This window comes from Brachypodium distachyon, chromosome 4, assembly GCF_000005505.3.
Source record: "Brachypodium distachyon strain Bd21 chromosome 4, Brachypodium_distachyon_v3.0, whole genome shotgun sequence".
Lineage (NCBI taxonomy): Eukaryota > Viridiplantae > Streptophyta > Magnoliopsida > Poales > Poaceae > Brachypodium > Brachypodium distachyon.
The window spans coordinates 19751659-19812606 of record NC_016134.3 but is presented as its reverse complement, the minus strand read 5'-3'; the positions used below and the strand labels follow the sequence as shown (position 1 = coordinate 19812606).

The 60948-nt window shown below is 44.2% G+C and overlaps 4 protein-coding genes across 6 annotated transcripts in view; 2 read left to right on the top strand and 2 right to left on the bottom strand.

Moving 5' to 3' along the window:
* Nucleotides 1-2108: 2108 nt before the first annotated feature.
* Nucleotides 2109-5938, bottom strand: LOC100836387 (protein NRT1/ PTR FAMILY 8.3). The gene is made up of 6 exons (XM_014901939.2): nucleotides 5584-5938; nucleotides 5367-5506; nucleotides 4207-4309; nucleotides 3884-4101; nucleotides 3198-3733; nucleotides 2109-3075 (listed from the first exon to the last, which is right to left on the bottom strand). The coding sequence occupies exons 2-6, from the start codon at nucleotides 5445-5447 to the stop codon at nucleotides 2253-2255; spliced, it is 1761 nt and encodes a 586-aa protein (XP_014757425.1). The 5' UTR covers nucleotides 5448-5506; nucleotides 5584-5938; the 3' UTR covers nucleotides 2109-2252.
* Nucleotides 5939-7555: 1617 nt separating this feature from the next.
* Nucleotides 7556-12382, bottom strand: LOC100836077. Its single transcript, XM_003577482.4, has 2 exons — nucleotides 11728-12382; nucleotides 7556-8637 (listed from the first exon to the last, which is right to left on the bottom strand). The coding sequence occupies exons 1-2, from the start codon at nucleotides 12280-12282 to the stop codon at nucleotides 7963-7965; spliced, it is 1230 nt and encodes a 409-aa protein (XP_003577530.1). The 5' UTR covers nucleotides 12283-12382; the 3' UTR covers nucleotides 7556-7962.
* A 2286-nt stretch (nucleotides 12383-14668) lies between these two features.
* On the top strand, nucleotides 14669-29453 carry LOC100834428 (coiled-coil domain-containing protein SCD2). Of its 3 annotated transcripts, none has more exons than XM_024455109.1 (17): nucleotides 14669-15055; nucleotides 18064-18203; nucleotides 23913-23991; nucleotides 24154-24195; nucleotides 24304-24366; nucleotides 25015-25064; nucleotides 25146-25173; nucleotides 25418-25492; nucleotides 25637-25747; nucleotides 25843-25903; nucleotides 26182-26298; nucleotides 26390-26511; nucleotides 26686-26755; nucleotides 26895-26936; nucleotides 27094-27134; nucleotides 28423-28549; nucleotides 28977-29453. In XM_024455109.1, exons 1-17 carry the CDS (start codon nucleotides 14684-14686, stop codon nucleotides 29096-29098), a joined length of 1662 nt encoding a protein of 553 aa, XP_024310877.1. In that variant the 5' UTR covers nucleotides 14669-14683; the 3' UTR covers nucleotides 29099-29453. The 3 variants fall into 3 exon arrangements, 2 of the variants coding, with proteins under 2 accessions (XP_024310877.1, XP_010237694.1); XR_002960369.1 differs by lacking the exon at nucleotides 14669-15055 and adding an exon at nucleotides 16467-17484 and having other exon boundaries at nucleotides 18068-18203; nucleotides 25827-25903; XM_010239392.3 differs by lacking the exon at nucleotides 14669-15055 and adding an exon at nucleotides 16493-17484 and having other exon boundaries at nucleotides 18068-18203.
* Nucleotides 29454-57809: 28356 nt separating this feature from the next.
* Nucleotides 57810-60948, top strand: part of LOC100835772 (serine carboxypeptidase-like 45) — a 3528-nt gene continuing 389 nt past the window's right edge. Inside the window, exons 1-10 of the mRNA XM_003577481.4 lie at nucleotides 57810-58297; nucleotides 58688-58789; nucleotides 58927-59022; nucleotides 59242-59334; nucleotides 59430-59509; nucleotides 59598-59879; nucleotides 59970-60097; nucleotides 60200-60292; nucleotides 60702-60819; nucleotides 60921-60948. The exon at nucleotides 60921-60948 is cut by the window's right edge and continues 389 nt beyond it. Of these exons, the coding sequence (XP_003577529.1) occupies nucleotides 58036-58297; nucleotides 58688-58789; nucleotides 58927-59022; nucleotides 59242-59334; nucleotides 59430-59509; nucleotides 59598-59879; nucleotides 59970-60097; nucleotides 60200-60292; nucleotides 60702-60819; nucleotides 60921-60948 (1282 nt within the window). The 5' untranslated portion in view covers nucleotides 57810-58035. The remainder of the gene's footprint in view (nucleotides 58298-58687; nucleotides 58790-58926; nucleotides 59023-59241; nucleotides 59335-59429; nucleotides 59510-59597; nucleotides 59880-59969; nucleotides 60098-60199; nucleotides 60293-60701; nucleotides 60820-60920) is intronic.

The following is a 60948-nucleotide window of genomic DNA, read 5'->3' as shown; positions in this document are numbered from 1 at the left end:
AGATTGAGGGAGTACGTATCCTTTTCTTCTTTTTATTGTTTTCTTTCTTTTTAGTCTTTAGTTATCGTGTTTGCTTTTTTTTCCCTTCAAAAATACAAAAGGATTTTCTATTTTTATTTTGGTTTTTTAGTTCTCCTCATTTAGCTTTTGAAAAAGGAAAACTCCAAATATGTTTTTCCTTTCTGTCTTTCTTTCTTTCTGGGTTTTCTTTGGTTTCGTTTTTGCTCTCTTGGTTTGTTCTCCAAAAAAAGAATTTTTTCAAAAAGATTTTGTGTTTCTTTTGCTTCTTTCGTTTGCTTTCATTTGTTTTCTTTAAAAAAATTAAAAATGACATCAGAAGAGTTTGTCTTTCTGGAGGCAAAGTACTCAATCCAACATTGCACTTAATATCTTTTGTTGGTACGAAGAGTCTACATGAGGAACAAACATTTCACTTTATCATAGGCTTTCTCGAAATCAGTTTTACGGATGACTTCGCTTAATTTTTTTTGATGCAGTTCGTGAATGGTTTCATGAAAGACCACCACAGTATATCTTTCCTTCATAACGTATTTTCAGTCAGGTGCACCACAGGTCCGCCACGCTATTCATATGACTATTCACAACCTTAGTAAAAAAAATTTAAAGACCACGTAAAGAAACAAATGGGCCTATACTACGAATACTATTAGGATCTTTCACCTTTGGTAGGAGTGATCTCGCCAAAGTTAAAGCTAAAAAGCGGGAGAATACCATTGTGGGAATCATTGAACAAAGCCGGTCATTCTTGATAACATTCCAAAAAGTCTCATAGAATTCCGTTGGGAAACATTCTGGATCTGGATCTTTATTATGTTCCATATGGAAAACTGCTTCCTTGACATTCTTTTCCGTGAAAGGGGCCCCGAAGAACCCATTTCCAGCCTTAGAGGCTTGGGGGATATTACCCAATCTTGACTCATCGAAACTCACAAAACTGGTTTCCGATGAAGTGAAATTTTTTTGATAATATTTTGTAATGTGTTGCTTAAGAAGATCAGCACCCTGGATAATATCCCGTTGTAGGGTGAAATATGTTTATTCCGACTACAACCATTTGCCACCAAATGAAAGAACTTACTATCACCGTCCACTTTAAGTAGGTATTCAACCTTAGATCGTTGAAATACCACTTAAGTTCCTCTTCACACCGAAGTCAGGCTGCTGACGCATTTGATTGAATTTTAAGCTCAATATCTTGGTCGGTAATACTTCAGACGTCGGTGAATTTATCGACAGTAGCCGACAAGCAAGCATTTTCACGCTTGTTGACACCAGTGATGTGGATCGCGCAACCACGGAGGCCACGAGGAACAGCCCCCGGCCTACTATTAAAATGCTGAGCGAAATTATTCCCTTTACATGACCTACACCAAATCTGAGTGACTCTCTCCACAATGCCCTTGTGTATCACTCTGCCAAGCTCAGATTTGAAGAGATGGCGATTAGCACGGAAGGTCGCTTAACCCGAGTGAGGAAGCAGGGCGATTCAAACGAGAAAGGGCTTGAACAGATACCATAGGGAATTTTTGTTCCAACTCGTTAGTCATGAACACCCCATCCAATTGCTCAAGGGTTAATTTGATACATGCCACTGCAATTTTGGTGAATTCGAAAAATGCCACTACAATTCTCATCATTTGAGAAATGCCAGACCATTGATGGCATTTTTCGAAGAATATACAGATTTGCAATGGCTTTTTTCGAAAGATGAGAATTAGAAAGACATTTTTCAAATTCGCTAAAATTTTTGTGGCTTATATGAAATTAACCCAAATTTTTGGCCCACGTAAACTGATGTCCTGAGAGCCAATTTCCCTCATGTACAAGATATCAGTGACAACATTGAACAAGAAAAGCCCAACGGTATCAAAGCGAGGTTACTTTTATCCTTTTGGTATCATAGAATATTGAAATCTCGCTCAATGAACGAGCACAGGGAAGGGATTTACTGCGACAAGTATTAACCAACTGTTTTACAACAAAAATAAATCGCGTTTGAGTTCTTTTTTTTTGGGGTAGCTTTGAGCTCATTTTGGGCTACACCATAAACAGCTATCTATTCTAGCTCCCTTTGAAGTCATCAAAAATGTTTTTAAGGCGGAGTTTGACAAAGAAATCACCACCGTACACATAGATTGCATGATTAATATGACCGAGGTTCCAGACTTGATGTTCACGTCTCATGTAACACACATAACATACACACCTCATATGATAAGAAACAATAAGGCTTAAGTAGCTACTTTACGCTTGAACCTAGTGGCGGAATACACGAACGCAAGCAGGTTCAGGAACTGTAATCCTGCCATTAACCAGAAGAATCGATCAAGATGCCCTTCATTAAGGTTCTCCGGTATCCAGTAATGGCTCCCTCCTTTCACCGTCACCGAACCGACGATCTTTAGAATCATGGAGACAAGATAGCTCCCCAGTGTGACCATGATGAGAGCACAAGCCTGGCACATGCTTCTCATGGCATCAGGAGACTGCTCATAGGCGAACTCGATGAAACCCACCACGCTGAACACCTTCGCCACCCCCACCAAGATGTACTGCGGCGCTTGCCATAGGATGTTCATCGGGACCACGACATTCTGGTGCACCAAACCTCTGTTTTCGGCGATGCGGAGACGCGCATTCTCCACCAATGCAGCCATTACCATGGAAAGCATCGCAAAGAACATGCCAATGCCGATGCGGTGGAGCTCAGAGATGCCTCGCTTGATGCCGGTGATCCTGCTCACCATCGGCATAAGGACCCTGTTGTAGGTCGGTGCCAACAAAAGGATGCAGATGCAGTTGAATGTCATTAAGGAGGCCGGGGGTACATCGAAACCATTGATCCGGTTGTCCATGACGCTGCCTTGTTCGACGAAAAGCGGGAACGAAGCTTCGGCGGTGTTGAAGATTATGGCTGTCACTACGACAGGCAGCATTCTTGCCAGGATCTTCAGCTCCTCCACTTGTGTCACCGTGCAAAGCTTCCAGGGGTTCAGTAGGTTATCAGCAGATGTTTTATCAGAGTAAGTGATAGTAGCAGCTCGATCAAAAAACCTAAAAGGCCAAAAGATTCAAAATTAGTTATCTACAATTCTCAAGTGACTGCAATTAATATTAGCAATTCTGTCGAAATTGACAAGAATGAAGAGATTGAAGATATGCAACAAAAAGCATACATCAACCCATCCGTGTGCATCAGCTTCCGGCTGCCTGCAATGGCAGACTCTTTCCCAGGAATCTCATAGAGAAGAGAGCTCTCAACCGGCACATGAACATGAATCTTCCGGATAGCCGCAACGGCAACCTGGCAAGCCCTGGTAAGCGCGCTTCCTCCGGGCCTCTGGTACCTGTAAATTTTCGTGCTAGCGAGAAAACCGGCAATGCCAGCCGCCGAGAACAGTGTAGGGATCCCAAAACCCAATCCCCAGCCCAAGTTGTCCTGGATCCACACCATGACGGTGCTGGCGAAGAAGAAGCCGCCGTTGACAGCGAAGTAGTACCAGTTGTAGTAGCGCTCCTTGTGAGTCTTCTCCGCGGCGTCGGTGTCGTCGAATTGGTCAGCCCCAAACGTCGGCACGCAAGGCCAGATACCACCCAAGCCCAGAGCCGTCATGTAAAGGCCTAGAGAGGACAGGGTGTCCCGAGGAGAGATTATCACCACGGAATCTGCAATCTCCGGAGCCACTGCAGAAAGCGTCAGCAGAACCATTCCCTGAAACGAGAAAATGACACACACAAAATGTTTCAGACATTGTAGAACTCAATGATCAGTATAGTGAACCATTCCTTGAAAAGAGAAAATTGTTTCAGACATTGTATGTAGAGTAGTAACTAGTGAATGAAGCAAGAGGAGCTTAATTACAAAGGTGAAGATGGTGAGGGAGACGACGATTGTCCGGTGTCTCCCCCAATAGGAGTCTGCCAAGAAGGCTCCGAGCGGAGAGGCGAGGTAGCAGGTGCCCTGCCAAGAAGCAATGCTGCTCGCCGCCGACACGTTGCTCCGGTGCTGCACCTTGGTCAGGTAGCTCACGAGGTTCGTCCCCACCGCGTAGTACGCCAGAGCGCCGCAGAATTCACCGCCTGCGAAGAAGAACAGAGCATAACATAATGTGAATGATCATCAACCATCTCTGGTTCATCCGATTCCTGCAACACGCCAACACTGGAAGGGAGAGAGCGCGTTACCAAGAATGGAGCAGCAGGCTCGCCATTTCCCTGAACGCTCTCGGGGCGCCGGAGCTCCCTTGAAATCGACGGATCCGTCGCCAGTGTAGGGGCCGTGATGATCCTGCGGAGGCATTGGGACGGGGGATTCGTCCGTTGGGTGGTGAGAGCAGAGCAGCGGGCGAGGAAAGGGAACCGGAGAAGAAAAAGGCGCATCGGCATCGCTCTGTGGGTGCTGAGATCGAGCATGGACGGGGATCTCGAGTGACACAGGCTGCCCGCACTTCCATCTCAACAGCTTTATACGTATACTCGTCTTAACGCGCTAAATTACATCTGTCCTCCCCTCGTCGGCAGCTCCACATGGAAACCGCTGCCTTTCTTCTTTTTGGGTGAGGGGATACTACTAGTACTGCTGCCTTGGGATGAATCCCTTGCCCGGTTGAAGCAGCAGTCAAGCATGGGAATCAAAGAGCAAGGCACTAACAGACTAACAGATTTTAGCCAACTATACAGACGTTTCGAAATGCCGTGTCGGGTTGGGGTTTTTGCTACTAAGATGAGCAGTAAAGATTGAAAACCGTAATCATTATCCATAATTGGTGACGTGTGATGTGTACCTGCCCTACGGTTTCACATAAATGCACAAACTGAACGTTTGATCTTTCTTATCCAGGATTAATTGTAAGAGTTTTGATCTGTGATGTACTACATCAAGCTCTACGTGCATGTACGACCACAAATCCAGGTAACACCTACTAGTTGCCAGGAAATCTACTATCACTGCCCGAATCTCTGAAAAAATAGCTGATCAAGCTGCAACTTATCTTATCTCTCATCTCTCTCTTTCTAAATTCTTATCATGATTTTAGTGCAAATTAATTTAGGAACGGAAGGAATACATGAAATCGCAAGAATATTGCTATACGTAAGACCCTGCTTGTACAATTTACGTCTGATAGTGCGCATCAAGCCATCCATCCATGTGCCGTATGCATAATTGTCAGTTCCGTCGAGCCATCGAGCCATCCGTCGGACACACTGCTATCGTATCCATCGAGCCAATCCGTCGGACACATAAGTGTCGTATGCGCAGCAGTTCCGAAATCGTAAAGAAGCGCAATTTATGTGAATAATTATTGCCAAACCATGATGCTAATGAGAGGAAGAAGAGGGGTGACCTGTGACTGTGAAGGGGTGCCATGAAGGAGAGGAAGAAGAGGCAGCTTCTCCTGCTCTGCTTCTGTGATGAAGCCTGCCATTCTGCTGCCCTGAAGCTGCCTTACCGAATACCGATGGATGGATGCTCCTTTTTATAGCACTATAGCAGTACCAAGAAAATGAAATAAAAATAAATGAAAACGTAAGATTGGTGAGAGGAGGAAACAAAGGAAGTACCCGAAAACAGCAATCGTCAGTTGTCACTCGGAAAGTAGTATACATAGGTGGAAGAAACTTGGCAAGGACACGCATGAAAGGCTGGAACTTCTCCTTTCTCGTACATCAATAAATGTGGCGAGATTGAGTGTGGAGTTCTGGGAGAGATGCACCGGTTGATATTATTATCAGGTGGTGGTTGGTACATATCAATTCCAATTTCCACATTTCAGCCAAAGAAATCATAAGAAAATCATGAGATGCAGGATCACTAAATGCATGCCATGTAAGATCAATGAGACTAAGAGGAGGAAACAGAGTCTTCCTTCAGTTTTTCACAGAAAAAGACCCCTTTAAATGATTCCTGTTTGAAGAAAACATAGCGAGCCTCAAAGGTCTACAAGTAGAGCTTTCTTCCTGTCAGGCTGAAGTCTGAGAACGAGGCTCACTGTTACGTGAACAGCTATCTTTAACCAATCACCGACCAACAAATTGATCGGCGCGCAATTCCAAGCATTCATGAAATGTACGGCAACGCTCAAACTGATTGGCATTCTAGCATCATTCCTCCATCACGGAGGGCAGTAGGTCTGGTAAGCAGTAGGTGCCTTCTTTTATTTTATTTTTATTTTGAAGGGTTTGCTTGAAGGTGGCTGTAAGATCACTAAAAAATAAAAAATATCGGTCATGTTTGGCAAAGACGATCAAAGGAAATATTAGTAATCTGAAAGTTTTAAGGCACATCTATATCAAGGGAAATATATTTTTTGGAAGGGAAATATTATTGATGTGTTCCACGAGAACGGAGACGGTTGCAGCATCCGGACTTGGTTTTCGAATACTTTAGTGATTCTCGTGGCTTCACCGCTTTTGAAGTAGATCAATGCAATGATCTCCGACAACAAGAACAAGCTTGCTGCAGCTAATTGTTTCTGAGAGCCCATCCAACGGCCGCTCAGTATTACCGTTGGGACGCTAAGATCGGTACACGGAATAACGCCCAACCGTTGACATTTTGGTTAAAAAATGGATAGTAGTATCCGAATTTTTATTGTTGGATCCGACCTCAAATCCGAATAATCCATATCCGGCAGATTATGGTTATACCGTATCGTGTACCGTATCCGAATAACATATCCATATCCAACCGGATAGACATTTCTCTTACCATATCCTGTACGGTCGGATCGAATCCGAATTTAGCCGAATAATATCCGATTCGGTTTCACCCTTATCGCCAACAGTTTTTGAGATAGAGATGAATAAAGCTACCGGACTTGGTGCGCTTTTAACTTTCACCGAACATGGAGACATTCTTATGCAATGCTTCTCAGTTCTCATGATTTAAAAATACTGGTGACTTGGATTCGATCGGTAGAATGAATTATTGTATTTATAAATGATATAAAATAATTTAAAATATAATTTCTCTATAATTTATTGTTGGGACCAACCTAGATTGTCAGGCCTAGGTTGGTATTCCCACAATTCCAAAATAAAGGACGTATAATTTTTGTTGACTGCCAACTTTCTAAACAAACTATCGCTAACTTTATAAAAAATATATGAACATCTACAATGTCAAAATAGGATCATTAGATATATTGTGAAATATATTTTGTTTTGCGAAAAAAAAAGTTTATCATAGTATCTTAGTTTGAATCTGTATATGTTGTTATTTTTCTATAAGTAGTTGTTTCAGCTTTAGCCACGCGAATGGCATCGCTGGCTTGAACTTCTAAAAGTTTGAAAGTCGATAAAAATTATATGCCCTACATTTCGAAACGGATGAAGTATATCTAAAGAGGTCTAATATCAAATATGTGGCTGAATGTTCTGCAAAAAAATGTGCCTATGTGAGATGAATTGAAAATCTAGTCCTGTTAAGCAATATGAGGATTATGCCATAAACAAAGCACCCAGTGTTTTTTTTCTCTCATGCAAGTCATATTGTGTATCTTACAATTTGTCTTAAGGTGTTAAAACTTAAAACTGATAAAGAAGTTAACAAGCCCCTAAGCATTTCTCATAGCACCAATTACAAAGTATTTACAGATATCTCAGTACATACAAAATGACCCGTCAAAAGAATGATACACTAGGATGTGGCACCAAAAAAGATGAGTTGGAAATTACACTTGACCAAATAATTTAGAAAAAACAAAGGAAGCAAAAATTACAGCACAACACTATTACAGGCCAGATCTTCCTGGCAGTGCAATATGGCAGTAAATACAACTGAAATACAATAGGAAGACTCCGTTTCCCATGGCAACGTAGGGTAGGTGAATGTCAGCAGATAACCTCATATCAGATTTCCGAAATATGATCAGATAGTTTCTTTGCACCACATATAATAACATCAGCAGCATTCCTGCTGAACAGCGTAACAGCTTGCAGCTACAGAAGCCTGAGGTGTGCAGTATCATTCAGCCTCTTTATTTGCCACCCAGTTCTTAGCGAATGTTCAAGAACTGTGACTGAGGAATCATCTATACATATTCTTTGGGACATCGTAGGATTGCAGTCCAGCAAGCCTGCAAGGAGGCATCGAATGGGGATGGCATGGCAGAAAATCGCAATTGAGGTTGTCGAGCTCCCCAGATTTGCTTCGTGAAGGTGATGCCTATGGTTTATTTCTTTAGGTGAGAAGTCATCCTCAGTCTCATTGTCCCCAGAAGTGACAAACTGGAGCCTGCTTTTACCAGATTTCTTCCTTTGAAGGCTATGTCGATTGAGCCTGTAAAGCAAATCCCAAGATGGGCCATCTTGGACTGAATTGGTGGAGCTCTGCCGAGATAACCCCTTTAGGTCATTTTGTTGTGATAGTGTATCCCCCATTGCCACCTTTTCTGGTAACCTTATGACTGTTCGGTTCAGGAATTCCATCATCCTAAACTGTACCTGCCTGAGTGACTCTCCTGAGGGCGCTGAGAAATCAGGCTGGGTACTGTCCATCAGGTTAATCATTTCTGGAGTATAGATTTCTGATTTTGGACACCCCTCCCACTGACCATGACTCATCTCAGTCAAAGCATCTGATATTTGGATCTGGTCCTCTGGGAAATCAAGCTCCTGCATATTAACAGTTTGATATGTCAGAAAAAAAAATCAGATTTAAGACCAACCAGGAAATTGAACATATGTCACTTTTAGAAGTTCAAGGTGTTGAGACATGCTAACATGTGCACACCGTATGGATAACTACATCATATATAATAATGGCAATCCCATTCAAGATATCTTTTAACAGGTTTTTGTTGCTGTGAATGAGAAAACTAAACTTCCATTTAACAGATCAAGCTCAGGGTTCATGCGTAATCATTTGAAGACTAAAGTAGCATTTATAAGGCACACATTCCCATGATTATGTTATGAATACATTTCAGTAAATATCATAGTTTTTTTTCCATTTGGAGTATCAGCTTCAACATATGGATGGCTACTGTGTGTTCATCATTAACAGCTAGTTAGGAGTGGCGGCTGGGATTTCTTGTCCCAGAATTTTTATAAAGTGTCCGCCACTTACAAAAAAACAACAGCAAGTTCATGTGGTTGTAACCAAAAAAGGGGATACTTTCAAACCGGAGAGGTGGTGCATGATCCTGTTTTAGTGAACTACATATTAAGGCCAATCAATTATATTGGTATAATTAATACATGCCTAATGCACCAAATGCCAAAGGACAATTATTCAAATAAAAATCGAAATTGTCCCACCGTAAGAAGGACCGTGTGCACAAGCACAGCACTACACCATCACCAGTCAAAACTAGAATCAGTTGTAGATCAACTAGACTCTCTCCTAACTCACTACTGCTATTTTTACCAAAATCAATCAAACGTCCCTTAAAAGGATTCCTTTTTTTCAAAAATTTCTCATGCAGAGCATCTCCAACTGACTATTGTTCCATATTTATGCTACCATTTTCCTTAACATGATGCTTCTGAATGATTTTTTTTGACCAAACTGTTTCTGAATGATCACCTCACCTGTTGGTCAGCTATAGGTAGAGTACGTTGATCATGGGGCAATAGCCTGACGATGATAACATAATCAGTAGGTGTGAGTCGTGTGGCTAGTCGTTCCAATTTTCATTCTAAGCCTCCTGCATTTCCAACATGATCACTATTTTTGGTGCAATTTGACTGTCAATCAGCTACATACATGAACAAGAAATGCTTATAATCTGTATATCAAGTGCAGATTATAGTACATAGGGAAGTACTACACATTCCAAAGAACAGATGCTCATCATCTAGATCTAAAACAACATTGTCCCTATCATTTTAAACAGTGTGGCTTCTTCCTGATGTTTTTAAACATCTTTATTTTTGTGTCTATTGTACCATATAATGTCGGGTACTGTGGCATTCATAAATCCAAAGAACATTAGTTTTGTCCTGTGCACTCCTGAACAGCGTCACCAGAGGATGAGCTATCCCGTCCAATGCCAAATTACGAGAATCAAAGGACAATTTCTTGCCTGTCATATCACAAGCGTTTAACACTAAAATTACAGCATAGCATGAAAGACAACAAAAAGCCACCAGCTCACCACTAATTTCAAAACCATTCTACAATCATAACAAATGAACACAAGACAAAGATTAATTACAACTACGAAAGGGCACAATCATGGTCAAGAAAAAAAATCAGCTGGGTTCTGCTTACTTGCTTGGCAAGGTCGGGAAAGTGGATTTCTGGGTGGATGTTTACAAGATTGATTATCCTTCTAACATTTAGTTTCCCTAACTTTTTTGATGATAAGCAAGTACTCCCTCCGATCCATAATAAATGTCGCTGATTTAGTACAAAGTTGTATTAAATCTGACTAGGCACAAATGGTGTCTGGAACATGACTTTAGAAGAGATCGAGTTGAGTTCACAAAGGACAGTTATATTTTAGTTTGGCACTCGAGAAAACTCAGTTCTACTCAACGAAATCTGTCAATAGTGTTAAGAGTTCTCAAGGTATGAGTGGTCTCAGAACGGCAGATATTTGTCAGTAATCAATTCATTGTAAAAAAATGTTTGTTTCTTTCGTGATAAACTCCAATCAGCCAAGTAGCTGGCAAGAGAGGCTTGCTGGGATAACTTTTATTCCTTCTTTGCAAGTTTTGTGGTCAGTTGGAATCCACAACCTATTCTTTTCCAATGTCCATTGCCACAATTTGTTTGGTGTGTGGTACGAAATACATTATCTAGTAGGATGTTTGTCCCATCAACATTGCATTCTTCCATTATGAGGTTGTAGGGCTTGCTGGTAAAGAAAATTTGACACATGCCACTTTGGTAAGAAATACATTGTAGGGTTTCCTTAGCAGCCATTTCATGGCCACTTTGGTTGGTCAGGAATGAGTGACATGGTCTTCAACTAAAAATTCCTTGGAACCCCACTGGTTACTGCTTCGAAGTCTGTTTCTTTAGTACATTATTGTCCATTTCCCAGTCGACAATCGTAGTCATCCAATGAAGATTTTCTTATCCATCAAACCTACATTAATCTTACACGAATCTAAATGATTGAATCAAAAGGTTGTTATCATATACCCGCAAAAAAAAGGTTGTTATCATCGACTGAGAAATAGTTATTTCTCAGTTGCCTAAGAAATAGCAAAACCGTTAATGTATTATACTACTTTCAGCACAGGACATCTGGGTGTGGGAGCTCTTCATTTACACGTTGCTGGGACAACTTGCACAAACAAGAGCGCAACCAAAGCAATAGAATGGATGCAAGCTGGGGATCATGGCTTTTCTCACTGAATATGTTTACCTGTAGGTGTGCTTCGTTATTAAAAGCTTGTAAAACTAGTATCCCGAGTTACCCATGAAGCTGTGATTCTGATGTGCTTTAGAAACAAAGCTGGAATGTAATGGTCGGTAAAACGATAGGATGCAATCTTTGATAAAAAGAAAGGTCTTTGTGACAACAGTGTGGAGTATACGAAGGCAGTAGCAAGCACAATACAGACCTCTAAATGCCTAATGGTATTACTTTCCAATAGTAGACTTTAGCGTAAAATAGTTCACCTTCATTCACTAGTGTTCTTTCGGCCCACAATTCAGGTGTATTGCAAGCCAAGGAAAGGAGCCACAGGACAGTAAGCAAGCACAATGCAGGAGTAGAAAATGCACAAGGAAAGGCAAGAAGGGCTCACCCGGCAGACGAGGGTTGCAGTTGCGCGGGCACGGTCGAGCGGGGACGTCCACGCGGCGTCCAGCCGCGAGCCTCGGGAGAGCAGGAACACAGCCAGCGCGCGCGCCTGCCGCTCCCCGCGCGCCGTGAGGGCGGCCGCAGGCCACCGCCCGCCGACCAGGTCGGGCCGCATCGCGGACGCGCACTCACCGTGGCTAACTATGACCACCTCCAGCGGCGTCTCCGCCCTCCCTTGCTGCGGGTGGTGGTGCTGCTGCTGGTGCGGCGACGGAGGGGGGAGGAGCACGTGGCAGGGGTCCCAGACCTTAATGTTTGGGCCGAGGAGGCGCGGCGTGCCCGCGGCGGAGGGCTGCGGCGAGAGCGGCGAGTCGGCGGCGCGGCACGGGAGCACCTCGGGCTCCTGCTCGAGCACCTTGGACGCGGACGCCGGTGGGACCGGTGCCTGTGTCGGAGGGGGCGGGGCCGAGGGCTCCGAGGACGACGCGGCGGACGGATCGTTGTCGTATTCGTCGGCGGCGGTGGAGACGGAGGAGTGGGAGGAATGCGCGGAGCCCATGGCGGCCGCGGTGGCCGTGAGCGGCGAGATCTGACTTGGAGGTGGGACACGGATGCGAGCTGGGGGCGAGTGAAGAGGAGGGGAAATGGTTTGGTCTGTTTCCTTGACGCGACAGGGAGAGATGTGCACGCCGAGATTCGTGCGGGATCTGTGTGCGTTTGCACATTGCAAGCGGTTTTTCTCAACGGCCAATTCTGACACACGCCACTTACAGTTTCACGCGCTGTCGTAGCAACGGGAAGTCGGGAACCAGAGAACATGCAGAAACGAGAAACGTCTCTTGAGAAATTTGAGATTCGGACAAAATGCACTCCTATGACTAAAAGCGCAAGGCTTAGACATGTCTTTCTCGTTTGTCAATAGTCAGCGGCGCGAAAAGATGACTTCGGCAAAAGTCTTTGGGTCTCGATTGCGTCCGGTGATATTTCGTACCGTAGAGAGACATTCGGAAGACGTCTAGTCCTCACGGATGTAGAATGATGGATGGCGGCGCTTCGTCGTTGAGATGGTTTTTCTGGCTTAGATTCTTGTTGAGTTCATCTGCTAGGGCGAAATCGACGGAGCGCCAACGTAGACTCCTGTCGTCTCCTCACGACGATGAGATTAGGGTTTCTTGCCATGTGTACATGTTGAGATCATGTGTCAAATTCTTTAGATCGATTCAAGGGTTCGGCAACGACGATTGTGCCTCTTGAGACGATGGTCCATAGGGACACGTGCACGAGGACTTCCTCGTTGTCATCAACAAGGTCAGGCCGGCTCTGATAGAGGAGTAGCGGCACGTCATAGGCTCGTTCTGGCTGTATTAGCAACCGGCCGGTGGATCAAGAATTTCGATATAAATTATGTTATGTTTGAGATGCTTTGTGCTAACCTTTATAATAGTCCTCTCTGTCTTCTTTGTAGAAAAAGTTATGATGCACTACCATCATCTATATTGTCTTACGTTGTAATTCCTCCGTACCATAATTCTTGTCGAAATACTACATGTATCTAGACGCCTTTTATGAATAGATACATCCAAATTTGGACAAATTTGAGACAAGAATTATGAAACGGAGGGAGTATAGTTCAAATTCATTCTGTTTTTGACGTGCCAAACAAATAACTGACTCAATTATAGTCAAAACTGATTGAAGTTGTCACTAGTTGTCTCTTTTATAGAAGGGGACATATCGGGTGAAACCCCAAATTCAGTGCAAACTCGAAAACATTTGATCCTAAACATTAGATATTACATAAAACAAAAAAAATAAAAGATGAAAACCTCTAACCACTTAAACCTGATATGTGGTCTTTACAGAAATAAAGATGGACGCGAAAACGCGTAAAAGTCATATGTATATAGAGTTGCCATGATGTACAATACTCGCTCTTTTCATAAAGGTTTGCGTATTTATTTCGTTAAGACAAGGTTTTGACCAATGATAATTCAATTAATGTGTTATTTATATAAATTGAAACCATAATTATTAACAAAAACTTTTAACAATGAATCCACTGATAATTCAATTCAGTAATTCTGGATCAAAATCTTGTCTTAAAACAAATGCGTCAATCTCTTTATGAAAAATAAGGAGTACGGCATAACAACGGGCAAGTTTAGCCCATCTAAGTTATATGACAAAGGTGATGACACCGCTGATTATTAGTTTCCTAAGATGGTTTTCATTTTTATTTCTTAGCGTATAAAATAGTGTCTTTTGTTTTTTATTTTTGGCATAGAAAATAAGGTGTTTCAGTATTATTTTCTGTTAGTTGTATATCTTCCTTGGTAGAGTTTTTTTTTCTAAAGGAGGCAGAAAGTTTTGCCTGATTCATTGATAAAGCAAGAGAAAATATTACAAACACAAGTACATTTTTTTTTTTGCGAAAACAAGTACATTGTAGTGCCTGAGGCATTCTGGCGACCAGACACGCCACCCACCAGCGCTGCGGTCAACCACAGCTCACTCACCAAGACAACGCGGGCCGGTCACACACTGTCGAGGAGAGGGAAGCCTGATGGGCCTCATCCTCGGCCAAACTAGCGACACAGGAGAGGGAGGCAAAGAGGGAAATTGGGCCTCGCCCGTGGGACACCTGCTCTCCTTCACTCTTTTTTTTAGGAGTACAAGACATGGCGTCCTCTAACCTCACCTGAAAATCTGGCTCGCGTTCGCAAACCCGGCCACAAACGCTTCAGGCAGGGCGACTGTCATACGTCTTGAGCCTTAGACTTGTTTTATGCTTTCCAGATCCGACGCTACCTTTAATCTCCATTACCCCTAACCAAGTTAGCAGCCTTCTCTTAGGAATCACTATTCCCCTCTCTCTCAGTCCCGTGATCTCCTCCTCTCTCATACACACACAAAAAACACGCTCGAACTATAGGGAGCCGACGAAGCGGCGGGGTATAGAGATGGACTGGAGGCGGGCGGGGAGCCCGACGTACGGCCGGCGGCGCACGCCGGCGGGGATGTACTCGGCGCCGTCGTCCCCGGCGCACCCCCTCGGCGGCGGCCCGCCCGCGTCGTCGCCGTCGCCGGTGCACCCGCTGGCGGCGCGGTCCAAGGCGCGCGCCGCGGCCGCTCTGGCGCACGTCATGGCGCGCCCGGCCGCGCGGGTCGCCGCCGCGGCGGAGGATGAAGACTACGAGAACGGGTACGGGGACGACGCCGGAGATCAGGGCGGCGCTAACGGTGGGCGGGGCAGCCCCTTGCACGGGTACGGCGGCGGCGCCCGGAGCGGCGGCGGCGTCAAGGACAAGTACTTCGGTTTCGCGTTGCCCAAGGTATGTATTTACTGCTAATTACTCGTTGCCTTTTCCAGCATTCGTTTCATAATAACTCCGTCGTTAATCTTCTCTAAAATTAGACAAAAGTTTGCAAGCTAGTACTGCAATATTTGCTCGATTTATCGTTGCTTGCTACGCTTAGTTGTTGCATTTTGCCGGTGAATGTGAGCTCTAGCTTGATCTGCAGTCGAAGAACCAGCGGTGAACTCAACGCGTAGAGTCAGGAGATTGGAGCAAACAGTCAAAACTTGCTCCAGCGATTAGCCTAGGGAGCCGCAAAGTTAATTACTGGGAATCCCTAGGCTGTCTGGTCGACGTCACGCGCAGCCCCTTGCATCACGGTCAACGCGGCTCATAAATGCGTGTCCCCCTGCGATCTCACTGACACCCCATAGATTTCTTTCTTTGATCGGCATCGATCCCGCCGACCATCCTGGGAAAGCCCATGCAGTTCTCAGATGCCGGCCGATCGGCAGCCGGCGGTGGATGCTGGTCTCGGTGGACTCCGGGTTGAAAACGGCCGCATCTCCTCGTTGGTCTTCTGGCCCATCGGCTTACCAACACACTAGCCCAACCGACGAACCGAGGCCCTGGGCCCTTTAGTCGCTCTATAAACAGTCGAAAAGTGGGGCAGATTATTATACCTTCCTGGCCGCGACCCAGCCAGATCGAACTTGCCGGCCGATTAACGTAATTCTATCGGAAGCATGTGCTTCTAGTTGTAATAAGGCAAGTTTTCCAACACCCAACACAAAATGTGGAAATATTTTTTTTTGTGCAACACAAAATGAGGATTGACCACGTACTGAAAGGGACTGTCGGGCTCCATGTCATAATCGTGGATAGATAGATTCTCTATCTGCTCATTAACAAAAACCATCATTTTCATTCAGGTACATTTAGCCGTTTCCATACTCTAACTTCAAGATCACTACCATAACATAGTTATAATTTACTTACTTTCTCCGTCCAACAAAAAATATTTTAACTTTGATTAAATTTAAATGTATATATATATATATAGTAAGTCATATATAGATATATTCAAATTTTAACAAACGAGACATCTTTTTTGTCGGACGGATGGAGTATTTGCTTTTAATCGTATCACAGAAGGAAAAAGGTTAAATTTAGGAGGATTATCACCTTGCTAGTCATTTGCTTACATGGATATTTTACGAGTTGATCAGTTGAGCAGGTCCTTCATTGGACCATTTTCCATGTCGATGCCGTTTGACGTGTCAATCGTAATAAAAACATGGGCCCACCGAGGACCTCACTTGTTCTTCCGCGCAAGAGCTATAGTTGTTCGCGGAGAGTTGCTTCGAAATTACTACGTCAGCTGATTACGAAAATTTATTGAGGATATGAAAAACGGACTAGAGTGCAAACGGACGCGGAGCACGCCTTCCTCCTGGAAAGAGCCAAAAATTACAACCTTCCGTTCTTCCGACCCAGTCGCCCCAAAAACACGAGGCAGGCAGAGACCAGAGGGAAGAGGAAAAGTCAAACGAAGGTCAAAGCTGCAGCAGCAGCGACCACGCGGATGCCAATGGACGCGCCCCGCGGCGGCGGCGGCGGCGGCCCCGCTCGTCGGACGAGGCCCACCGCTGCGGCGTCGGACCCGCGGCGCGCGGCTTCGGCGCGGGAGGCGATGTTGCGCATGGAGGAGATGATGCTCGCCCACGCGGGCGCCGCGGGCGAGTTCAGCATCATCGTCGACGCCCCGCTCCCCACCCTCCAGCGCTACCGCCGCAACCCGACGCCTCCGACGGCGCCAGCATCAGGCTCGTCCTCGTCCCCGGCACGACGCGGCATGCCTCAGGGAGGGGCCGCCGCCGCAAGGGACGAGGTCCCCGTGCGCTTGCGACGCGAGGGGAGCGCCACCGAGGCCCTCGACGACGTGGAAGCGGCGCGATCGTGGCGCCGCGTGGAAGCGGGGGTCCCTAGCGGAGACGGGGGCGCTCGAAGGGCGCGACCTGAAGGAGTATTCGACGAGGAGGAAGAGGCGGAGGCCCCGGTGCGGATGAGAGACCCGCGGGGCACGCGGAGGGAGAGCGGTCGCGTCAGCGCGCCTCCCGCGAGGGCCGTTGAGGAGAAACCGGCCGTTGCGGCGGCGGCGGCGGTGGAGGAGGAGACGCCGCTGCAGAAGCTAGCGCGCGGCGGGCGGAGTTCGAGCGCGAACAGGGCCGTGGAAGCGACACAGGTGGCGGAGCCGCTGGCTGAGAGGCCTACAAGCCGACGGTCGAGGCGGGAGGACGCTGTAAGTGCTGTCGTACATGAGCCCCCAGCGGTGGAGGTGGAGAGCGTCGGGTGGCGTAGCAGCGGAGGAAGCGAGGACGGAGAGGACGAAGCGGTGGCGTTGCCAAAGCCGCTGGCGGCAATTGTCACCGGAGTCCGTAGCAGGAGCAACTCACCGGCTATAAGTAATGTCAACGTTGATAGCTTTTGCTTGTTATTAGCAGCAATTTCTTCGAAAGGATTAGAGTTTATTACGAACAAATTCCTCAAATTAGCTTATGATTTGTGCAACTCCTAGAGTCTATTTGAGAATCTGCTAATTCTTGTGAAGCTAACAGTAAAGAAACTAATGCAAATTGATTCCATGACAGCACCAACAGGTAAATGGGGGCGTGTAGCTGCTAATGTTGACAAACTGCATTGGCATTTAGGTGGTCGTTTGTTAGCGGGTGCTTTGGAGATGTACTTTAGTTCATGGCCTAAAGTTTTGGTTTTAGATAACAGGAAGTCTAGTTATTAAGTTATTTTCATGGTGGGTTCTGCATTTGATGCTTATTTTTGGTATAATTTGTGTTCGTTGTGCTTCATGCTGAATGGTGAAAAACAACATTAATACTAAAATTGGCCTGAATGTCCATTGCCATTAAGAAGTATCGTTGAAGGTGCATGATAATCTGGTTATGGTTTTTTTAATAACGATGAGCTCTACAGTTTTCAGTTTTTGTGAAATGTGCAGCTTATTATATTTGTCCTCGTTTACCTAGTTAGGTCGGAACAGTGTGAACTCAGCTGCAGCCAATCGCCCACAATCAACAGGAAGGTCAAGTTTTGCACCGCCTGTTGGGGCTAATGTGAGGCCTCTACAAGCTGTGGACATGCCAAATGGGACACCTAGGGAAAGAAGGTAAGTGGATTCGCTTTTTGAGTAATTTTATTTTTCTTGGTATTGTAGTGTTGTTTTGCCAACACCACTTCTCAAAACATGTGTGTCACTATCATTCTATCAACAGTTTGTTCCCTAATACAATTTCTTTTTATAATGAACGAGGTGGTTGTTGGAAATAATAGTAGCTTTCAGTTTATCCTTATGTTGCTTTAGATCCGTTTTCTGTTTTGATGAGGCCACGAACATTGCGAGGTTGTTGTGCATGCCGTGGCCAGTAGATGCGTGATCCGGTTTTGGCTCTCGTCGTGGGATGGCACGATGCAGTAGAGGGGCCGATCGGGGAGGCAACCGTTTCCTTTTCCCGTTGAATAAATAGAAGGAAAAGAAGCCCAGAAAAGCTGCAACGCTTACGCAGCACAAACCTTCGTCTCTGAGTGTTCGTCGAGTTCATTCTTGCCGTAGCTAACACGTGGTATCAGAGCCTCGTTGGAGGCGATCCGTGAGAGAGAGAGAGAGTCAGGGATGACGAAGTACGGCGAGAAAGGGAAGGGCTCCGGAGGCTCAACGGAGGACGAGGCCACGCCCCAGGACGGCCGCGCCGTGGTCGTCCACCGGAGCGGTAGAGACCATAATCTCCAGTCCACCCAGTTCCCCATGTTCACCCGCTCCAACTACGGTGAATGGTCCATCCTCATGAAGGTAATCCTGCAGGCCCGCTATCTGTGGGAAGCGGTAACGGTCGGCACGGAGGTGTTCAGGGACGAGCGCAGTGCGATGGAGGTGATCCTCCGTTCTGTGCCTCTCAAACTCGTGCCGGTGCTTGGCGCAAAGAAGACCGCCAAGGACGCCTGGGACGCGCTGAAGTCCATGCGAATGGGGTCAGTGGCGGTCCGCGAGGCGAGGGCGCAAGGACTCTGCAAGGAGTTCGAAGCGTTTGGCTTTCGCTCCGGTGAGACGATCGACGACTGCGTCGTGCGCCTCACCACGCTCGTCGGCAAGATGGTGGATCAAAGTGAGGTGGTCACGGAGGGCAAGATGGTGTGCAAATTCCTGCGCGCCGTCCCGCGCCAGTTCGCCCTGGTCGCGTACACCATCGAGTCGACCGTCGACCTTGACACCACGTCGATCGAGGATATTGCAGGTCGCCTGAAGGGTGCCGAGGAGCGCCTGGCACAAGCGCCGGCAGCCAGCTTCTGCTCCCTGAGGCAGAATGGTGTGCCCGGTCCAAACGCCGCGACGGCGACGGATCCGGCAGCAGTGGCGGCAGCAAATCGTGCGGTGGCAGGAAGCGCGGCAAGGGGAAAGCCGCGGCCAAACCTGCCCCTCCTGTCGCGGCAGGAGAGACGAGCCTGCCAAGGATCAATGCCGTTACTGCGGTAAACTCGGGCACTGGGCCCGTGACTGCAGGAAGAAGAAGAAGGACGAGGCCCACCTCATCCAGCCTGCCGGCGGCGACGACGACAAACCAACGCTGCTGATGGCGACCGCGGCGATCTCGCTGCCGGAAGCCCACCACGTCGCTGGCCAGGTCTTCCTCAATGAGGAGCGCGCGGAGGCTCACCTTCGGCGCGGCAGCGAGAACTGCGACGGCAAGTGGTACCTTGACTCAGGCACGTCGAACCACATGTCCGGCGATCGTGCTGCGTTCGCCGACCTCGACGAGAACATCCACGGCAAGGTGAAGTTCGGCGACGGCTCCCTGGTGGATATCTGCGGGAAGGTCTCGGTGCTTTTCTCAATTCGCTCCGGCGAGCACCGTGCCCTAACCGAGGTGTACTACATCCCTCGCCTGCGGACCAGCATCATCAGCCTCGGGCAGCTTGACGAGAACGACTGCGACACGCGCATCTATCGCGGGGTGATGACCCTGCGCGACCGTCGGAACCATCTTCTTGCCGAGGTACCTCGTAATTCTAGTCGCCTCTACGTCGTTCGCCTGCAGATTGCTCGCCCCGTGTGCCTGTCCGCGCACGCGCAGAGCGATGCCTGGCGCTGGCATGCGCGACTCGGGCATCAGAACTTCCAGGCGTTGGTGCGCGACGGCCTGGTCCGCGGGCTGCCACTCCTGGAGCACGTGGAGCAGCTGTGCGAGGCGTGTCATTCCGGCAAGCAGCGGCGGGCGTCGTTTCCGCAGAAGGCCAAGTACCACGCGACAGAGCCCCTGGAGCTCGTTCACGCGGACCTATGCGGCCCGATCGCCCCGGCGACACCACGCGGGAACAAGTACTTCATGCTCCTCGTCGACGACTACAGTCGGCACATGTGGCTCGTCCTACTCCCAACGAAGGACGCAGCCGCGCCGGCGATCAAGCAGTACCAGGCGGCGACCGAGGTGCCGTCCGGCAAGGCGCTCCGCACGTTCCGCACCGATCGAGGGGGAGAGTTCACATCGAACGATCTCTCCACGTACTTCGCCGACAACGGCGTACAACGGCACCTCACCGCGCCATATTCTCCACAGCAGAACAGAGTCGTGGAGCGCCGCAACCAAACCGTCGTCGCCATGTCAAGGAGCATGATGAAGGCCAAGAACGTGCCGACCAAGTTTTGGGGCGAGGCGGTGTCGACAGCGGTCTACATCCTGAACCGCTCTTTCACCCGCAGCCTCGATGGCATGACGCCACACGAGGCCTGGCACGGCGCGAAGCCGGACATCCACTACCTGCGCACCTTCGGCTGCGTCGCTCATGTTAAGGTAACTCGGCCAAATCTGAAGAAGCTTGATGATAGATCTATGCCGATGGTGTTCCTAGGGTACGAGTTGGGCTCCAAAGCCTACCGCTGCTACGACCCGACGACCCAGCGAGTCCATATCTCTCGCGATGTGGTCTTCGATGAAGGTGCAAGCTGGGCGTGGGGGGAGCAAGCCGACGAGGTAACGGGCATGGATTCACTCTGCCTGTGCCAGGATTCAGGGGAGCTTCTGCCGCGGCTGGATCTGCTACAGTGCATGGCGACGCCACTCCGTCTGCAGCGGCAGGAACTTCAACACGCACGCCGGCACCCGCCGCGCGGCCCGTGGAGTTCGCGACACCTCCGCCATACGACCCCAGCATGTTCGACGCCGACGCCGACTCGGAGACGCACCACCGTTACCGGCGCGTTTCTGATTTGCACACCCCCGGGCGCACGCCGCCTGGGCAGGCCGAGCGCCTGCTTCTTCTCCCGGCAAATGAGCCGGACACGTTCGAGGCCGCTGAGCCTCACGAGTGCTGGCGCCTTGCCATGCTCAATGAGATGCAGTGCATCGAGGAGAATGAGACCTGGGAGCTGACCGATTTACCTGCAGTCAAATGCCCCATTGGCCTCAAGTGGGTGTACAAGATCAAGAAGGACGCCGCCGGGAACGTGATCAAGCACAAGGCGCATCTGGTCGCTAAGGGGTACGTGCAGAAGGCCGGCATCAATTTTGACGAGGTGTTCGCGCCGGTCGCCCGGCTCGACTCTGTGCGGCTGATCCTCGCCATTGCCGCCCACGTTGGGTGGAAGGTGCACCACCTTGATGTGAAATTGGCGTTTCTCAACGGCGAGCTGGATGAGGAAGTCTATGTTGTGCAGCCGCCTGGCTTTGTGCGCGACGGCTGTGACAGCAAGGTGCTGCGCCTGAAGAAGGCGCTCTATGGACTCCGTCAGGCCCCTCGCGCGTGGAACACGAAGCTGGACGACACACTGCCACACCTGGGCTTCACAAGGAGCCCAAACGAGCACGCCGTGTATGCGCGTGGGGACGGCAACAAGCGTGTTCTCCTTGGCGTCTACGTCGACGATCTCATTGTGACGGGCGCCGATGCGGACGAGGTTGATCGCTTCAAGCTGCAGATGAAGGAGTCGTTCAAGATGAGCAACCTGGGTGAGCTCACCTACTACCTCGGCATGGAGGTGCGCCAGGACGCAGACGGCATCACCCTGTGTCAGGGCGGGTACGTTGACAAGATCCTCCAGAAGGCTGGCATGGCGGACTGCAACCCCGTGCATGTGCCCATGGAGGCCAGGCTCAAGCTCAGCAAGGAGAGCAAGAACCCGCCGGTGGACGCGACGCTCTACCGCAGCATTGTCGGGAGCCTCCGGTACCTTGTGCACTCGAGGCCGGACATCTCGTTCGCTGTGGGCTATGTGAGCAGGTTCATGGAGAATCCGATGACGGAGCACTTCGGCGCCGTCAAGCACCTCTTGCGGTACATTGCTGGTACTCGCAACTATGACTGCCAGTTCGTGAAGGGGAAGGCAGCGCGTCTAGCCGGCTACAGCGACTCGGACATGGCTGGCGACGTGGACGACCGGAAGAGCACATCCGGCGTGCTGTTTCTGTTCGCCGGCAGCCCGGTGACATGGCAGTCATCGAAGCAGAGGGTGGTGACGCTATCATCATGCGAGGCGGAGTACGTTGCTGCCACCACTGTCGCGTGCCAAGGAGTTTGGCTCGGGCGTCTCATTGGCGATCTTCTTGGAGCTGATCCAGAGGTTGCCACCATCTTCATCGACAACAAGGCGGCGCTCCAACTGTGCAAGAACCCTGTGTTTCACGATCGGAGCAAGCACATCGAGACAAGGCAATCACTTCATCCGAGGGTGCATTGAGGAAGGGAAAATCTCCGTCGACTACGTCAACACCAATGGGCAGCTCGCTGATATCCTTACCAAGGCGCTTCCCCGGGCCAAGTTTGAGGAGCTGCGCGAGCGCATTGGGATGATCCAGGTGAAAGGCAACTGATTAGGGGGAGTTTGTTGGAAATAATAGTAGCTTTCAGTTTATCCTTATGTTGCTTTAGATCCGTTTTCTGTTTTGATCAGACCACGAGCATTGCGAGGTTGTTGTGCATGCCGTGGCCAGTAGATGCGTGATCCGGTTTTGGCTCTCGTCGTGGGATGGCACGATGCAGTAGAGGGGCCGATCGGGGAGGCAACCGTTTCCTTTTCCCGTTGAATAAATAGAAGGAGAAGAAGCCCAGAAAAGCTGCAACGCTTACGCAGCACAAACCTTCGTCTCTGAGTGTTCATCGAGTTCATTCTTGCCGTAGCTAACAGTGGTACCCTGTTGGTAGTCTTGGTTTTAGTTGGTGCTTGAAAAATAAGATCATATTGTTCATGTGATTCATGGTGATTTTTAATGATTTATAAAATTTTAGCGGGCGTGAGATATATCATATAAGACGTATGACCATAGTGGCCTTACAGTAGGCAGTTCTAGCATCAATGTTGTAAGATGATTCCTTTTCCCTGTAGAACACTATTTTTTCCGTTCTGTTAATTAGTTTCGCTGTTCATTTTAGTACCTTGTACACGAGCGTAAAATGTTGGTCTTTACTAAAACAATTTCTGGTATCACTTTCTTGTCTGTTCCTAATATCCTAGTAAAATTACTGTGTGCATCTCGCTGAAAACTTGTAAGCATGAGGATACTGTGTGCATTGACCTTATATTGCTCTGATATTCTTGCTCCGTCACACCCCTGGCATAGTTCTTTTTGACATAAAACGTTACACAATAGGCCTAACCCAAAGTACTATATATTAAATTTATACCATTAATGTCTTAAGATTTCTTATTTTAGGTTTCTTGAGAAAGTATGGATCATTTGATGGTGTTCTTGTCGCAATCAGAATAACTTTCACTAATATTGTCAAGATCGTTCATTGTGAACTAAAACTAGTCCAGTATACTTGTAAACATAAACTGACAGCAGGTTGTTAGGATTAGAGTTAATGATTGTATATTGAAATGTTGTAGGACAATCTATCCAGATCCCACTTTTGCACAGTCCACACGATCAAGAGACTCCCATGACAGTTCAACGCTAACAGAAGAGGTTTGCCCTCAACTTTATTGTTATACGGTACCTCTTATGTTATGAGGTTGTGCAGACACTTTTCTGCTGAACCATTAGTGATAATATGAAGTGTTCATCAATAATAATGTGGTAACTTAATTTGCGTGACGTGATCTGATAATGGTTGCATTCCTTTTTCAGGTTGAAATGCTAAAAGATGAGAATGTGAATCTTTTGGAAAAGGTGTGCTACAGTTCTTGCTTGTGTTGTGATCAATTCGATGAAAAAGGAAAGGGAAGTGTCTTCCTTCCGTATGACACTAGTGATAATGCTCTTGTTTTTTAATTTCAGCTTGGACTAGCAGAAGAGAAATTTAGACAATCTGAAGCACGGACAAAGGAGCTTGAAAAACAGGTAACTTGCTTGGTGAGTTTTGTGTATAAGATGGCATTACCGAGATGATATTTGCTACTAATAAATTATTATGCGAAATATGTTGCTACCTCCATCAGCACCGCTAGATACAGCTTCAGACCGTGCTTTCATTTCGCATATTTTCACCATTTTACTATAACACATCCTCCTTTCACATTTATATACTCAGTTATACAATGCCACATTTACTTAACATGGTCAATATGGTCGGATTCGACCATCAATTACTGCTTAATTTATTTTCAGTGCCTAACATGCATAGAACTGGATTACCGCGAGCTAAATATGAATTAGTTTATCAGAGGTTGCGGTACTAAGTAGTGCAGAAGACATAGATATGCGAATCTTGAAGCTCGAATTCACAATACGTACGGGAGTATAGACCACAGGGTGTAGAAAATCCATGATCGTATGATTATATATTGCTCACACTAATAAGAACTGTGTTCCGCACATCAATGCTCATGCAATCTTAGTTTTGTTCAACTTGGTTCAATTTTACACCGAACCTGGTATGTACTTTCTAAGGGATCATTTTGGTTTTATAATTGGTTTTCTTGTTTTATGTGACAATGGGTGAATGACAAGTACATTCATCACTCAACCTTATGTCCTTACTATTTTTAGGTTGCTAATCTTGGTGATGGGTTATCTATGGAAGTTAAGCTTATGAAAAGGTAACCTGACGTGTATAATCTGTGTCCTCTTGCATGTTGCCTTGCTTGCCACAGTTTTGACGATTTCTGATTTTAATGCAGGAGGGAAGAGATGCTAGTGAGAAAGGAGGTACAGTTACATATTTTCTAGTTGCAAATATCATTAATTTTTCAAGAAATTTAAGAAAAAATAAATAAATAACACTGACACCGATGCTCTGTTGATTAGACAAACTGACATGATAATATTCTCCAGAGTAATGATGTGTCATGTACATGTACCTGCATGCACTTTAGTTGGGCCATAGAAATGCACTCCCTTTTGTTATGCATGAACATGACATTGATACATTTTTTTTCTTGAATAAAAACAGCAAGAAATAAGGAAAGCTCTTATATCCAAGAATGATAAAAGTGAGGAAATCACCACTCTTCAACAACAACTACAGGTAAAGGACTAACCTGCAATAAGAAACATTACCAGTTCAATCATCTGTGGCCTGTACTTGCGCTTCTTGCACCCCTTCTTGATGACAATGGCACGCCGCTGTTCGAGTTAACCATTTGTGGCAAATTGTTGTTTCCTCTACTAGTCTGCAAGTGAAAAGGCAGAAGTTGCTGAACGGAAACTCAAAGAAGCTGAATCTGAAACAAAAGCCTTACGCACAATGACACAGAGGATGATCTTAAGCAAAGAAGAAATGGTTAGTTTCCTTTTCTTTTCAAGTCAAAGATAAACCAGACAAAGAGATCTATTTCGTTGTGAAATTGTGATGTGTTAAGTGTGTGATGTTTGTAGGAAGAAGTTGTTATGAAGAGGTGTTGGCTTGCTCGTTACTGGGGCTTGGCTGTTCAATATGGTAATGCATTGTTAGGACCTTACCATATGTCGCTGAATAAAGACAAACATTTGACATGGGAGCTTTTCTTTGTGTGATTCATTCCTAAAAACTGAATGCTAGTAACATGACTTAAGGGGACTAGAAACATCAGACTTCCAATCACACCTCTACTTATAGTATCTCATGCAATTATGCTCTGTTTCTTAGTTCCCATCAGAAAACAGTAACTTTGCTCCCCTTTTTGAATTTGCGAATTGAATTTTGCAACTTTCGAATTAATCCTTGTAATGCTCCAGGCATCTACCCGGACATCTCTATTTCAAAATATGAATACTGGTCTTCTTTTGCTCCCCTTCCCCTTGAGTATGTAACAGCTGCTGGACAGAGAGCTAAGGATGGATCTCATCATAGTGGCAAGTTACTGACCTTCTAACTGTTCAAAATGATATATTCATATATTAATAAAAATATTTATTTACTTTCCCTGGTTGCCTTGTGTAACAGGAACTAATGGTTTGGAAGAAACAGACATGCTTGTTCACGATTTGACTGTCACAGCAGGAGAAGGCAACATAGAAACCATGCTTGCTGTTGATAAAGGACTTAAAGAACTAGCTTTCTTAAAGGTGCATATGTTTTTTTCATCCACATATTCTATATAGTAAACCTTCGACACAGATATCAACACCTCTGCTAACCTGATACTCAACGAAGTTTTTTCAGATTGAAATCCACTCTCGCTTTTCTCCATTGGCTTCTGAATTCTGACACTGACACTATCTGTTCCTAATTATTTGAAGGTTGAGGATGCTGTTCTTATTGCTCTTGCCCAACATCATCGTCCTAATGCTGCTGAGCTGCCAGATCCAGGTCTCTCAGTTTCTGTACTTTTTTTCCTAGTTGTTATGATTATGTAAATAACTGTAACTATCAATAAATACATCATTTTACCATTATTCCTTCCTTGCTCATCAGAGAGGATAACACATACTTATGGTTCTGTTTGCAGATATTAAATCATCTGGTGACGAAAAATTCACTGAAGCATTTGGTACAATCATCTTTATCTTTTTTCCGTTACATGAGAATGCTTTTCTTTCAGCATTAGTAGTAGTTAGCAGCAGCACAATGTAGTGCTACCCTATCCTTTTTTATAGGGAAATCTTAAGAATTTCTTATCGATGCTTAACTTAATTCTGGTTCTGCAGATCTAAGCAAGGAGGAAGAAGAAGATGTATTGTTCAAGCAGGTAGCTCTTGACTTATAAACTTTACCTGGTATTTCCTACTTGCATGCATTGAGTGGTAGTACTTCAGAGGTGACAATTCGGGGTATTTTAGCCTTCTCAATGTTTCCTTGACCAAAATATGTCCTATATTTTCGAACAGAGGGAGTAACTGATTGGTCATATGCAAATAATGCTAATATTGCTCCATGGTGAACGTGTCATCTTGTCCTATACTGCTTTGCTTACATGTAGCAAGATTGTTTGAGTTACCGGAACCATTTCTTTATATGGTTGATCAAACGATGGATCCTAGCTCATCTTGGTATTGATTTATTGTTTATTTGAAGTAAATTTCATACAAGCAATACTAATAAGACAAATTGTGAGATACATAAACTAAGGAAGCTGAATCAATAGCTTCATTTTTAGATAACTTGACTAAGATTCTAAAACTGCTTTCAGTAATTTTGACTCTTCCATTCAATTATGCATAAGACAATTATGAGGCCTTTTCCATGGTGATTGCTAATATATTGCCACTACGAGTTGGCATTTTGTACAAATGCCACTGGTTGTGAGAATTTGCCCAAATGCCAACTTGTTGCATGGTTAAACAATATGGTGCAATGAACAAATAAAAAAAAATTAAGTTCACGTTGTAGCAATTTTAAAGTTGGTTAAATTAATTCTGCACTCATGTTTATGAACCACATACTTTAACTTAATATCACATTTACTGTATAAACACCTTCATCGATATATTATCGGATTGTAAATAAAAACACCTTCCTCCATATATCAGTGAGCACTAATCATTGGAGAAAATGTGGAATGACACCTCGTGCTCATTCAGTTTTTGAACAGTGGACTAGCTAGGCGGTTATTATTTTAATCAAGCAACATCAAGTCATTTGAGATAACCATATCTACTGACATCTCTGGTCTGTTTCCTTTTTTCACTTCCACATTCTTCCTGTTCTTGTAGACCGCCAAATCTTGTGTATTGATTCTCAGTTCCTGATGATTGACCTAATGGTATCAACAAAAGGATAAAGTGAATTGCAGTTATCCAATTCATGATGGATCTTGGTTACAGTTAGATCGGCAGGAAAAAGACTAGCTGCATAGTCTGCATGATGAGAGTTGCATTTTTTTAGTAAGTGTGTAGGAGCACTGCAATTCAATTCAATGAGAGGGAAAAGATAAAATAATGTACAAGTGGTCTTTGATTGATTATTAGGCTGTCATTTTTTTGTTCCCTGTGTAGTTATTTTTGCCTATACAAGTGATCCACTTTGATGTTACTCAGGCTTGGCTGATCTATTTCTGGAGAAGGGCTAAAAGCCATAATGTAGAAGACGATATTGCGGAAGAGCGATTGCAAATGTGGATTGATCGACAGGACCAGCAACCTACTTCACATGATGCTGTGGATGGTATGCACCTAGCTGCTTATATATTGCTCTGTACACTAATTTTGCTTGGTTTCATTGATAACAAAACGTGCATGACCCATGCATAATTTTGACAGTGTTGTGCATATCTCGTTATCTGAAAATCGTAACAAGTTGATGAGGATGCACAGAAGAAGTACAACGAACCTTCATACTTGCATTTTCTTTACCTAAAAAACCCTTTTTTCTTAATATTGAACTTTCTTTTTTGTGGAAGACTAACCGTTTATTTGGTGCAAAATTCTGCATTCTGTCTTGCCTCCCTTCAATGTCTTTCCAATTTTCCATAAATCGTGTGCTTTTGCTTGTTCGGTAATCAAGATGCCTTCTATTCATGAATTTCTTAGACCTCGGACTGGTGTCATACAGCTAACTTCAAGTCCCATACCTACAATACATTTTGTTGCAGTTGAGCAAGGCATGCACGAGCTGAGAAAGCTAGGAATCGAACAAATGCTGTGGGAATTCTCCCGTCAGGAGGTGAACACGGCCGAAGACGAATTGTCAGATGCTGAGGATGATCTGACCTAGCAGCCTCAATTGCATTCAGCCCAGACCCCAGATACACACCTGTGTACTATACAGCAGCCATATAGGACATTGAAAAGATGTTTCTGGATTTGGTTTCGAGGTCCGAGTTCCAGCACCAGAACAGATTCATTGATTATTATTTTTTTGTACATAACTTGCATCCAACAGTGTTACTAAAGCAGCTTGAAAGGGCGAGATCATTTAGCAAACCTAGTGATATACTTCCTACGTTCCATATTAAGTGACTCAAATTTGTCTAAATATGGACGTATCTATATACTAAAATACGTCTAGATATATGTAATATTACGGCACTTAATAAGAGACAGGAGGTAGTACTTTTCCATGGGCCTAACATATATAGCTGATGCCATCACTACATACATTATCACATCTGCTGTCAATGTTTGTGAGTGAAGAGAGGCTTTTTCCTGTTTATATTCAATGCAGCCGAATTAGCAGTAAGCTAAGCCTTCAATCATGTGACTAGCCAGCCCATGACAGTTTAGGAGGTCTATGTGACATACTTTCGGCTGGAAGTTTAATTGGTTTATTCCCATCCCAGCCGTGTTTCGAAGATGTGATGCTTTTCTCTAATTAATTTGTATTGGTAGTTGGGTCAATCAACATCACCTTGAGAGGCTTGAGACTCGAGAAATACTTATGTCACTCAAGCTGTTTTCTTTTAGAAGTCGTTTTTGTTGTACATGAGGAATTGCCAATTTTAGGTTCATCTGAATCCACGAGTCACCGGACGCTGTAAGTTGTTGATGTGAGCATGGTGTATTACTGGAGTAGAATGGATCGTTGGGACCACATGATCCCCATCCTCCAATGGTATGGAGACAGTGTTCTCTTGTTGAGCGCAGACTCATATGATCCAATTAAGTGATTAACCAGAGCAGATAGCCAGATACTCCCTCCGATCTATAGAGTTTTGAATAATTTGAACTCATGAAATGTTGTGGAAGCTCTTAAAGAAGGCTAAACAAGATGTAGTGAGTGGACTCAGGTTAGTACTCCGTAAGATTTATCTGAATGTTTGTAGTTATTGTCCTAGAAACTCTGCGAACAAGCTTCTGGTAACTTGCAGCAGGCTAGTGAAGTGAACAACGTGCGCATGAATGCACGCATGATCTACTTGCTCGCTGACGTGGCAGAGCGTGATGATAACTCATTCACATGTGACTGAGACCACGGGATCTTGATCCAATGGTTCATCATGGCTACAAATTCGGGCAACAGTCACAGGCTCGCACAATTGATGTATCTGCATCGTTTGTCCATTGTCGTTGTACATTTCTACGTTTATACGACGTTGCATTTTTATCCATGTGAGGCAAAAGAAATTAACAAAAAAAATCCAAAATGCTAGGAGTATAAAATGTTCTAGGTTTGTCTTCCGTTTAATTCGTTACTTTGACCAAGTTTATAAAAAAAAAATCTACCAGCAACTACAAAATAAATTTGTCTTATTAAATCCATCATGATATATTTTCATAATATACTAATTTGGCAATATAAATGTTACTACATATTTTTCTGTAAACTTGAACAAACTTTAAAATGTTTAATTTCGACAAAGCTGAAAATCTTATATTTAAAAGAGGAAGAAGTAACATTTTCCTGACAGCACAAGGACGCACGTACCACCACACACGCCTGCTGCATGCCCTGATATGAGTGTGTCCTCCAAGCAGTGGACTTGAGATAAATCTCTCTGTCTTACGAATTTCCTACTGATTCTAATTTTACTTAACTTTTACTGGCGGGGTCCACGTGTATGTAGGCGCTATTATTTTGGGCCTCTTTGGATTGATAGAGATTCGAAAGAATTTTTTTGGGATTCTAGCTAATGCATGTGAATTTCGCATAAAGACCTTCTAGATTCAAAGAAATAAACCCTGCAAAGTCGATGTAGATTGTTTTATTATACCACAATTCTAAGGAAATTGCATCTACATGAATGGTTAGCACCAGATCCTATCGTCTATTGCTACCTCCGTCCACAAATAAGTGTAGTTCTAAGTTTTGTCGTACATCGAACTTTTTTAAAATTTGATCAACTTTGCTGAAAGAGTAGCAACACATATGACATCAAAATCTGTATATTACGAAACTGCATTTCAAAATGGATCTAATGATACTAATTTAGTGTCATAAATATTACTACGTTTTTCAAAAAAGTCAATCAAACTTTAAGGCTGTGTTTGGACACAAAGTATTTTTCAAACCATGGTATTGCAAAACCACAGTAATATTTGCCCTGGCTAAAGAATACTGCAGTTTCAGAAAACTACGGTTCTTCTCAGTTTTGCCAAAACTACCGAGGCGTTTGGCAGCGTTGTATTTACCGTCGTTTTCTTTAGTTAACATTTTGATCTAGCTGTGTTGACCGCAAAGCATCATGTGGAGCACAACGGCTGCGGCTGCTGGCTGCCAGACGAGCTCCAGCGTGCGGCTGCCCCTCGTAGTCCCCGGCGGCGCCGAACAGCGACGAAGACAACGACTGCGACTGCATCACCTGCGGCGGCGCCGTGCCGCCGGCAACTAAGGAAGCCAGATCCGTTGGCAGAAGGCGCTTGAGGATGGTCCTCTCTGGCGTCATCATCATCAGCGACTCCACGTACGGCAGTCGCGGCGGAGCGAGGTGAGGACGAAACATCCAGTCCCTGACGATGGCGGAAGCGAGGACGGCGGTCGCATCGTCGAGCAGCATGCGGCGGGGCCGCGCGAGGGACGCCAAGATCTGGTACCATGGCTGCAGCTTCCGCAACCCGAACGACGGCTGCACCGTGACGGTGCCTAGGTACACGCTCCAGTCGCCATCAATGTACACCTCCTACAGCAGCGCCGCCGCCGCCTGTGAGATCGAGGGGGGCTGAATGATTGCGCAGAAGCGAATTAAAACTTTTTCGGAAAGTTCAAACCCTATATTATTTTTCTGTCCGTGATAGTAAAACAACTGTAACTTTTTATTGGATGAACCAAAAAATACGTATGAGTATGAAAAAGAAAGGTATTGAAATTATCTAATGAACGCAGCAAGAATCAGCTCAATCGAACATACCAATCAAAAGATATGATCAAAACAGTAACAGCTGTCAGAAAGTCACGAGGATTAATCTAAAACCAATTTCGAGAAATAATAAGAAAGATGAAGTAATCGCGATCTTTGTTTCATCTCGTGATAAACCTGCAGCAAATTATTATGAACTCGTGCTGAACCTGCAGCAAAGTGTTAGAAAGATCTAGCACGAATAATCTACGAAGATCCGAGAAGAAAGAGATGACACCGCCAACGAATTTCTTTATTGCAACGATGTCGATCGATTACAAAGATGCAACCGTGCATTCAAGAACTCTCCAAGAATTGATCTAGATGTAAAGTTCTGAGTTCCCTCACGTCCTTACTAAAACCCTAGCTAGGACGCCCTCTATTTATAATGGAAAATTCGCGACTCTAAACCAAGTCCGAATCCAACACGAACGCCTCTGTCCCGGTCGGTATTCTGCCCGTGGGGCCCACATACGACCTCGGATTGAGATGACTCCAAAAGCAAAATTGTTCGTTTCAACAACGCGCACAACTTTCATGTGGACACTTTTCCATCAGATGCCATCTTGATGACGCTACTGTTTAATTTTTAAACAGCTCTCATCTAGCCACGGCTGGACATACATGTCTTCACGTCGATGCCACTCCATGCCATCTACTCTTCTTGTGGTGTCTTCAAAACTCGACAGTCACGTGTCGAATATCTCCAATACCGTACATCTCCGGTATAAACAACGTACGACAAACCGGTGCCCTCCCGGATCATCGTAGCCTTCACTTCCATTGTTCCTTCGCACGAACGTCCCGCATGACCTCGATCCTTCGACCTCGGCTTCTCCCAAGTTTCGTCCCTCGATCCCGTCATCGTCCACGTTCCTCTAGCTCCGGCAACACCTGAAAGCGAACATACAAATAACCAGTACGAGCACAAATCCACGACTTGACTCAGGGTAAGTTCCACACAACTCACACCATGTTTTCACATAAGAAACTAATGGATCAACGCACCACTAGCAAAGCACTATGTCCAAACAAGATACATGTCATCACATAAATATTCATATTATCCAAAATATCCACATCAATGTTTCATCTAAAACACTTACCAATGTTACACATGACTTATGATTTCACACCGCCGCACCGCCAATCCCCTCACAAACCAGCACCGCCGATCTCTCTCTCTCTCTCTCTCTCTCAGGCTCGTCGATCCCCTCACAAACCAAGCACGCGCATCGAATTGGAACCCGCATCAGCTGGAAGAGAAATTTGGGATTGGAGGCGAATCCTCCATCTCACCGATGGAGACAACGATACGCGGCGGCTTAAGGGACCGAGAGAGGCGGACCATTTTTATCTCCGCTGGACTATTTTCCTTTCTCCGTCTCGGCCGAGGGACACAAGCAGTGACGGCTTGAGGAAGAAAGTTGCGAGCAAGGCAGGGGTGGGGGCAGCTTTCTCGTTTCTCAGTAAAAATATAAAGAGGTCGGGGGCTCTTTATTTTATACAGAGAAAATACTGCAGTTTTGGGGATACCATGATATTAATACTACAGTTTTTTGTTGTATCCAAACACCTCAAAATATTTGAAACCAGAGTAATTTTAAAAACTGTGGTATTCTCGGAATACTCTAAAAGTACTGAGGTACGAAATAGGGACTAATATTTTTGATTTAGGTCAAAACCTAAAAGAAAACTTATTTGTGGACAACTGTTTAAACAAGAGTCGCATGACTAATACTAGGGGCGGAGCCAGGCCCCGCGGCAGCCCGAGCAGCCGCCCAGGGTGTGGATTTTTTTTTTCTTTGCTAATTTTAGTATTTTGAAGATCGATTTAGCTTGGATCTTACTTAATATTCTTTGCTGATTTGAAGCAATGGCCCCTGGCATAATGGAATCTTGGCTCCGCCCCTGATTAACACCTCTATATGCACAGACGGTCAGACCTCATTGAACAAATTTCTTGTGTCATGCATGAACCTTCTGCCCCTCCAAATTTTCCACAAAAATCTTTGAACTTTTGTTTCCTGTAAAGAGCTAGTTTGCAGATTTCTATGTTTTTTTGTTTCCTATAAAAATCAACAAATCATGATATTTATCATACATTTTTTTTCTATTCTTTGGAATCCTACGATCCAAAAAGTCTCAACTTTGTTGGTACACTGTGATATGGACATGCTAACCATGGATACGACCTTTGGTACCCTCAATTCTATAATATTTGACAAGATTTATAATCAGGTGAATTCAAGTAGTAATTGTTTTCATTGTCATATTTATGAAAAGGCGGAGCTACTACTATCTTGTCTCGTTTTATTCCGTAGGCATCTTGTCGAGCTTTTCAAATCCAAGGTCAAGATGAGATACGATGAAGGCGAACGGGAGGGCCAACAAGAATCAAGCATTCATACAGCTGAGAGGGAAGGATTTCAAGTGTACTTTCCAACAAATCAAACGGCACATGATTCGGAGCTTGTTAGAGAAAGATATCACGAATTAAAGTTGAATCCGATTCGGGTCCGAGCTGCCAGGAGACCCGAATTTGTTTTAATCACCCAGACCGCATCCGGAGTCCAAATTAAGCAAACAAGTACTTGTTGGAAAGGTAATTACAAGACCTTTCCAACGGATCTGGCCCCATCAAGAGATGCCACTCGTGCTGACCGTGGCGGACAAAACAAGCTGACGGATCTGTTTTTCTGTTTCCTAAAGAGTTGTAGTTTGTTAGGGAAGTTAGAGATAGAGTTGGATTTCGGCCTCCTTACTCAAGGTGGACGAAAATATCTCTCCGTCCTCCTATTTATACCCCATGAGCGCCTCTATGGAGCCTTGGGTTTTGTTTAGTTAAAAGTTAGCCATCGCTACTACTTCGTGTAATCGCGTGTGTCAGTTAGACCACCTGTTTTACCGCTTTCGGAACCCCAACTTATCGTCTCGTTGAGACATTGGTTTGATATAGTATATTCGCAATTTTAGATTGCATCCGCTATTTATCTTGTTCTTGCTTGTTCTTCGATTGCTCACAGGAACAAAGACCTTCGTGGTCAGGTTGATCGTGCCCCCGCGTGATCAATAACCTTTTGGAGTTGGTGTATCGATTGCTAAGGCGCTGCCTCCTAGGCCGTAGTCGGATCGTCAACGTCACCTCCTACCCAAATCGAGAGTTACCAATCTCATCGAAAGATCGGGCCATCCGCACCCGTATCACGCTGCCAGGAAGAAGTAGTTCTCATGTTGATCTCTTCTTCCACCTATATGCTCTTCCTGCCGTGTCGTTGCTTTGGGTGCATGCATGAAACAGAATTATAGCCCTACGGAACGCAGCTCTTTGCCGTGAAGCCACTGTTGATCCAAGACATATGGAAAAGCTGGCGGCTAAAAACTCTCTCTCACACACACAATCAGGGCCGGGCACACACTAGTGTATGCTGCTGTGCTGGCGTGGCGAGGCAGGACCACTTTCAGTGGTTGCAGGGGTCCACGCAAACCCACATTTGTCACTACGAGGAAGATGGTTACACATTTGCTGCACATTAACAGTGTGTTGTAGTACATCTAAAAAACAGTGCGTGTGTTGTAATCCTCATTTTCATTTTGGGCAAATATGCGAAATTTCAAGAAACTAGCTATTGTATTTTGTTCAACACCGGATTAATGTTCCCTCGCCGGCTCGCCCGCTCCTAGCTAAGCTACCCGTCTTATTCTACGAGCAGCCAACAGGAAGAATTCAAATGCATACCACTGTTGACAAACTGAAAGAGAAATCCGCCGGTGTAAATAGAGCAGTTTGTCAAAGATTGCATCTAGCATAGCGGATCGGATCATGTGGTCCAGTCCACCAAGGCAGGTCGCTCGCCATTTTAGCAAAGCAAGCACGCCAATGCCAATGCGTGCAAACCCCAGGCTTTTGCCTTTTGTTCGTTTTTGTTCGAGGGGCCTCACCCTCCCCGGGCCGTCGGAAGCATTGCCACTACAAACCTGACAAAATAATCACATGGGAGCCAAAAAGGTACGTAAAAAAAGCCAGTGGATACACCCAAGTTGTCTTTTTGGCCCAGCAGCCACTCACCGGCTGAACCCACCATATACATGCGCACCAATTTTCGCTCAAAAAAATGTGCACCAATTTGAATTTTGATAGCTATACATTAAATCTTAAGCTCCTTGGCTAACTCATGGTTTTAACAAAAAAAAAATCAAAATTAGAGTTTGACATCTTTATAGTAGTTTTTTTAGAAAAAAATATCACCGGCGTCTTCATCGATTGATGCATGTAGTTTATGTATTATTAAAACTCTCAAAAAAATTCATCGTCGCACAAATAAAAATCTGATCACAACAAACTTGAAAAGATTACGCTTGACCAATTATAAAGCTGACGCATCAACCAGACAAATATTCGTGTGACAGTCTCCAATCGGTTGCAACCAGACTCCAAAAGATCTCTGGCATCTCTTTGATGCAGTATGGGCCATGAACGGATCCAACGTGACACCATGTGAATAACCTACAACAAATTGGATTTTTTCATTAAAAACTAAGTTATTCATGCCTTTAAAAATCGACCAACAAATTGCGTTTAGCTTCACGAAAAAATGGTTTCGGCACGAATAGTTGTTTTTTACTATTTGGCATTGTTTATTTGTATATATCGCTTTTTAATTCCTTCCCGATGAAATTGAGTTTTGACTTGAAGATTTTCATGTATGTAGAACATCACACCTCAACATATTGCATTTTTGCAGATATTTTTTAAAATTTTAAACATGGTTTTTATGAGTTTGCATAGTTTGCACCGTATGGCGGGTTTTCACCTCATATTTTTCCTTAAAAGAATATCATGTTTTGGGTATATTAATGGGAATATTTTTTGGTAGGAGACTTCTTATATACTGATATATGAATAAGTCTTCTGATCTTTTATTTTTTGTGGTTCTTCTTGAACTTTAGGGATTTTTGTCAAACCCACTGATCGGGAATGCTTTCAAAACATGCACTCTAAGAATTTTTAAAAAATTGTGCTTACACTAAAAAGAAAAGCTCATATACTAAACTTGGCAGATACGCTCAACACCTCTCGAGTTTGATCTTTTTTCTAGAGCATGAAACATTATGAATCTGTCTACAAAGCAATGTACAGCAAAGCCACTTCACCCTTTACCTTCTCAAGAAAGTGAGATTCAGAGACGTACGACAGTGCATCTTTTTATTTTTACCCTCAAGAAAGTGGAGTACTGGAGCAAATACAGACGGTGGGAAGGGGGACAAAGAGAACAAAGAGGGTTCTGTAGGGACAGGTCAGCCATGTCATGCACTTTGGTCGCATGATCGCCACAAGGAAAGGAGACGCCCTGGCCGATGCACAGGACGCAGTGAAAGCCTTTTTTCTTTTTTTCTTTTTTTTTTTAAGAAAGGAGCCTTGTTCCCGATTTCATTTAAGAAACCGCATCGTGCATGTCGGCAACAGTCAAAATAACAAAAATAAACCACAGCCGGGACACACGCCCGAGCTATGAACCGCTAGAGCAAAAACAAACTGAAAAACAAACTTCGGGGCAACTCCCAGATCCAGAAACAAACTAACAAAATAGAAAAAGCCAGGTATCAATGTTCCAAGCGCCTCAACGCCTCCCATCCATGAGTCTTATTCATAGCGTCAGCCATCACAGTCTTGAGGACCATCGCAATATACAACGAAAGGCGTCGGATCTTATGCTTCTGCAATCCAACCCAAAATTCCAACCAGCGACAAAGAGAAAACACCAAGTTAGCAGGATCTTTAAGAACAATTCCTTAAAAGCAGGTAGCATTTCTAGCTTTCCAGATTGACCAACAGAGAGCAGTCACACCAATAGTTACACTAGTAAACCCAAGTACGTAAATGTTGCATAGAACTAGGACGCTGCCTAATACCAAAAGCACAGCTTATGGTAGTCCAAACAAATCTAGTAACTTGGCATTCAAGGAAAAGATGATTAATGCTTTCTAACTGTGCACAGAAAACACATTCCTTAGGTCCTTTCCACCCCCTATGCAACAGAACATTTCTAGTCAAGATACTCTTTCGATGAATCAACCACATGAATACTTTAATCTTCAGTGGCATTTTAAGTTTCCAAAACTGTCTAAAAGGAAATCTAATCCTACAGGTAACTAATGCATTATAGAAAGATCGAACAGAAAACACACCATTTTTCTCTAGAATCCAATGACATTTATCCTCCCCACTAGTAAGCCTTACTGTAGAACAATAATTCTGCAAATCTTGCCACATCCTATATGTATCAGTAGTAAAATTTCTTCTAAAAGAGAGGATCTGTAAGTTACTGCTAATAGCATCAAATACATTAATGTCTTGATTCATAGAAATGCAATAAACCCTAGGATATCGATGCTGTAAACTAGAGGGTCCTAGCCATTGATCTTTCCAAAACCTGGTCCTTTTACCATTCCCTATTCTCTTAGTACAGAACTGAGAAAATAAATCTTTAACCTGCATCAAACCATTCCAGAATTGAGATTGCCCTGTTTTTCGACCACATTGACCAAGTGTGCCCTTCTTCACATATTTATTTCTTAACAGACGTTGCCAAAGACCATCTTCATGTTCTAATCTCCAAATCCATTTACCCAAATAACTAATATTTTTAGTAGTTAAGTCAACAACACCCAAACCACCTTGTTCTTTGGGTTGGCATACAATTTGCCAGCTCACAAGATGATACTTTTTTACACCTTGATCTTCTTGCCAAAGTAACCTAGTTCTAAAATAGTCTATATGTTTCTTAACACCTTTAGGCAAAACATAAAGCGACATCATATAAGAAAGAACATGCGTTAAACTAGAATTTAAAAGAGTCAAGCTCCTTCCATAGGAAAGTAATTTGCCTTTCCAGCAACCTAATTTCTTCTCAACTTTTCCTTCTGTATCTTTCCAATCAGCATTAGTTAAATGTTTATTATGCACAGGTATACCAAGATATTTAAATGAAACTGTACCAATCTTACAAGTAAAAATCTGACCCAGGGCCTCACTATTATTTACAACATTACCAAAACAGTAGACTTCGCTTTTATGAAAATTAATCTTTAAACCAGTGATATGTTCCAAAATATAGAGCAGAAATTTGAGGTTCCTAACTCCTTCTAGATTCCCATCAAACAAAAAAATAGTATCATCAGCATATTGAAGCATATTCAGACCACCAGGAACTAATCTAGGAATTAAACCTTTAATTAGACCTTGTTTTTGAGCCCTCTTAAATAAAACATTAAGCACATCTACTACCAAGTTAAACAATAAAGGGGAGAAAGGATCCCCCTGCTTGAATCCTTTCTTAGTTTTAAAGTAAGTACCCAACATGTCATTTACCACTATCCCTACACTAGCCCCAGAAACAATCTGCATCACCATCTTAATAAACTGGTTTGGAAAGCCTTTCATCTGTAAAACATTGAGAAGGCAGCTCCAACTAACCTTATCATACGCTTTTTCAAAATCAACCTTAAAAAGGACTGCATCAGTATGGGTCTTAGTGACTTCATGCAGGGTTTCATGCGGTAACACTACATCATCCAAAATAAATCTACCCTTGATGAAGGCAGATTGCACTTCATCTATTGCTTTATCAGCTACTAGCATAGTTCTACAATTCAATGTTTTAGTAAAAAAATTCAGGAGAGTATTGGACAGACAAATGGGCCTATACTTTTGTATACAATCAGCATCCTGCCCCTTAGGTAAAAGAGTAATATTACCATAATTAATTCTATTAATATCTAACTTCTCTCTATGAAACAATTTAAAAAGATGCATCAAGTCAGCCTTAATTAAATGCCAAAAATTCTGGTAAAATTCTATGGGAAAACCATCAGGACCAAGGGCTTTATTTTTCTTCATATTGAAAACAGAGAATTTAATTTCCTCCATGGTAAATTCAGCTTCTAACGTAGTTCTGTCAGCATCATCCAAAACTTTATCTATAGGAATTCGCAAGGTAATATTAAGAGTATCACTAGGACCAAAAAATTGTTTATAAAAATTAGTAGCATAATGCAGAATATTCTTGTCTCCAGTAATGTCCCCTTCTTCCTGATGTAAATGAAAGATCCTAGTTTTCTCCTTCTATTACTAGCTCTAGCCATGAAATAAGCAGTACAACTATCACCCTCCATAAGATCCTTTTCCTTAAATCTCTGAAACCAAATCAACTCTTCCTCCTTGCCTAAGATATCTATTTGTTTTTCAAGCTGACTCTTAGCATGCCTCAAATCAAAAGTCATGCCATGTAACTCACTTTGCCTATCTATTGCATCAATTTTCATATCCAAGTCCTCTTTAATCTTCTTACTAGTGCCCCTAATATTAATGTGCCAACCCTTAAGAACTTTCCTCATCTCTCTAGCTCGATTCTGCCACTTATCTATAAATTTCATACCAGGTATTTTAGCATTCCAAACCGACGTGACAATAGCATGCAAATCTTGATGTAAGAACCAGCTTAATTCAAATTTAAAAGGTCTATGAATCTGTACAGCTGAAAGACCATAAGTAACAAGCAAACCAGTATGATCAGAAACTCTTCTATTTAAAGCAATCACAGTAGCTAAAGGGTAGGTACTAATCCAACCAGAGCTTACTAAGATTCTATCAAGTTTTTCAAAAAGGGGGTCCTCCTGATTGTTGGACCAAGTAAAGGATCTACCAGATAAATCAAGTTCTTGCAAAGCCCAATGCTCTATAATACCATTAAACAAATTGGACCATTTAGAATGTCTGATTCCTTTATTACTTTCAAAAGCATGTCTAATAATATTAAAGTCCCCTCCAAGCATGAAAGGAAAACTATTACAACCCAAAACTTGAACCAATTCTACCAATTTTTTTTGCCTTATCTTTATAATGAGGGCCTCCATAAACTACTACAAGATTCCATGTAAAGCCAGAACACTTGTCATGCAGAAGCATTCTAATATGATAACCCCTTTTTCACATTCCCCTATTTCATACATGCACTCACTAACTCCCAGTAAGATACCACCAGATTGCCCAATAGAGGGAACCCAATGCCAAATAAACAAATCATGACCAGTTAAAGAATTCAACCATTCCAATTGGAAATCTACTTTCTTAGTTTCCTGTATTCCAACAAAACTTAAACGTCTGTCCCTAATAGTATCTTGAAGAAACTTCTTTTTTCTTAACTGCCCTAAACCTCTAGCATTCCAAAAAAGACCATGCATGGATTTATTTTCGTTTACTATTTTTCCTAATCATAATCTTTGGTTTGACACTGGCAACCCCAGTGTAACCAGACATCTTTCTATTACCGGAATTAAATCTAGCTTCAAACATTTCTACAAAATCTTCCTCATGTTCATCCTCTGAAGAAGAATCCATCTTCTCCAGGGTTTCAGGATCAAAACTATTAACCAGATCTTCATGTAACTGTACCTTATCATTACTTAGTTTGGTACTATTCAAAAACATAACTGCTCTAGCTTGCTCAAGTTCCTTGATGACATTAAGATTGTCATCTACCTCAGTTGCAGAACTACCTAGTTGAACTCCTAATTTATTAGCAATATCTACCAGGGTATCATTATGTGTAGAAAGTACAATAGGGAACAATGATGGAGATTTATTACCTTTACCAGCATCAAGATTCTTGACCTTAGCCCTGTCCATGGCTTTGTCCAGAGTAGCTTTGTCATCATGAATATTCCTATTGCTTCCGCGCCTATTCCCTTCATCAACAGCAGCAAGTTTCTTAGCCTTTCCATCCTTGACTAGAGCAGGCTGCTTCCCAGCGCCCCCCATGCCCACTCATAACTACAGCAGCATAATTCTTCATTGGAGTAACCTTGTCTCCCTTCTGCCCTTCTGGAGTGCAAATGGGAATTATATGCTCAGGAGATTCCACATCATAATCCATACTATTCATCTCATTAATAGCTTGAGTCCCCAAACCACAATCTCTAGCAAATTGTGTAGAGCTTTGTGGCTCAGATTCATCCTCAAAACAATCTAGATTATCAATCTTCTCTGCAGCTGTAGCAAACTTACTGTTGATTCTATCAATAGCAGATTCACTTCCCCTACTATGTTGATCCAAAGCATGACCATCTAACTTCCCAGCCTGGTGACTAGTTAGAGCTAAACCATTAAGATCAGGTTGACTAGATAGAAGACCTTCTTCCTCCATATCTGAAAACTTGTCATTGTTGACATCTCTTACAGTAGTATTGTCATTCCCACCCTCTTGACTCATCTGATTTTCTTGAGTACTTTTTTGCCTTTTTAATTCCCTAGCAGCTTGTTGCTCAGCCTGTGTAGGATGCTGTTCAGAAGCCCTTTTCACCAGCAAGCCACTAATCATAGGCCCTCCCAGCTCCACCACCTGCTCAAGCTGAAAGTAAATTCTGTATATAAAAGGATCCACCGTCAAAGGCCCCCATTCAGGAATTTTCCTATGATCCATGACCCCAACTCTCACTCTGATAACGTCCATTTTCCTGTAGGTTATCATATCAATTTCTTGCACAGTTCCCAGAATAGACCCGGCCATACAGAACCCTTGATAATTAAGCAGAGAATCAGGTAAACCAGAAACCTTCACCCAAACAGAAGTCAATTTGAATTGAGCCAAATTTTCAGGAGACCATCGAGACACCATCACTTCAGCTCTTTCACCAACCAGACAGAAATCATTAAACTGGTTAATCTCATCTATCTTCTGAACTGAAGGAAACCTCATAAGGAAACTGCTGGGGGCAAAAGGTTTGGCTGACCATGCCCAACCCCACTGAAACATTCTATTGAAGGCATTGACCAGTTGTTCTGCAGTGATCTCCCCAAAGTGTACACTAACTAAAGCCATAGCATCTTTAGATTCAACAGTTGCCTTCTTAGTAACTGGAGCAATAAACATTTGAAGCCCATCGGCTGCACTCCCAACTAGTTGAGAAATAGGTTTAGCTTGCGTATGCATCACACACTTAGTAACCATATGAGTATCCTTTCCACATACCACACAGAATAAAACAATCTTGCACGCTTTGATACCATGTCCAGGTAATTCACACCTGTAGCATATCTTCACTGCCAACCCCTCCCTTTGCTCAACAGACTTTGAACCATCAGAATTTGTTGGTGACACTTGCCCCATTGCACCTGATTGAACCGAACCCTGAGCACTGCCAGAAGACTCACCCCGATAAGCACCAACCTGACTCGGAGGCATTGGAGCAGTACCAATCTGCCCACCAGGAGGCGGTCCTCCGCTCGCCAGTGGCTGTCCCCCTGAGAAACCTCCATGCCCAGGTTGCACATAGCCACTCGCCGAGAAATTAAATTGCTCTGGGTTAGGAAACCCCTGCCCTTGCACCATCTGTCCCCTGTACTGACTGCCAGACTGAAACCTAGGATCCCAGCTTGAATATCCCCTTCCAGACTGCGCGTACTGATCAGCGGGGCGTACCTGAAACGAAGGGGCTGCTCCTAGATGCGGTTGTGGTGGTCTGAACGGAGGAGGAGGTCCCTGCCAGCCGTTCCAATTGCCCGATGGCCTGCCCTCCCATCCCACTGCACCGCCACCGAATCCATTCGGACGAGTACCTCTCCAATCCCCTTGACCCTCTCCTCGTCCCTCCATCACCACCTCCGCGTAGGGGCGAGGAGGGGATTCTCATAGCGGAGCGCCGCCAAATCCCAGCCGTGGCCACCCTCCAGTCGCCGCCGCCGAATTTGGAGGAACCCTAGAACTAGAAGTGGAGGATGGCGATACGAGATTCTGAACTCCCAAAAGCGACCGAATCCGCGGAAAAAAAAACTCTCGTGTGGTGTCCCAGCGTCAGTGACCTTTGATCCCCCGCCATTGGAGACCGAACATGTGTTGCATCCTGGGGAAGCCACCGCACCATGAGAAAGTAGTAAACGGGAAGGGATGAAAGCGGGGAGAGGAAACGGACAAAGGAGCGGTACACCTGACGATCGTGTCGTCCGCCTTCTCGCGCCCACCCTGATCATCTGCTAGGTCGAGATCAGCAAGGATCAATCGACATTGGCCTAGGGTTTGGTGGAGAGAGGGAAAGGAGAACGGGAGCGCCATTCCCACACGCTTCTTTATTTTGAACTTTGAACCGTCAAATTACGCAGAGAGCTACAACGGCCAAATTAAAACCCAAACACAAAACCTTGCATGTCCACGTGCACGGTTGCGATACACTCGCTCGCAGCACCGTAAAATTCTGCTGGTAAAACCGGAAGTTGCATCTAAGCCATATTAAATGTATGTAGTAGTACCCTGGAATCAACATGCACCGTCCATTATTTTTTATCTAAGGGTTTAGATAGGGGAAATATTCCTAAGAGGCCTGTTCTCTCGAGAGACCACCTGCATCATATGACACGTGGATAAATTAACTTTTAAAACTAATCTCAAAGCATGAGAAAAAAAATAACCATGATTATAATACAGTGGATTTTCCACTTTTAGCCTGGAGGAGAGATCATGTCTTTTAGGATTATTTTCTAATAGTTGGTGTACCTTTTAATGCTTCAATATGCATCTATGGAGAACCATCTGAACAAAATCCACCAGGAAGGGCAAAATCATAATTTATCAACAAAAACGGGTCGGTTTGTAGTTTCTCCAAACGCCTTGCCTATTACTCCATTTGGAAGGAACACAACATTGGACACTGTAGAAATTGCCAGCCTAATTTGTAGTGAATATCATGAAACTCGAAAATTATAGATTTGCTGTCAGATAACCACAACTATTGATAGTTTTTGTCACATAATATTAACTCTTTGGCTAACTACAAACGAAGAACCCAAAATGTGAGATTTAAGGACTTCAGCGGTGTAATTGACTGACTTTTCCCACCACTTAGTGGTCATGTGGCCCAAAAGACATAGAGACAATTATTCTTCAACCGAACCCTGCGAAACTTGCCCGAAAAGGGTTGCACCTGTTTATGTTTCTTCTGGTTTTTTTATTTGGTTGTTTTGCACATATTCACGTTTTACAAAAATGATGATGAGCTGATGTTACCCTGAAAACAGCATGACAATGACAAAATAATACAATGACAACTCTATGCTTTCACGTGCATTAATATATTATATATGGTGGACACAATTTTGAAAGATTGATTGCATGAATCGAAGTAATCCCTCTGTTTCTAAATGCAAGAAGTTAAATATTTGTCCTAAGTCAAATTTCTTAAACTTTGACCAAGTTTATAGAAAAGCTACCAAGATCTACTTCCTCCGATCCATATTAATTGTCGATAATTTACATGTATCTGAACGCTTTTTAGACATAGATACATCCATATTTGAAATTTGAGATAATTAATATGCATCAGAGGGGGTACAATTCTAAGTTGGTTCTCGTAAATCAGTCATGATATATATGTCCCTAGTATACTTATTGATATTATAAATATTGGTAGACTTTTCTATAAATTTGGTCAAACATTAAGAAGTTTCACTTAGGACAAATAAGTTGGGCTTCTTATATTTTGGAATGGATGCAGTATTAGTTTTGCGTCCTGCACTGCATGTGGTTGATGGACCGATTTTTCTTTTTCCAAATAGACATCTAGTAATGTAAATAAATATTATTTTTGTGTTATCCGAAGGTACGTTAGATAATATAACTAATCTCTGAAAATGAGAATCAGTATGTTGAGCATCATTCTGGAAAAGAGTGCTAGAATGAAGATATTCGTTATGTAGCAACTATTGCCACATCCTTTCATCTTATATATTTAGTAACAGAGCTAGAAGCAATGTAGGTAAATATTCTTTTTATTGTTACAATCCGGAGGAACATTATATAAGTAATTTCCATACACCTTACATATATACGCCTTTCACATTTCCCACTAGCTAATATATGAAGACAAAAAGAAAAAGGCCACCAAAGCATACATCTCTCTACTGTTTGGTGCCCATGTTGTATCCACTCATCTACAGTGGTAATCATAGGCAAGATACATGTACGAGAGAGTGTGAGACAGGTACTACACGAGTAGATTGGACATGATATCTTTTGGAAAGCTCATCCACACAAGAAGCGTCGACAGAAAGACAAGTATAGTAGTAAAAAAAGAAAGACAAAAGTATAAAAGTGTTACCTTACATATGACATGATAGATCGAATGTACTGGGTAGATCTTCTTTCATGTATGTATTGTCGTCTGGTATCATTGGTTGGAACAAAACAAAAGGTACTGGTAGCAGGACTAAAGTGAAAAAGGAAGAAAAAATTATGGAGTTTGAGATATCCATGCATCAAGTTGTGTGTAGTAATAATGGAAATGTTTTGGTTTGTGAAGACACAAATGATGGTAGATGCATGATGCTATTTCGTCTTGGACTGCGGAGGAGGATACATAATATATGTGCGTCGTAGCTGGTTGAGTCTCGAGCCTCACGGTCACGGGTCGTGTCATCTTGTGCATGTCTCGGTGAGGATATGCTCGAGTGTTTGTATTTCTCCGGGGTCGATCATGCATGGCATGGGCACTGTGTAGTTGTGTCTGTAGACTGTAGTGTGTATCTCCAGTACCATTTTAATTTACCCATGACCCATACGCCCAAGCTAGCAGAGGTGCAGATGCACGCGAGTGTCCAAGAGAGGCCACCCGTGGAGCATTTGCGTGCAAAGCAAGCAGCACAGACACCTGCGAGGTTTTCACTTCGTGCCACCTCTGCAGCCAGCCGAGCCAGCAGAGCATTTCATCTCAGCTCAGCGCCGCAGATAGCCCAGCTAGCCAGCAAGCTCGCCTGGGACAACTCGCGCGTGCACGACCGTCGACAGCCGTCAATCGTCCGTAGGCACGTCCCCTCCCGTCCGTGGATCCCGCGGAAGATGCGTGTGCCGGCCTACGGACGGGCCTAGCGGCTGCCACGCTGGGCCCGGAATGACAGTGCCCTGCAGCCCACCTGCAGCTGCCTGGGAAGCTGGCCCTATCCGGGAGGCGCAGGCTTGGAGAGCACATTATCTTGGCGTGGCAACGAACATCCGCATAAACATGCATGCGGGTGCGTCCCGTTGTTCCCGATCCAACGGCTGAGAGAGCAGAGAGCAGCGAGCATATTAGGTAAAACGATGCTCCCACGATCAAAAGGTCTCCAAACATTGTTGGAGTACAAAAGTTATACTCCCTCCTTCCGGAAATAAGTCTGGCTTATTTTCGGACGGAGAAAGTATATTTTGCTGATGGAACTACACGTGAAGATCAAGAAACACAAAAAATACCAGGTCCAAATTAGATTCATCTACACATGAAGAAATACTGAGGAAAAATTATGATGCAAATACTATTCACATATTGTTTCTCAGAATTAAACGTGTGTGCTTGGAATTTGTATTTTTTTAAGTAACATGATAAGTATACATTGTGATAATTTATTACGGAGTAGTTTGTTCAGATTTATTTGGCGAAGGTTTACTGGTTGTGCTCTTCTAGCTTGCGATATGATAGCGACACAAGGTGTGACTTATGTGAACCAAGACTGTAGGCATGTCTTCCTCAAACTGCTACAATCTTTACGAAGCCTGCCATTTGTAGTAATTAGGTTTTCCTCGAGCAACAGTGGCGGTGATTTTTTTTTGACGAGAAACACCGCCACTGGTGGTCCAGTACCAATGGGGGTGATTACCACCGCCATTGGTACTGCTCGTGGATTGCCCGAACGGCCTCCAGTGACGGTGATTTTTTTGGGCCGTTTCAACCGTCACTGTAGGAGAGTCATGGAAGAGGTTTTCTGTATTAGTGAGTTGACTCCTTGACCTAATTAATATATAATACAGGAACATCAATTTTGTCTATCTTGCAAATTTTTCTCTTTTATTGCTTAGCTGATGAGGATCATTTCATGTTAACCATTCTTTATTATCTATATCTATCACCTTTCCCGTCAAAAGAATTATCGATCCTCCCGAAAGCCGGACAAAACATTTCATCTCGGTAGAGTGTTTTTCATGGAGTAATGTGCACAACATTCTTGACCTACAAGCTGACCATGATTAGGAAAATATCCAAGTGTTTTGATTTGTAGACAAACATATGGGACCATAGATAGTATAAAGTAACACACCCTAATTTGAGACGTCACACATGCCTGCAAGGTTTTTGCATCTGTTCAAGAGAAGGCTAGGGCCAATCAGCAATTATACACTGTTATTATGTGGAATGCCTCAATGCCTAGGCCATTGATTCCACTAACTCCTAGACGTGTTATACTATTTTAATCTCTTCTACCTCACATCAAAGGCAACTATGCATGGGAATGCCTCAATGCCTAGGCCATTGATTCCATGCACTCGCTGTGCCCACCAGTGACACCCATCGCTGTAACATGGCACCCATCCCGGTAATTATGCAGTTTCCTATAAACGTACTGGTTAGAAAGTCAACCGATGAACTACTCCTTTTGTTAGAGCATGCTTGCCAAATATAGTGTGTGTATGTATGTGTGTCTGTATATATAGACACACACGTATATATGCAGTTTGGGTTTCTAGATGATTAATTAATCAGGTCGTAGAACATGGAACCTAATTTGAGCTTCGCATATGCACACCAACCACTTTAATTATTCATAATAAATGTCTCAGATTTAGTACAGTTAGTACAAAATTGTATTTAACCTGAGACAATATTACAGATCAGAAAGAGTATTTTTTTTTGAACGAACATCACTAGATGTATCTAGGTCCTAACGTCCGGAGGTGCTGCTCAGCTTCATGTGTAAATGTGAGAAGTGTTTTCGAGGTTGCTAGAAACACCAAAAACTGAAATAGAATCCCAAAGTACATAATAGCTTAACCATTCGTGAAGGGGAGCAAACTACCTCTCTTCCATGAGCGTGAGCCCATGATTTATAGCTAGCTAGCTAATCAAGCCCCTAGTTCAAGGTCATCTTGACTAGTGCAATAAGGCGGTACGGTACACTCGATCCTGCTGCACATTCCGCCGGCCGGGGCCAAGCTCTCGGTTCTCCATGCTCTCTCTCTAGCTTGTTCGCTTGTGCCGTTGCCTCTTGTTCTCTCGCCTACCCTTGATCCAGCCCTATATAACATGGTAGAACGTGCATCGATCCTTGGATGCAGCGGCGCTGTGCAGAGATCGGCGCAGGCACATGCATAGTGACAGTTGGGTGTCGAGACTTGTGCTTTTGGATCCATGCATGCATCCATTTAATAACAAACAGAAACAGCACTTCACCCCAGTCCACACCAAGCTACCGGCCCATCCCACTGTAGCGCAGAGGTTATCGTATGGACGTACACTGTCAGACAAGTTAATTTACCAGCAAATCACTAGGGTCTCACGATGTTTATGCATGTGCAGTATACATGTAGTGTTTGGTTTTACATTGTGCATGCACTTCTTCCTTGACCATGTTTATGCATGGCTGATCTAAGCCATGGGGCCTAATGGGCCTAATGTTCCCACTCAATTTTGATTCACTGGTACAAATGTTAGGTTTTCACCATTGATGTCCCTCTGATTTAAGTTAGAGCTTTTTAAAAATATCTAAATGTCTTTTTTTTGACTTTTTTTCTCGCTCCGCCCATGTGATACACACTTGTTCTTGGTAAAAAAGAAAGGATACGCACTTCTTTCTTGTGTTATTGTGTTGGCACATGTGCATCCGTTCCTGCAATGCAGCGATGATGGCAACACCACAGTCGTCGTGCAGGCGTGCAGGCGTGCAGGGGCAGAGCAGCATGCAGAGGCTGGCTGGCTAGTAGTAGCATGACGCTACGTAATTGCAGGAGACTGACAAGATTCCCTCATAGCTGATGCCTGATGCTCGCGCAGTGGTAGGCATGCATGTGTGACGATCTGTCTGGACGAGCCAGTCCCGAGTCCTGACATCTATCTGTAGGTATTAGCGCTAACGCCAATTTTGTTACCTTGGGTAAACAGGGTCGATCGTCTTCATGGCCATATCGCTCCAGTCCTACGGTCAAACTGAGTATATCAAGCAAACCCCCCGTGACCATCAGCGACTCTGCATGCATGCGGTAACTGCCCGCTGCTCACTATGAGCCCTACGCTACGTACGCAGGGCCGGGGATGCATGGCAGCAGCAACATATGGGAGTACTCCACTGTATGGCTTGGCCAGTGGCACGGGAACCTAGTAGGTGAATTCAGGCCATGCATGCATCAGAGATTCAGAGGCGCGAGAAGAAAATACAGAAAAAAAATAAAGTCCAATCGCCCCAACAGATGCTGATTGTGATAGGATTGGAGACGTCAGGGTTTTTTTACGGACAGAACTGATCTGAATCGGTTCCTTCGCTCACCACCACCGATGAAACCACCGTGCAACAAGAATTGTAATCTTTTCGAGCCGTGGTACGTACTCTCTCTGCAGTCTGCACGTACCACAGCTAGCTGCCTGCACGACAGAAGATTTGGAATCCCGAGGAAGGAACCAGCGAGCGAGCTGCGTCTCATAGGTTCTCAGGCTGAATTATTTGCCTTCTCGCTACCGGACACGGCGTATACGACGAGCGGTTGCAACGGGAAGGAGGAGGCAGAGGAGGAGGAGGAGTTGCGCGCATCGATCAATCCGATGGCGAAATATGTCTGGGAGAGGAAGGGAAATGTGGGCGAAAGTGGGGGAAAGAGGGATCGGAGCTCTTTGAAAGATTCATCTAGTCCTTTTTTTTGCGAGTTCGGATTTTGGGAATCAAGCGCCACTGCTTATTTTTTATCAAGAAGAAGTGGCTTGTTTATAGTCAGAGAAAAATCTTTCTTTTGTGAGAATTGTAGTTAGAAATAATGTTTTTTATCAATAACAGCACGCGTGAAAGGAGACAGTGTAAGGTGGATGGCGTTTTGATCTTAATCCAACGGTTCGGATGTGTTGATTGATATTTAAGCATTTTGTTTAAAAATCAGACGTCTGAACTATACAACCACACCTTCATTTTATTTATCTTTCATATCTAACTAGGACAAACCCCAATATTTGATTTCTCTCGACAGGTAAAGAATGCCACATCATCACATTATTAATTTGTTCACACTAATTTAGTGGAAACTCATATTTCTTGCACATGCATGCGTGGTATTTTCCATCCAGCTATACCCTCTAAGTAAAAAATCTCAATTTCATTACTGTATATGTTTTCAATTTTGGATAATCTTTCGTTGGTACTCAATTTAACTCATGTATGTTAACTAAAACTTTCCACAACAATGTGATGATTAATTCAGTCGATATGGTATTGGTTCTTGTTTTTGTTTTATATGTTTCAGCTTAACCGTGTCCTTTTTAGGTATTTGTTACCAACTGGCTTCCCAAGTCTGAAATAATCATCCATCATAAGCCGTCCCTCGTTTGCCTAAATAACATTGCCATTAATTTGTGATTTCATCTCATCGATAATCTCCATTGTTACGCGCATTCCAAGTCAAAAACACTCGAGATTGCAAACTGTAGAGCGCTCCATTTTCACGGACCGCACAGATGTTTCAACCAGGTGAGGCTGATTTGCTGCTGATGGTGTCGAGGTTGTTGAGCCAGCTGGCCGGTTTCTGTATGGCCGGGCGGCTGAATGACATGGCGTCGTGACACAGAGACCCACGTGATCGAGCACATGCAGCATCTGCGCATCGTCTCCCTTGCTTCGGTCTAGCGCCTCTGCTTGCTTCACCCACCTGGGAGGTCCCAAATCCGACAGACCCCGCTGCTCCCCTCCGTGACGTGTCTCGCCGCTGGCTCTAGATCTCTGACGGCAGCCGCCGGGAGGTGGTCCAGCGGAGGAGTTTGCTGTGGGGTGGCAATTTTGTTGAAAAGACCTACGGCCAACCTGTGTTACCGCCGTATAGATGGTCATCGGGCCGGTCCGTCCCGGGTCCTGGACAAGATAAACAGGCCTCGCCTGGGCCTGTGAAGCCCGACAATAGAGGGATGGGCCGGCCCGGACCCAAATGGACTCCTCGTGGCCAGGGCACAACACCAGGCACAAATCATGCTGATCCGGCACGTTAAGCCCGACGAGCCTTAAAAATCCCTTGGGAACCGACCAGCCCAGGCAGCCCAACGAGCTTTTGTTTTCCTGCCAGCCACATAAATGGGTCAAAAAGAGACCAGCGTGTAACCTAGCACAAAGACTAGCGTGGTTTGGTGGTCAGCATCTGGATTATTGATGGACTGGTCTCGGGTTTGACTCTCATTGCCCCCATTTTTCCATTCCTAGGATGAAGATGAGATGTATTCAATTTTTTAAAAATGAAAATTGCTAATCGGGCCGGGCAGCCCGAGGCCCTGAGGATGAAGCCCATGCTTCACACATGCCGTGCCACGGGCTCTCCTGGCCCGATTAACTCCGTGCTGGGCATGGCTCATCTCGAGCCTGGGCCGCCGGGCTGCCGGGCCTTTTCGTTGGGCACGACCCGATGGTCATCTGTAATCACAACAACTCTAAATTAATACGATAGTAAAGACTAGGCAGTTTTCTCTTTTTATTCTTTATCGGAAGAAGCTGAAACTGCCGCAACCTTGTTAACAAAAAATGAATTCTGCTTGTAGTTTTCCTTACCACATCATATGACAAGTGTTCGGTCTGGCCTGTTTTCTTTGCCACATTAGATCTGGACCAACCCAATCCTATAATAAGGGTTTTCAGCCCATCATACAAATTAAAATTATTTCTAATTTAAATATAAATGGATTCAAATTGTTTCATATACAAATCAAAATAGACTCGAACAGATTCAAATTTAAATAAAAACGCATTCAAGTTTAGTGGGGCAGGCAAGAAAACGGGTAGCCCTGATATGTGTTGTGTATGGAAATGTGGCAGTGGCTTTTAATTTTTAGCCTTTTATTTTTATTTGCAAAAAACTACAAGAAAAGGAAAATACACAGTAGATCCAAGCCTCGTCGGCGGTGGAGGCGCGGGGGAAGAGAAGGCCGTGCACGGCTCGGATCTGGCCTCCCCCACCGGTGGCGGCATGGGGACCCACCAGATTTAAATCTCCTCCCACAATGCTAGCTGTTCTCAATCGCCTAGTTTTTCGGATGAAAATTCTCGTAGATAGAGTGATGACCCACGGCGCGAAGACAGCGGTGCGGTGCGACGACGGCCGTGGGGAGGGTGGGCTCAGCGTTGGGGGAGAGCTGTCGGGGGAGAAGAGGGTGGGAGGCGGCTCATGCTCTGTGCCGAGAGAGAAGGAAAGTTGGTGACGGGGAGTAGAAAAAAGGTAAGTGGGAAAAGGGAGGACGCGGCGGTTTAAGAGGGTATGTGGGTGGAAGGGAGCCCGGCGATTTTCGTCCGTGGAACCGACGAATGCCAATGAAGCGTTTCGCTTTTTACGTCGTTGTTTTTAACTAAAATGGTCAGAAGTCTCAATTTTGATCTCCTCGAAACAAATGTCATTGAAAAAAAATCAAGAGTCCCTTTGATCGAAACCATCTTTACAGAAATATGGAAGTTTTTTTTCTTTAGTACGTCACCGGCGTAATCTGTCCCTTAGTATCCCACTGAAAAACATTATTGTTTCCATGTTAAGAATGAGGTTAAAATTGTTGCCTGTGCGGCTGTGCCTCTGCATCGTTTAATCTAGCCAAACTAGCTAATCACCCTCAGGCCTCAACAATAACACTAGAAAGAATAGAAGAAGTCAGTGATACGTATATTCTCCTGTACGATTATCCTCTTGCCTGCCTGCCTTCCAAAAGGTACTAGAAGCATACATTTGGGGTTAATTATGTTAAACACCAGAAACAGTAAGCATTCAGCAGTGTTTGACTGTTAAGAGAGAAGGCACGAGGCAGGCATGTGGTCCGGTGGGCCGTACATCAGCACACGCTAATTTCCAAGATACGGCAGCATAATTAGTGCCATCTTTTTAGACTCCCCCCTTTGTTAATTTCTGCTTGTTCTGTTCTAAAGTTGATCTCTCAGTAAAAGCTTGCTGGACGGCAAGGGGGTGTAACTCAATAATTGCAGGGGGTTGCCTGTTTATCCTTTGCAGGAAAGCAAGCTAGCTTGTCCCTCTTTGCTTTAGTTACTAATTAAGTGAAACATTCATCGTTTATCACCCTTTTGTCTCACTGACAATGTTGTCTTTGGGACCCACATGCCAGGTCTGTAAGTCAGATCCTTAGCTGTGAACTGGAAGTGCGAACTCTATTGGTATACTCATCCATGCATGTCCAAACTAACAAGGAAAAGATATAGAAAAGAAAGCAAGTGCGATCCAGACTTTCAGTTATCCACTAGGGAAGCTTTTTTTGAGCTGTATCCACTAGGGAAGTTAGCATAGCGTAAGCTGTAATATACATTGCGGTGAGATCACACGCGTGCTCTGCCCGTGAGGAAATAGGAATGCTCTTTTCAGGTTGGGTGGATGATGCGGAATCGGGGAAAGGGGAACCCGGCTGGAATCTAGGAATATCTTGGTGTTTGCATTTGTCATAACCGTGCTCTCTCCTCTGCTTGTTTGTTTAAACTAGATTGGGTAATGGTGCTGGAGTTTTAGTGCCTAAAAGGCCATCTCTCTTCAGCATCAGTCAGTCAGTCGACGGTGAGAGAGATGCTCGCTGCTCAGTCAGTGGTCAATAGACAAGACACTTGATAAGAAAACAATGGTGTTGGGGTTTAAATAAACCAGACAGCAGCTTCATGCCTCCTCTGAATGTCTCTCCCAGGATAGAAACACCAGCGTGCGTCCATACGGCATAACCCTAATTACCGCCGTGTGCATCGTTAACTTTTTATTGGAATCCGTGATGACTCTCTTCCAGTGTAAGGAAGGACTTGCTGGGTTCAGCCATGGACTGTGCTGTAAAAATGTGAATCGCACAAATGTAAAAATAATGCCATTTTTATTTGTACTCCATGTTTGTGCTGATTTTATTTTGGCATTTGAGTCAGATTTCATACTTCTATGTCGAGGTTGGTCTCAATGAACCACAAAAATAAACCTTATTAGAAGAGATGGAAATTCCCTTTTGTTCCAAATCATATTTTTCTTATCAGATGAAACTGTTGAACGACAAGTGCTACGTCAGCATTTGAACAGTGTCTGTCTGAGCCGATGGAAGAAGTGGCATGACTCGTGACATTGATTGACAAAAGGTCCAATGCTTCAATCCAGTGTTTATGCCGGTCTTCCATCCACGGTGTTTAGGCCAGTCTTAGGCATCTAATTAAAAACAGTAAGTAATAAACTGTGTTGCATGTAGGTGACACCCTACAAGTCCAACACACCTGCGTTGGACGAAGGCTGGAGATAATAACAACCAAAGGCCTTTTCTATCTCCTCATACAAAACTGCACACCTTGGCCTTTTGTTGTATTAACTGTATCAAGGCTGCATATATCCAAAAGCCATTGTTTTCCTGTACAAAAAGAAAAAGAAATTCCCACACGAACCTAGTGGCTCTGTAATGCTGGGGAACGGTGTCCACCATCTTTGCACAAGACAGCTGCACAAAAAAAATGTGGGACTGTGGAAGCCCTAGTAGCAAAAAAGCCTACTTTCTGTAATGCAGGCTATGCAGCAAAGGCTTTTGCCGCTTGGGTCCATCCTGTCCCTCTCCTCGCTCTCATGTCATGTGACCCATTACACTTTCATTTTTTGTTTAGCTTTCCGAGGTGAGGTTTTAAATTGCAGCTCTGGATGGATCTGTGGAGCCTGTAGACAGATGTGAGTATTTTTTATTCGATTATAAACGAGTTTCGGAAAGTACAGGTTATCAGGTGCGTATGGTTGTCATTGTCATTTACTTGTTGATGCATCCAGCAGTATATACTGTAAGCATTTTTAATGAAAAGCAAATTTTGACGCATCCTATATCGTCAATTTACCTAACTAAATATAAATTATAAGTTAAAAAATTATATCATTAGAAAGTTTTTTCGATAACGAATCTAATGACCTACTTTTTTTTAAGAAATATACATATATAATTAATTAAATTGAGAATTTAGGGATGCTTACGGGACTCATATTATGGGACGGAAGGAGTAATAGTTTAATGTTTGGTTGAACTAATCTAATTTTTGGAGTATCACAGTCTGGAATTCTAATGCTACTATAAGAAGAATCTGATAGAGTGGTACTTTTTTGAGTAAAATACACCCGCGGTCCTAATATTATCGACAAGGTGTCAAGTTAGTCATAAAATTAGTAAACTGCATATTTAGGTTCTAATATTTTGTAAAGTGGGTCACGACAGGTCCTAAGCTCGGACATTAGTGTTTGACCGGCCTACGTGGCGCGTTGACCTAATACACGTAGGCTAAGGGGCCCGCTAGACATAACTGATGAAAGGAAAAATGCACCCGCGGTCCTAATATTATTGACGATGTGCAAAGTTAGTCCTACAATTACTAAACTGAATATTTAGGTCCTAATTTTTTGTTAAATGGGTCTCGACAGGTCCTAAGCTCGTTCGGAAGCGTTTGACCGTCCTAGGTGACCAGATACACGTCGGCTAAGGGGCAAAATTAAGAACCAGCGGCTCACCATGAAGCAGGTGAAAGGTGCCAGACAAGGTCGAGGAGCATCTGAGCAGTTCTCCCACTAGCGATGAGCGGCAAGCCAGAACGATTTTGACCACGAAAGCACCATGGAGAAGCACTTGAAGGTATGCCTTGAGCACGCGGAGCCGAGGGATGAAGCGCTGACGTCTGGGGATCATCGGAGACGGAGATTGAGCGGCGGCAGACATCTGTCGGAGAAGAAGATGGGTGAGGGCGTGAGGCGGCGGCGGATTCCGAAAACTCCGGCTATTCCTTCTGCAAGTAGGTCCAACGCGACGAGGAGAAGCTAGTAGGCAAAGAGTCGCAGCTCGAGGAGGCCGTCGGCCACGACGCGCACAGTGAACGCACGGCGTGCCTGGGATGCGCACGCAATGAAGCAAATGACGTTGCGTTCCCAGGGATATAGGGCACGGAGCAGGAGCACCTTGCAGCTCTAGCTTCAGAAGAGCAAGACGGTCAAAGCGATGCAGTTTAGAGAACATGAGGGTCGCGGGGGTGGTCGAAGGCGTCACGGTGAACGAGCTTAGCACCTGTCGTGACCTACTTAACAAAAAATTAGGACCTACATATGCAGTTTAGTAATTTAAGGACTAATTTTGCACCTCGTCAATAATATTAGGACCGCCGGTGCATTTTTCTCGCATCGGTTATGTCTAGCGGGCCCTTTTGCCTACGTGTATTAGGTCAACACGCCACGTAGGCCGGTCAAACACTCCTGGGCGAGCGAGCTTAGGACTTGTCGTGACCCACTTTACAAAATATTGGGACCTAAATATGCAGTTTAGTAATTTTGGGACTAACCTGACACCTCGTCAATAGTATTAGGACCGCGGGTGTACTTTACTCTACTTTTTTTTTGCAAGCAATAGAGTGGTACTTGAAGTTTGTTGCAATCTGAAGCCGTAGCATACTCTTCTTCTAAACCTTCTCACCGACAAGTAGCTGTTTGAACTTAGAACTGACTGACTTTCAGAAGCGGTTAAGGACTAGTATTACTCTAAACCCTGATCCTGATAGCATGCATAATTAATTAATGAAGCCTTGCAGAATGCAGACACACATACCCATGGCCCTAACAAAATGTACCTTTTATTCCCTTTCCCCCTCCTATATATTGTAATGCCACCACATGCTCCAAGCAGAGGAGAGGAGGTCTTTGCTCCCTGCATCTGCCAGTGCCACTCTCTCCTCCCTAGTCCTTCCACTGAATCATTCATCTCCTCCTTTGCTCTCTTCTCAAGGCAAAAGAGCACACTTGACTCTTGCCTCCCTCACCATCCAATCCCTCTGCTGTAGCTAGCTCCTCTCCCCTCTCTCTCCTCTCTCATCGTCCTGAAGGCCATGCCTTCTCTACTGTACTGCAGCAAGCCATTGGCCATGGTGTCGCTGCTACTCATTGCTGCATTGTGCCATCTGGGTTCTTGCAATGGAGGAGGACGAGGAGACAGGATCACAAAGCTCCCTGGGCAACCCGAGGTGAGCTTTGGGCAGTATTCAGGCTACATTGGGGTGGATGGCAAGGGAAGCAGGGCTCTCTTCTACTACTTTGTGGAGGCAGAGCTTGATCCTATCTCTAAGCCTCTTGTCCTCTGGCTCAATGGAGGTAAGTGAGTTGGGGCCTTGGGGGACATCACTGATTTTTCCATATATCAATGCATATTTTTACTCATTTTGTGGACGCAATTTCTTGTTGGTTTCTGCGAAGTGTCTTTGTTTCCTGATGTATTTTGCCTCCCGTTTTGTTCGTAACTAACTTCAATGTTCGCTCTAATGTTAAAAAACAAGAATTTCAATGTTTTCTCTAGCTACTTGTTTTGCAGCTCTTTGTTTCTTTCAGTCTTAATGCACTAAAATATGCTCATTGTGATATACAGTTTTTGTTTGATAACTTTCAACTTTTTTTTCCAGAATTACTTGATCCAAAATTTGCTATTTATTATTAGTTATTTTCCCCCAATTTCTTCAGATATCAATGGTTGAATGGTTTTTGTAGGACCCGGCTGTTCTTCACTTGGTGTAGGGGCCTTCTCAGAGAATGGCCCTTTCAGGCCTAGTGGGCAGGTGCTAGTGAAGAATGAGTACAGCTGGAACAAAGGTGTGTGAGGCTAATGAGTACTGCCTCTCTACCTTTTTTCTGCAACTTTGCATGCTAATTCCAAATCTTGAGCCTTTTGTTGGCCCAAGAAAGTTGCACATGCCTCACCATTTTTTTGGTGTTGTGTTACTCTGCAGAGGCCAATGTTATTTACCTGGAGACACCAGCTGGTGTTGGGTACTCCTACTCTGCCGATGCTGCCTACTACCAGGGTGTGAATGACAAGATGACAGGTACTGATGTTTTTCTACCTATAAGATCTCTTTATGTTTTCATATATATTTGTTTTGTTTCTGTTTGTGACTAGGTTTCTGTTCATGAATGTCAGACTATATCCTTGTGTACACAACATCTGTATGAAATAAGTGCTAACTATTCTATAAGCACTAGTACGCTTGTTTTATTTTCATTTCTTAATCACCTCGTGACATTTCCTTGCTGAATGAATGTAGCAATGGACAATATGGTGTTCATGCAAAGGTGGCTTGAAAAGTTCCCACAGTACAAGGGCAGAGAGCTTTACATTGCTGGAGAAAGCTATGCAGGTATCTAAAATAAAGTTTCATTTACAATCTTTTTAATCACTAATAAACAGCTTTGAGAAGTCTCTAAATCTTAAAATGCTTTTTTCATACACCAGGGCATTACATTCCACAACTTGCAGAGGTCATGGTTGAGTTCAATAAGAATGAGAAAATCTTCAACCTCAAAGGACTTGCTGTAAGGAAAACCTTAACCAGTTTCAAAGATTTTACTGTTGTTGCACTCTGGGTTGTTTCTGACTGCAATTCCATTCTTTTGTTGGCAGCTGGGCAATCCTGTTCTTGAGTTCACCACTGACTTCAACTCAAGGGCAGAGTACTTCTGGTCCCATGGCCTCATCTCAGACTCAACATACAGAATTTTCACCTCTGTTTGCAACTACTCCCAGTATGTCAGTGAGTACTACGGTGGATCCCTGAGCCCGCTTTGCGCGAGGGTGATGAACCAAGTGACCCGAGAGACGAGCCGGTTCGTGGACAAGTACGATGTCACCCTCGATGTCTGCTTGGCTTCAGTCCTCTCACAGTCAATGATCCTCTCCCCTCATGTATGCTCATTGCCACAAACTGGTCAATTTCAGTAGCATTGTTAGCCACCTCTTGTGTGATGTATAGCACCGTGTGATTTTGTTGCACAGAGGCATGTCGGGCAGCGCATCGATGTGTGTATCGAGGATGAGACGGTGAACTACTTGAACAGGAAGGATGTTCAGGAAGCGCTGCATGCGAAGCTCATCGGCGTAAAAAATTGGGCAGTTTGCAGCAGGTATTTGATGTACAGAGGAACTAGCGTGTGTATTCAGATACTTTGTGAACTTGTATCTATTATATCTAACCACTGTTTATCATGTTTTCGGTTTTCTTACAGTGTTCTTCAGTACGAGCTCCTCAACTTGCAGATTCCAACAATCAACATAGTGGGATCACTTGTCAAGTCTGGCATCCGGGTGCTAGTTTACAGGTACAAAAAGATGAAAGATTCAAAGAGTAGCTCTTCATATGTCATGCATCATAAAGGTCAGGAATATCTTGATAGGAAATAAAAAATATTTAAAACTGAATCTAAGTACGAGTTCTAAACCTATGTACTTACTGGCTTCAACATGGTACTATAAAAAACCCTGAACTTTCTATTGTTTAAAACTATTGGATTACTTGAAGAAAATGAAAAAAAGGATAGAGAAGCAAATTTATGTAGTTGGCACTTCACATAAAGATTTCATAACATTGTACTTTTCCACCTTTATAATGATACAAATTGCTACGTGAACCTTTTCCTTTGGAGGGTCCTCTCAACTTTGTGGATGCTTTTTTTTTAAGCTCAGGAACAACTCATGTCATATGTAGCATTTGTTTTCTCGCAAATGCAGTGGTGACCAAGACTCAGTGATTCCTCTAACTGGGAGCAGGACGCTGGTGCAAAATCTAGCGCACGATCTCGGCCTCAAGACAAGCACCCCGTACCGAGTTTGGTTCGAAGGGAAGCAGGTGACAACACAACACACACACACACACCATGCCCCCTGACCATGCACCTTCATGCAAATTGAAGAACGGGTAAATATTTACAAAATGATCTGTCGTTGCAGGTTGGTGGATGGACTCAGGTATATGGTG

Bases quoted from the DNA above. Each gene is read 5' to 3' on its own strand.
- LOC100834428 (XM_010239392.3), top strand. From the start codon at position 16,605: ATGCCAATGGACGCGCCCCGCGGCGGCGGCGGCGGCGGCCCCGCTCGT. The intron at 17,485-18,067 runs GTAATGTCAACG...TTACCTAGTTAG, and splicing joins GAGCAACTCACCGGCTATAA to GTCGGAACAGTGTGAACTCA. The intron at 18,204-23,912 runs GTAAGTGGATTC...GAAATGTTGTAG, and splicing joins GGGACACCTAGGGAAAGAAG to GACAATCTATCCAGATCCCA.
- LOC100836387 (XM_014901939.2), bottom strand. From the start codon at position 5,447: ATGGCAGGCTTCATCACAGAAGCAGAGCAGGAGAAGCTGCCTCTTCTT. The intron at 4,102-4,206 runs GTAACGCGCTCT...TCTTCTTCGCAG, and splicing joins AGCCTGCTGCTCCATTCTTG to GCGGTGAATTCTGCGGCGCT. The intron at 3,076-3,197 runs GTATGCTTTTTG...TTGGCCTTTTAG, and splicing joins ATGCACACGGATGGGTTGAT to GTTTTTTGATCGAGCTGCTA.
- LOC100836077 (XM_003577482.4), bottom strand. From the start codon at position 12,282: ATGGGCTCCGCGCATTCCTCCCACTCCTCCGTCTCCACCGCCGCCGAC. The intron at 8,638-11,727 runs GTGAGCCCTTCT...GTTAATATGCAG, and splicing joins CTGCAACCCTCGTCTGCCGG to GAGCTTGATTTCCCAGAGGA.